Raw genomic sequence first — 72,089 nt, forward strand, 5'->3', positions numbered from 1 at the left:
AGTTATCCAACAAGATGAACAACCAATCGGGGACCTGCAGGGTGTCTGCACCTTGGAAGCTTTTTGACCAATCACCAACTGTATTTTCCCCAGTTAAAAAGCACTGTATCACCTCTAACTCCGCCGCCATCCTCCGCTGAATCAACTTGGCTGACCAACAACAGAACCATGTGCCTGCCACTCTTGTTGTCGAAACTTTGGGACTCAAACGTTTTACCGAAGCACTGTGTTAGGGAGTGAGCCTGTACGTAAAGACAAAATTCTGCCTTAGGCCTGGCCTGCAGCAGGACCATGTGACTAGCTAGTTACAGGTCTGCTTGATCACTTGAGCAATACAGTTGGACTTTTGTAGACACTCCTGAATAAAGCATTATTCGGCAGTAGCCACTATGCTGGGAGCAAACCTTATTGTGTGACTCGCTCCAGCTGAGCAGGTACCACCCTGTGCACAGACCTTGTCCTGGTTCAGCTCAATGCTAACACCGGACACCTCATTTGAGAGAATTGACTGTCAGTGTGAGGCTACAGCAGCATCTCTTTCTCTCTCCAATGCCTTAAGCTGCCTTAGGACTAGAGTGGCACCAGATCAGCAGAACATGGATTGGATAGCGCTGTGACATACCCTTTCAACTGTTCCCCCATCCTTCTGTGAGAGACTTACAAATAAGTCTAAGTCAAAATTCATCCTCTTCAGAATAAAATTGTTATATCAACACATTAATATATATTGAATTCATTTAAGCAGCAGTAGTTACCTATGAGCACCTGAATGTTGATTAAATTAATGAGTCTGATTTGGAAATTAGTGAAACCAGTGGTATACTGAATGTAGTATCTTTGGTTTTTATGTATCTCTTCTGTATGCCTGCTATAAGCATGATATTTTGAATGTTTTTATATACACATTGTTAAGTGTATCAATAAATGTATTCCATATGTTGTGAATCCTTGTGAAGACTTCTTTTTGTTCTGCCAATTGATTCCTAATAGCCAAAGTTAACTCATGCAATTTACTGTTACAGCTAAACATTGTGCCGGTAAATTCATAAAACCCTTACAGCTGTGTAAATGTAAACTGACCTTAGTTTGGCCCACACTCAAAGAAGATTTTACGCAATAAAATAAACCCTCAATTAAGAAACAGGAAATAAAAACTCAAAAGCAAGGCATAACAAAACTACATAGATTCATTCTGCAGAAATCTGTCAAAAGTGTATGCTGACTTCTTTTTTTGTACATCTTATTCTGTTGATGAAACTGCAGCATGTAGATATTGTATTGCACTCCATAGTTTTGTTTTTATAATTTTGTAAGCTTTTTAGCAGTTTATCATCAAACAGGTATAATTCTCAATGTAAATGGCAAAATGTTGTTTTTATTGTTGTTATTTGGGGGCAACATTGAATTTCTATAATTTCATCTTCATTTTCTGCAGAAGAGATAAGCCTTTAACTTTACGTTGAGTTCACATATTGCCATCAGCTGAATTTTATTTTAATAAAGGGTTATGTGCACAGCTGAAATGTAAAACATGAAATCAGTTAACACCTCTTCAGTCTAAATACAGCTGTGAAGATATTTGCTGTTAGCTACTGTAGCTTACTACAGCAGTTTAACATAAATTTGACAACTGGGACATTTTCGGGACGGGTTCATAAACTGTACCCAGTACACCCATTAGGCTGGACTCCTCACGCACTGGTAACAAACTATTCAATAAACCCTGACTTAAAAGTAAATATTGCATGTATAGATCAGACTGGGACTGAAAGTAAAAAAAGAGTGAAGAATAAATCAATTTATCTACATGTATATTGTTACAACCTGAGGTAAATGACAATGGAGATCTCTCAATTAATCTATATATAATCTATATAAATATACATATAAACATTTTTTTAACCAAGTGTGCACTCTTTTGAAGAAGCCTGTGCCACAGAACAAAAATTCACATGGCTCTAACTACACAAGCTGCTCTGGTATATTATTGGAGAAATACATGTTTATTTTACTTTTTGACTAAGCTGCTTGACCAATTCTTGTTATTCACCATTTTCTTAACTCTTTGTAACAATATTTAAAGAAATATTTAAAAACTGTCATGAAACATGTTAAGAAAATGAGCTGTTCTCCTTAGGAGGTGTTATGGCATACTTGGATACTGGTTTCAACACTGGTCTCCCTGGCAACTTTCTTTTTTTATTTTAATTACTTTAAACACCAATTTGATATACAAATTAGTTAATTAATTAATTGATTGATTAATCGATTAAATGTTATCTGCAGATAACATTTCAAAAAGCATGTTTGTGCAGTGTGATGGACTGGTGTTGCTGCCTCACAGATTTTAGTTGCTAGGTTTGATTCTAGACTCCAGTCCTTGCAGTGGTGTAGTATCCTCTCACGAGGCACCAGTAATGTGGGGGTTGTGCATTTACTGGGACAATTCTTAATTGTAGCAGTAAGTCACAAGATTATTCTTTTCATGGTATTAGAACCAACTTTACTGGATAATTCAAACAACGCACACACACGGATACTAATACAAAAGAATACATTTATTAATACATAAAATGTGCATATAAACATAACAGATCTTATCGAGAGTTAGCAGGATACAAAAGGTATATATTAAATCACGAAGAGTTACACATACCAAGAGGGACATACATTCAGTATATCATTAATTTAGACCATTTCATAAATGAACTTGGATACAACTTCTACACTAGATACTCAAAACAAGTACATCACTCATAGGAATTAAATTGATATCAACTGGTTGAGATAACAATTGAATTCTCGAGCAGTAATGCAGAATTTTGAATATTCATCCAATCTCTGGGGATTCAGATCTCCTGCAGACACAAGGAAACAGTTGCAGCTTTGTTGTTGTGTCCAATCGGCGCTCTCTGGCTCTGTGCCAAGCAGTGGTGCTGCTTGCGACATAGTGAGAGAGATTCCTACGATGCGGTCCTGATGCTCTCTAAAAAATGACTGCAGGTCCCAGCAGGTCAGGAAGAAGACCAGTTCATTCCTGATGAAGCGCTAGTTCTGAATACTGATTCAGCTGTCCACAGTTCCGACCTATTCACGAGGCTTGCTGCTAACCTCGGGTGGATCCTTTGGTTACGCGCTGGCAACCTCCGTCCTCGGCTCTTAGAACAAAGGACAGTTCTGGCACTCGGACACACTGGCCATTACGTGGTGGTCCGGGCTGAGTCTGAGGATGTTCAAGAGGAGCCCTGAGGCTGAATGTCCAGCAGGCACACTATGAGAATGTCCTGCGCTTGGAAACTGTTCTGTGCTTCCCAACTGTTCTGCCTTTGAACCATTCCGTGCTGCCTGTTTTTACCTGGAGGACATGCAGGTCGTTCATTGGTTCAAAGTTTCATGGGCATCAGAGACCCACATGGGGTTAACCTGCCCTACCAGTTCCTGATTGGCTGATGATGAGTAACCATGCACTCTAACCTTAGGGTTGTAAACAACTTTGAATCAGACTCTCCCTTGGAATCTCAGACTTTAAGGCACGAGATAACCATTTGTTAAGGTTTCTGGAGAATCTCAGGAATTGGGGAGCTGTTCCTTATCAGGACACTCTATCAGCTAGACAAACACATTAATTCTGAACCAAATGGAGTGGCCTCAAGCACCACTGAGATGAAGGATAGAGGGACTGGCAAGGGAACAGAAAACTTAATAACTGTATTTGAATAAGCCTCGCTGCTACAGTGGCCTTTTCATGTTTTTCCTTTCTTTGTGTGGGATTTCTGCTTTTCTCCCATCTTCCAGAGAATGGTTGCTGGTGCCTCTAAATTGTCCATGTATGTATGTTTGCCTTGAAAATGAATATGGTTCTCATCTAGGATACAGTGCAACTGTAAAGCTACAGATCTAGCCATTCAGAATACATGCCAGATAATGCAGCAGATCGTGGTGCACACAACACACCCCACCCCCTGCACTGGGCTTTTTAAAAGTATTCTTTTGTGAGACTCCACTACTATGTAAAACCGTCACGTGGCACAGTAAATGCTTAACGTGGCGTGTGGAAGCAATCGGGCTGTCGCCAAAAAGCACCTGTTTTCGAATCCTATTCAAAATGAGCCCCTTGAAACAATATTTTTTCCAATTATAGAAGTTAACACTATGTTGCATAGTGTTTAGACTATTATGAAATTTTAAACTGTATATTACAGTATGTTAAATATTAAATTAATTTTAAAAAAGAGGGCTGTTTAAGAAAAACAAAATTACTCAGTTTGACATATAAAAAATAGTTTATTATTATAATGTAGCCTTTTGTGAATGTGATGTGCTTCTTTCATGTTTACATCTGTATTGAGATAATCTATATTTTGTACTAATGCAAATTTCACCAACGAGTAATCAGGAGACAATCATCAGGAATAATCAGGAAAAATTTTGTACATTTACATTTTGATTATAAAAATATATTTCACACATACTGTATTGTAGTGGCCTTAAAACCATATGGTATCATGGGAGTTGGCCCCATCTCGTTGATATCTGATACTCCTCAGTAGCCTTAAGTGAGCATGAATGTTTAATATACTGTGATATAAAAAATTCATAAACATGTCAATGTAAATGTCATAATACATTTACAATTGACAATGACATTTTATATGCTATGGTTTCATTTGCCATTGCACTTCAAAGTTGCACCACAAAATAAATAATTGTAAACTGCTCCAGAGTGCAAATTCAATTGCACCCTAAACAAATTAATTTCATTCCACACCCCCCCCCCCTCCAACTGCGATTAAGTGGTGCACAAAGAAAACCCTGAACACTCCTAGGGACTTGTGTTTTGTCTGGAACCAAATACAGACCCTTTCGCATGTTTTTAGTTCATTTTTCAGTGGCCTTTTTAATACCACTTTTTTATTTTAGATTATACTATATATATTATGCCCATGGAACAATTTGGTAAACACATAATTTAATATTCTGTAATTATAACTCAGGTCAGAGCTGGAATAAAACCTCAACCCTTTTGCATGACAACACAGAATCCTGCCACTGAGCCGCTGATGTATTTAAAGGAGCACGTCACCACTTTCTCAAAATAACTGCAGCAAGTCACAGAGTTAAAGGTGTTGATGCAGAAAATGTTTATGAACATAGTAGAATACTATTTCATACCTTATTATTTTATTTTTAGCTATATACAGATCCATCCATGCTACTGAATACTGTGCATTTACAGGCTCATTTTGTTATTGGCTTTGCTAAGGTAGGGGTGCGACCTACAGCATTTGAAAGACTTCAGAATACTTTAACTGATGCATAAAAAATGAAACATAATGCATGCTGTGGTTAAAAAGCTATTGATCACAGAACATCTTCCCTCCTTCCCTCCAATTTAAAAGAATTGCACATGTAGTTTATTCTTATCTGAGTAAAAACAGAAAATACAGGAAGAGTTTCACAAATTAAAGAGAGGTTGAACCCAATGAGTTTGTGTTATTTCAGTTTATATTGTCAGATGTTTCATATACATACAGTAGCTTTTGAATAGTAATTGCCTTGTTATGAACTCGCTTACACCAGGGATCCACTTTATTTAAACTAACGTTTCTGAAAATGGGGCCAGGTACTAAATGTTGTTTAAATACTCTTGTGAAATAGTTTTAAATGCCTGTGGTTTGAAGGCTCTGTGTCATTTGTTCATAAAAGGTTATTGACAACTGAAACATTGTGTCTCAAAAATAGGTTTTAATAAGAAAATTAAGGTTGTAAAAGCAGTGACAAATCACCCTGACCAAAATACAAGCAGTTTGAAATTATTTATTATAAGCTAATTTACATTGTTAATAATGATTAGAGATGTTATCATACTCTGATTTGTTGATATCATTTTAATATTTAACATGTTGTAATATAGAAAAATAAATTAATATCGTTATTAATTTATTTAGTTATTTGATTCCATAATAAAAAGTACTACAATGTTTTTGACAACAATAAAGACAGCAAGTATTCACAGAAAAAGTAAAATATTATAGCTTTTTCTATAGTGTATAAACTTAATACAGTTAGAAGGAGCATGTCAAAACTTTTCCAAAATAACCACAGTTAGTGACTGAGTTAAAAATGTACCTTATTTCTTTTATTTTTAGCTTCGTAAAGATCCGTCCATGCCACTACGTACTGTGCATAACATATATAAGAAGAAGGTGGAATACTGTTGTGCATTGTTTTGTTTTTTTAGCTAACACTATTAGCCATATACAGCATGTATAATACTGTATAAATTGACATTCAGAGACGTTATGGCTCTGTTGTTTTTATTGTTAGCTACCAACATTTCCTTTTAGTTAAAAAAAATCATATTAATATTCCATATTAAGTGGATTTAAAGATGAAAAGCCATAGGGAAACACATTAAATGAAGCAACTGTTTCACTTACATCTAACACACCACTAGTGCCACCTATTGATCATCTGCAATGCATTACAGGTAATTACAGGAAGAAATTACGCACATTCTGAGTGGCTTCATCTGTCTGAAGCTGCTATGGATAATTTATAGATGTTTAGCGATAATGGTGATTATCTGTCTGTTTTTATAATGTTGGTTTAGTCTGAGGAAAATAAAAATCTAATATACACTGTAAAATTGATATTATTATACTACATGCATTAGTCAAACCTTTCAATGTAGTTTTCTGTGGTAACTTTATGTTACACACAGACCTCAAGATGCTATTATTGAAGCATTTTATTTAGTTTCACAAATAATACAACTGCTTAAGAACTCAAGTTTAACTTTGTATAGTTAAATTGATAGTAAAAGCTAGACAAATATAAACCATAATGTACTGTATAATAAATATAAGGCTACAAGCCATTGAAGCAGATTCTCTGGGACACTACGACAACAGCTAGACAAGTTTGATAAGCCACCAACATACAAAAAATATTATATTCTTTGTAAACTTTGAGTTTAGCTCATTTCAGCTCACATATAATACCAGATTTGTATTATTCTGTGTGCATCTTAATTCATGGAAAAGTAAGGATTTCTGTATGTATATTTGATAAGGTATATTGTAGATATTTCAATATATGTATTTCATACATCGTAGTGCAGTGTGACCAAGAATAGAACTGCATGATTTGATGGATGTATCACATTATTACAACTGAGGCTTTAGAATAATGTAGTTTAGTCTATCAGTTAGAATTCATACCTGCATTAGTGCTGGGCAAATGAGTTTAAAATTGCCAATATACCCGATGATTAGTATAATAAGACTTTAACTAAGAAAAAGGTATTTTTGCCATTCTCTAGATTACCCATGAAAATGAGACTTTTCGCTTTCAGTTTGTCCTCCTGGGTGCTAATTTTAAAAAATAAATGTATGCAAAAGAGCAATTGTTAAAGGAAATTACATTCTTAGGTTCCTGTGATATATTTTAATCCTGCTAAATATTTCTTTTTGGCTTATTTTTAAAGTGTTCTTTTCATTAAAAAAATGCAAAATGCAAATTAGAATAATGAAAGCAACAAATATTCATCAGCTAAGAGTCATGACCTGCTAAATGTTTCAGAATCTTCTTTTGTGGGAATGTGTAAACAAATACTTAGAACATGTGTGTATAATAATATATTTTGAAGTGTAATTATGTTAGCTTTATACATAGATTCCTAATGTATGCATGTTGAGTATTTTTAGGTTGTTCATCTAAGCTTGCATACCTGAATCAAGAACATATATAGAGCCAGTAAAGCATATACAATAACAAGGTTTTGCAAAATAGTATGAATAGTTCGGTTTGGAAGCAATTTTAATTCTATGTATCTTCCTAATTTAATGGTAGTCCTTAACAAATCTTGCTGATGAATGATAGCATCTCTCTATCCAATTATCTGTCCTCTTGTCCTGGTGAGGATCATAGCATTTAGATAAGTATTGTTCTTGCAATAAAGAGCTGAATGTTCAATCTAAAAAAAACACTTAAAGAAACTAGGAAATTCAAACCTCCATCCAAATTTAGAATGGATAGTTTATTTTCATAGTGATGGTTTGTTCAGTTTCTCTTATTCTACGCTACTTGGTTTGTTGTGCAGTGACTCCTGTGCCTTGCTGAAAGTTTTTGAGATTGCAGTGTTATCAGCAAGAGATGCATCCATGGGATCATGGTGGCACAGTGGTTAGCATTGCTGCCTCACAGTGCTGGGGCCCTGGGTTAACTTCCTGGGGTGTTATATACATATACATATTTTAACATATTACATATATTTACATATTTTAACATATATTTTAACATACATATTTTCTGCTGATGAGTTTTTTATATTTCTCTATATATATGGATTTCGTCTGGGTGCTCCACTTTCCTCCCACAATCCAAAGACATACTGGCTTCTGGGAAATCTAAGCCCTGGTCTAAGTTGTTTGTGTCTGTTTGTGCCTTGCAATGGACTGGCATCCCATCCAGGGTGTATTCTGTCTTGCGACCTTTGATTTCTGGGTTAGACTCCAGCTCCTCTGTGACTGTGTATTGGATGAAGCAATTAGAGAATGGATGGAGTTGTGCTCCAGCTCTTGGCTTAGTTATGATGATATGGTATGTACAGATGCAGCCATTCAAAATGCGCGGGCGATACCGCATTATTTTGCGGTGCGCTTTACGCGGTCTACCGCGAGTTACCGTAGATTCTCCTATAATAGCGCAATTAAAATAATAGTATCCGGAATTTCCGCAAGGTGGAGCTAATAAAGCTCAACCTCTCATGTTTGAGCTGTCGCCATCAAAGTCTTTAACGAAGATATTACTAATAGTATTAATAATGAATGACCTTGGACAAGCTGTAAACTCAAAGTATTGCCCTGGTCCACATTCTTTTTTTCATTGACCATCTTTGTAAAAGTAACACCACAGCATTTCGCAATCATGTACTGCAAAGTACAGTAATTTTTGAGAATCGATTCACCATGCCTTTCACATGCTCATAAAAGAGATTGATTTAGGAACATAAACTTATTACCGTATGAAAACTGTACTGTATACAGTATGTATATGTATATTTAATGTCTTAACTTTGCCCGTTTAAGTATTGAATATTTATATGGAATTTTACCACTGAAGGGAAATCTTAGTACCTGAGCATAAAAAGAATAGGAGCATACTGTAACGTGTGTGAAGGCCATAAACGATATTAATTTTGGAACTTAAACATACAGTATATGGCTGGTCTCGGTACTTTAAAGAAAACATACACACCAGTATTCCATTTCTCCCTAAACATTTTAAGCGTCGAAGTCTTTAACTAACGTGATACCGGAGTCAACAAGCATACTTTTAGAATTTGATTAAAAGGGAATATAATATGGAATCGCATATCTAAAGAAATTAATAACGATATAATTATATTCATGTACCACAACACAAGAATAGTACATGCTGTACATTGTCTGTTGCAACGTAAATTAAAAAATGCACTTGGAATCTGTCCAAGCCCTACTTTGTCAGGCATTTTCTTTTACTGCAATGGACATAAAAACTCCCTTGCTTTTAACAGAGCGTTTCATAATTTCTAACTACGAAAATTATTTAAACTGCGACACTTATCATTCAACCAGAGCTCGAAATATCACAAGGATCCTCTAGAGCACAGCAAAGACTGTATTAAAAGAATCGCGTATCTAAAGAAATTAATAAGATATAATTATATTTGTGTACTGCGACAGGGCTGTGTAGGGCTGTTTCACCTCTCTCTTCATGTGACTCTATTCAAAAGCCATTTAGCAAAGAGGGGATGAGAAGAGTGACAAACTAGTATACTTTAGATCTTTTTTTCTGAACCGGGGAAAATCTGATCATGTTTCTCTATAACAATAATAAAAAACATTATTTTACATATCACCTTTAAAAGTGGCATCTCAAATACAATACAGTAGATGGAAAAACAGTTAAAAGGACCAAAGTAAATACCAGACAATAAAATAAATAATAATAAAATAAATAATTTAATAAAATGCTTTTATTCATTCAGCAGAGAGTGAGAGGGACATCCAGCAGAGAGAAACACACATACCGGTTTTCATTAACAAAAAGTAATTGTTTTTTTACATTCATCTTGTCAACAGGAATGTTTTGTTTCTGGACAGACTGTTAGACTAGAGGAAAAGAGCACCTCCTTCTACGAAGCATTTCGTTGATCCGATCCCGAATTCTTTTCCAGTCGCACGAAGTAAGGATTGAGAATCTCCGATTCACCATGCTACTAATGGTTTCCCGGAGATTGCAAGGCAAGGCACTTTTGCCTCTGGACCCATCGAAATTTACAGACGTGGTCCACCCCCAGTAAATTTCAAAAGTCACAAGATTTCGAAACACGGGGGCGGCGTAGCGGTCGGCTCTTGCTTTCCCGTCCAATGAAAGGCAGGTTCCTTTTGCCGAAGTCGGGAGACATTAGAGGCTTGCCACACCCGGACTGTTAAACCAACGCATTAGCACGTCAAACCCCATTGAGGAGCCGGGCACAATAATTGTTTTGTCCCTTGATTTACTGATCTGCATTAATTACAGAAATCGAGTTCCTGCTCTTTGCAGACGACCTGGTCCTGCTGTCGCCCACAGAACAGAGGCTGCGGCAAAACCTGGCACTGCTGGAGCAGCACTGTCAGACCTGGGCGCTGACAGTCAATCTGGACAAGACCAGAGTTATGGTTTTCCAAAAGAATATTAAAGTATTGGCTTTAGTATTAGCCATACAGAATATTAAAGTGCCCCTTTCCATTCAGCGGATGTATGTATCTTCTGACAGTCGCTGTTGTGAATGTCTGTAGAGTGTATCTTATTTTTAGTACTATATTTTTATATTATATTCCCTATTAATCAAACTCTAAGAGCACTCTGTCAAAGTGCAATGAAATACAATATTGTTGTTGTTGCTGTTATTGTTGTTTTTATCCTGTAAAGCATTTTGAGAAGCCACCTTTAAAAGCGATATATAAAAGCGCTGATTCTTATGGAATGTGTTCCCCCGGGAACAAGTATAACCTTGTTCATGCACAAACAGTGGCATGTTACATTATTAATTTGCCAGAAATTGCCAGAAAGCCAGAAAGCTCTAAATTGCATTTTGAGTGCGGTTTTTGACTTTTTTTAAATTGCAACCCGTAAATAAAGCTGATATTGTTAAGACTTATATTAGGATTTAGACTTATATTAGGATTATATACTTTGTGAAAAGTGATAGTCTTTTAACCTTTTCTGTGAATTCGCTTGTTATCTAACAAATGCATACTTTTAGAATTTGATTAAGAGGGAATATTATATGGAACTGCGTATCTAAACAAATTAATAACGATATAATTATATTCATGTACTGTCTGGCGGAATAAACTGAAGAGGTTAGTTAATGCGACACGGAATTACTTTCCACCCCCTCTACATTCTCAGAGTAAAACAGACTAACCTTCTAATGAAAGACGGTCCACCCCTCACAGACAGGAAAAGTGCCCACAGGCACTTAAACTTAATATGGTCAGTAACAGTAAACAGTAACATGGTCAGAAGGAGCACGTACAAACGTTTCCGAAATAACCACATGTAAGACTCTGATGCTTAAAATGTTTAGGGAGAAAGTGGAATACCGGTGTGTATTTTTTCTTTGAACTACCAATACCAGCCATATACAGTCTGTAACGTAAGGATTTCTATATGTCTTTATTTAGTGGTTACATTAGTGACAAAGGCTAAACTTTAAGCTTCAGTAACGCGTACATATCTCCCCTTTTTATAAAACGACATGGTTGAAAACTGTTCCAGAGCCACTGTTGTTTCATCAGTGAAAAGTACATCATGAAATGCCTCTCCCTGTTCAATCCACTGGAAAGGAGCATAAAGCGTCTGATGGTCATAAACGATATTCATTTAGGAAAAGCATCAGAGATATGTTTTTAACTGCACTGCATTGCAGAGAATGCCATAGTGTGTTTTTTTTTTACTCCCTGGCAGAAACTGGCTTCCATAAGAATCAGTATGGCTCAGAGATTAAATATAACTTCACTCGCACCAAACAAATGTATATTTCTAAATATCACAACATGATCGAATTTAAGTAATTTTAATAACAATGAATAGTCACCTAGGCGTTACAATATAAACATTTATATTGATTTAAATCGTGTTTTGATTTAAATCGCAAACGCGGGTTAAAATATATGTGTTTTTTGATTCACAATCAGAGAAATGCAACATAAATTGATATCTTTGTCTTCTAAGTATCTTAATAAACTTTCAGGATAGCTTTCTCCCCGTTTAGATTTATTTTTCTTGGAATCTTGGGATCAAACGTGGAAAGATTAGATTGTAATAGTTTTTATTTTTTAAATACATTTTAGAAAAGTGTAATCTATACTAAAAAGCTGTACACCACCTGCTATAAAGATACATATTGTGATACTTTCTGGTTCGGATAGGACAGACACAAGAACTCAGACTTGCGTAGTTAAAGCAAGTTAAAGCCTTGATTTTATATATCACCTTTAAAAGTGGCATCTCAAAGCAAAGTAAATACCCAACACTGATTGTACCCATCTGTCATGCTAATAAAGCACCTTGAATTGAATTGAATTGAGGGAGAGAGGGGGGGAGGACGAGCAAGAGAGCCAGGACAGACAGGCAAATAAGATACACTCCACAGACATTCACAACAGCGACATATCATACAATGTTTGCTCATATAGTTAAATTATTATTTGTTTTTCAGGAAGTTAAAAAAACACTTGAATTACTTATCCAGTCTCTCGAAATAAAATTATTTTTCAAGCAATGCAACTAACGTCGGGCAACGTGTTTTTTTAATCCAACATTGACAGACACATCTTAAATCTTGTCAGTCAGCTCTTTTTTCTCTATTTGAATTGTGGCGATTCAAACAACCTGGGATAAGAAGTGGTCTCAAAGTCACCGAGCTCACAGAGCTTCAACAACATTTGACAATTCCCTTAGTCCTTCCTTAGTCTTCCTGAAATTGTCAAATTATGAGTGAATAAAAGCATTTTATTAATAACTTAATATTTTTTTAAATATTTGATTAATTTAAAAACTCCCTTGCTTTTAACAGAGCATTTCATAATTTCTAACTACGAAAATTGTTAAACTACGACACTTATCATTCAACCAGAGCTCGAAATATCACAAGGATCCTCTAGAGCACAGCAAAGACTGTATTAAAAGAATACTAGTGACAAACAAGTATACTTTAGATCTTTTTTTCTGAACCGGGGAAAATCTGATCATGTTTCTCTATAACAATAATAAAAAACATTATTTTACATATCACCTTTATGTGATTTCACCTTAAGGACAGCACATACAAGGGTTAATTGCACAATGGACCGCACAAAGAAATTTAAAATAGTCTTCTTTAGGTGTGAGGGCAGGAGTGGATCGCAGAAGGCATAATCAGCAAATTAGGAAAACAAAGAACAGGACAGGTGAGACGTTTATCCAGAGAGCGAGTGATCAGAAAAAGGAACAGCTGTTACGCCCAGGTTTTACGTTCTCTCTGTGCTGAATGAATAAAAGCATTTTATTAAAAACGCATTTGCATTTGTCTGGGTATTTACTTTGTAATCTGTGGTTTACATCTACTGTATTGCTTTGAGATGCCACTTTTAAAGGTGATATGTAAAATAAAGTTTTTTATTATTGTTATACAGAAACATGATCAGATTTTCCCTGGTTCAGAAAAAACACGATTAAAATCTGTAATCTTTCCACTTGTATGTCATCGGAAAATACAAGAAGTTTCTGCTTTGTGTAAGGATGGTATCAAAAAGTAATCTAAGTGGTGAGAAAGCTGTGCTCCTCAAAGCGCTTTACAGGATATAAACAATAAGAACAATAGTGTTAGGCTGGGCAAATGATTTTTTTATAGAAATACAAAATGAGATATAATGATGTGTTCCGGCTTAGACATTAATGAGTACAACCCCCCTCTCTGCGGGAGTGCTGGCTGTGACGAATTAAACCGGTTTCACAGGTATTTTCAAAGTAGAAGGGGGCGAGATTTCCAGCGAAAGACGCCTCCCCCCTCCAAAGCCAAGGAAGTACAGTACTTACTAGTTAAGAAAGCTAGGCTCCTCAATGAAATTTCTTTAACATGCTAATGCGTTGGTGTAACAGTCCGGTATTTATAATAATACGATCTATAGTTGAAATCTGAGCCTAAATAAAAAGAAAAAGCATTTTCAGAGAGCAATTACGCTGTGTTTATGTAGAAAAAGTGATTAGGTTTATGAGCAATCTAATTACTTATTCGTTTAAAATGCTATATAAAATAAAGTTTATTATTAATTTGCTGGACAGAGCGGTGAACATTATTATGGATAAGACAAAGATAACGATCCTGATCAGTTTAGAAATCTGTGTACGCTGTATGATTTTTACTTCTTAAACTTTTAAAATACACGTTTCGAATAGAAAGAAATCCTCTTCCTGGTACAGTATGTACGTATAGCAAACCAGCACGTCTTTTTTCTCCAATCAGAGGGGTGTCAGATGGTGTCAGCCAATCACCGTTCTGAAGCCCCACCATAATCTCTGGTATGGGGAGACCCCAGAATTCTGCCCCATAGTTTAGACAGATGATAGATACTTTTATTGATCCCGTGAGGGAAATAAAGTAAATCATTTTCATTTTAGGAAATTATTAAACGCTCGGTTAAAAGCAAAGGAGATTGCCTGTTATAGTGGACATAAAAACAAGAGTTCGCTGGCATTATATCCTAGAAGACACAGTCCGGCGCCAGACCGGGAGAATGCCCGCAGCGTAAAAGAAAATGCCTGATGAACTAGGGATTGGACAGTTTCCAAGTGCTTGTACAATCTATGGAAATGTTCAAATAAATGGGCAAAAGAAATAAACAAAATAATCATTTATTTCTTTATCATATTGGCTAGCTAATGTCCTCTCTTTGCTAGTTTGTGGCTGTATTTCTGCGTTGGGTAGCAACGGGTGACTGTTCTCAGGCGGAAGATCTAAACAGCTTAATTTTCTTGTTAAATAAGTTTTTAAAATTAAAATTCATTCTATACAGCAATCGCATATTTGGGTACCGTTTCATAAAACTTTCATGCTTAAAATGTTAAGGGAGAAATGGAAGACTGGTGTGTATTTTTTCTTTAAACTATCAAGACCAGCCATACACAGTACAGTTTACGTACATACAGTAATGTCTATTTTCCTAAATTAATATCGTTTATGACCTTCAGATGCGTTATGCTCCTCTTCTTTTTATGCTCAGCTACTAAAATTTCCCTTTAGTGGTAAAATTCCATATAAATATTCAAAACTAAGCGGATTAAAATGTGCACAGTAAAGACATTAAATGATTAAATCTTTTCACTACCAACCAATGCACCACGAGTGCCCCTGTCGGTCATTTTGGCCAGCCAATCACTTACCGCGGTGCCCTCTGGTGCCCCGCGGTGGCTTGTGGGTAGGTTACCGTACTGCGGGTTTGTACTGCGCATTTTGAATGGCTGCATCTGTAGTACAGTATCTAAATATTGAGATTTTTCAGTATCTTATTATTATTGTTCCTCAATAATCTGGAGGTCTGCGTGATACAGAAATCAGGTGAATGTACTGTAGGCAAATTTGTGATGTCTAAGGCTTTGAACAAGATACACAGCACTGTTCTGTGCACTTGCCACACACTACTAGAGACCTCAAGATACAACTGTAATGCAGTTTCTTTTCATAGTATACTTTTTATCTGGAAATAACGTTTTTTTCTTGCTAGCATCAGAGACATAAACTACAGAAGTTTCCAGTTGTTTTATCCTCTTATCAAATGTGCCAAGTCATCTGTTTTTTCTAGTTAAAATGAGGTCTGTTCTTCCAGTGCCCTGGTCTGTAGTTTACTTATGAAATGTATAGGATTTGAGAGCTTCTGCATCTCAAAAGCTGGAAAACATTTGAACAGGCCATCTTTAAGATCCTTCTTTCAAAGAAACTTGCTGCCATCTGGTCCTGTATATGAAGTCCAAAACTTTGTTGAATTGTAAGTCTTCACAGTCTCTGGAATTTGCAATATTTGCAATACTCCCAAAAGAAATGCAGAGATGTAGGTTGTGGAATAAATGTGATTATTCTTGGCTTTCATTTATACATTGTTAGAGTGTAGTCACAGAGCTTTATTAGTGTAGCCAAGTACTGCTCTGTGATCAGGTCCAATAGTAATGGCAGCAGATCATTTTGTACCAAAGACAGACATAGCTAAAATCAGATGAAGCACAGAAAAAAAATATCATATCCCACAGAAAACACATTCTATTGTCTCTTAATAATTTACCTTGCCTACCAGGCTTGGTGTTTGTTTGTGTGCAAGATTAAAACGTGCTAGTAACATTCCTTAATTTCCCTCATTAGATGAGGGACCTCATTAGATGAAGAACTACACTTCTGCAGTAACTTCCCAAGGAATTCTTGTCCATAGAAGGAGCAGGGCATTTTAGATATGTAATTTAATAACTACTTAGTGTGTAAAGTGTGTTCTATATATTCTATTACTTTTGATGTTATAGAAACCTTTTTTGCAAACTAATTCCCAATGAAGTCATTATTTAATAAGATATTGTACATTTTCACTATTATTGTTTTTATTATCTTGTATGTTCTCTCATATGTTAGGTGGAGGTGGTTAGGAAAATGCACCCATAAAGATAGATCCTGCTTTAATAAAGTGGTCAGTGGAACAAAACAAAATGTTCAGTCAACAATTGAAGTTAGAAATTGCATTGCCATAAATAGCTGAAACCCAAGCTACTTTTAGGGAAAACACAGAAAGAATATACTTGCAAAATTCTAAAATATCAAAACAACACCTGACCTATTTTACTGTATGCCTCCCTTGCACATAATATACAGTATACAATAATGAATGAATCCTAAACACAGGAGAAATATCATTGTGTATGAAAGGATGAAAAGGGTTGAGAATGCAATTAGGCCTGAACCACAAATTTATTTTGATTGCTTTAATATACACAGTTTGTGTTTTCATGATGTCAATGTTTTTATTGTATCTGGTATTATAATTTCTTCCAGTTTCAGTAGAATATTAGATACATGGTTTGTATTAAGAACATATGGTGCCTACTTAATATCCATTTTTATGAGATGCATATTGTCATTGAGAAACATTGCTTTGTTTGCATGCTTTTCTGGTGATTAAATTGTTTACTAAAATGACATTATTTTTTGTAACAAAAGCAAATATATCCAGCTAAAGGTCATGTTTTCAATTGATGTTTATCTTGTGCTCATGTGAATGTCAAATGGAGGAAAGATATATTTATTTATTTACAGTATGAGACCTGAGAGCTAAGGCTGGTATGGTTATTTTAAAATTAAGTTAAAAAAGGTAATAAATTCCCATTCTGGTACAGATTTTATATTAATTTTGAATTTAAATAACATACAAGACAATTAGTTATTCATTGGACAAATATAACCTTTTATGAGGTAAATAAGGTGTATAAATTTACCTCATAAAATAAATAAATTATAAGTTAAAATATACGATATAAATAAATACATAGATGTTATGTTGAAATTGTATGATGCACTCTTAATACCTCATTTAGAATAGGGTGTTCAATTTCCAAATGAAGTCACTCAGAATGCTTAAGGTATTTTGCAGCATGCTGTGGTGCCTTGGAAGACACCGCTCAACAACATTTTTTCAAATATTCTGACGCAGAACTGTCAGACTTCCAGGTGGCACAGTGAATCCTTATTGTGCCACGTGTATAATAGAATTCTAGGGTGCCACCTGAAATGCCAGAGTTCAACTCTTTCTGAATGATCTTTCTCCAATCATAAAATTAAATTTGTATACTATATTGACATTTATATTAATTTAATATATCACAGTATACATATGTTAAATATTGGCTGTTTCACAAAGAAAATTACTCAGCCTGAATGTAAAAATAGTTTATTATTATATCCTGTGTTATTTTTAGGGTTTACATAGACATTGAATTTACCTTTATTTTTCTTAATGATATTTAATTAAGAATTAAATAGGAAATAATTTATATATTTTACATATACTGTATAAATGTGGCTTTAAGAACATATAGTATAATACTGTAATTACTATATATACTGTACAGTATGCTGACTATATACTGTAATAAGGCATTTCAATTTATTTGTACCGTACAGTACTGTTTGGTTACCTGTGGATTTATCAGATATAACATTGCATGATTTGCGTGTAGCATGTTGGGAAATGTAAACTTTTTTCCCCGTATTCGATTGGCGTGGCCAATGTTTTAAAATTACAGTACAAGATCTTAAGGAAATACTTCCTCTTTCATTTAAATAGACAATACTATCTCAGAATTTTAAAAAAAATAGTTGTTCTGGTTGTCCAGGGCAACATGGGGACTCGAGCTGCTCCCAACTTGAGTTTAACAATAACTCCATTATTTCAGGCACTTTAGTGTCAGTAACACACTTTAGTTAGTCACTTTAGTGTAGCTAAAGAGTAAAAAAACTTGAGCAAATAATACAAATAATTGCACTTTCTTTTTAAAATATTTAACTAACGTATTATAATACTTTGCAGCTGTGTCAATAATGTTTAAAGTTGAAGATGTATTCTAATGAGTTTTTCATTGTATTCTTTTAAAATAAATTAGTAATTCAAAGACGTTTAAAGTTATAAACCATTCTCTCAAGTTTCATATTTAAAACAGTTAGAACAAGAATAATCCTGCATTGAAAGACAAATGTACTACTATACATGACGTTACTGCCTCCTGCCGCTCTTCCTCAGTTTAATCTTCTCAGTTTGATATCTGAAAGCTCCGTGAACTTGCCCCCCTACAAAAAGAACAACCAAAGAAACCTACCAAATATGTTAGTGCTCCATATGTTTGTGTTGTTGAAAGTAGCATTAACACTGCTTCTGTTTACAAGATATAGCACCTTATATTTTCAGGGGTGTGAGATCATTCAACCTGCCTACAACAGCGTATGATAACCGAACAGGTCTCATTTGTTAGTGCTCCATTTGTGCTAATTTCTGCCATTGACTGTGGCAATTGTGACTATGTTTAATGAACTTGACCTGACATAACACAGTCTGAGCAGCTCATGCACTGAATTACTGGATGAGAGGATAATAATGTTTGCAAATTCCTTTCTCTATCTGTACTTTTGAGATTTTGTATTTGAAAACATTTTGTGTGAACAGTAAACTTAAACTTGTCTTCAATATCATACTGTAACTACAAGAGTTTGTTTTAGTCTTAGAAACAAGAAAAAGGCATCAGCAAACATTAAAAGCAATTGCATATTCTTAGAAGGCTTTAGCATGTCATAAGACTTTGTACAGTAATCAGTTTCCCATTGTATCCTTTTTAAATAAATAGGCAATTCAAAGAAAAGTTTAAAATTTAAAGTTTTGATCTACATATTTAAAAAGTACAATGAGCAACTTCCTGCATTAAAAGACCATTGCTGTAATATCTATTTTATGCAAAGCAAATACATAAACATGGAAAATTATGAGGAAATTAGACTATATGTTTTGTTAAAATCATTGTTGAGCTGACTTACTGTAAGTAGTTAATAACAATTTTACAATTTTGTATCCACCAATCCATCCATTTTCTAACCTCTTTATCCAGTACAGGGTCATGAGGGAGCTGTAGCCTATCCAGGCAAGCAACGGGCACAAAGAAGGAGGATACAACCTTAACAGGATGCTAGCTCACCTCAGGCCACACACTGGGCAAACTATTTTTTTAATTTTTAAATAATAAATAAAACATTAGATATAAAAATAAAAAATTAGATGTGTTCCTGGTTAACTTAGACATTGCATGACTTTAAAAGCTATAAAAGCAGGTTTTGATAGTTAATAACCACTTTTAATGCGCGAAAAACGGGTGATTTTTCTTCCTCGTCATCAGCTCTTTCTTGGAAAAATGTATTTTATGTATTGCAAAAAACTGACTTGCTTTAACAAAATATATTTACAGATCCTTTCGCCTGGCAATCTACCTGAATGCCCAACTATCTGAGAAGCCCTCCGTGAAACCATGTTCAGAATTGACAGAATTGCTGTTTTTTATGCATGCTAATTTTCTGATTCCTCACTCTCTGCCAAATCTATTTAATGTTTGCATGTTCTTTTTAACACACCTTTCTGATTTTTTTGTATATCTGAGAAAGTGTTCCTGCATCCCTTTTCTGCACTATGTCTAGTAATTGCTTTTTTGTTTGCTTACTTCAAAGTAACACCTGCTCCATTTCTAAAACTTTTTGCTCATGTGCATTTTTGTATTTTCTACACCTCTAGCACTTTAACATCCTTAATTTTCATTTGCCTTAATTTAAAAAAATCATTAGCCAACGCTATATATATAATGCCAATGTAAACGTCAATTTTACAATTTGTTAATAATAAAAATATTAAGTTCTCTCAAGCTTTCTCAGTCAAGTATGATAATTCACCCAGGGAGCTGTGTAAGCATGCGTAGGCAGCAAAAGATCAGCTGAACAGGGAAGAAAATGCTTTCAGAGAAAACAGTGTTTCGGGTGTGAAGAATACAGATCCCCAATTCAATTTCAGCCTAAATCTGTCCCCATACACCCTGTCCCCACTGTGATTAGAATATACACAAGGCACTGAAAGCTTCACAGTAGATAATCAGGTGTTTTGCAGACGTAAGCATAGTACGTAATTCAGGCTTTATGAATTTCAAGCTAACTTTAAGACGGTCAGTATGAGGAAGTACAATACGCTCCTGCTTTGTTTAACGATGGTATGAAAAATAAATCTAAATGGTGAGAAAGCTATGCTTAAAGTTAATTAAGGGACTTAGAACACAAAGATAACAATTTACATTGCATCGTCAGATTGTGAATCAATAAAATCATTTAATTAAACACGTGTTTTCAATTTTAATCAAAATGGGGGTAATGGGGTTAGACCATTAGACATGCAATACACTTCCTCGTGCTCATCTTAGAATCTTTGTGTAAGCTGTAAGTTTTATTTTACTTTTTAATTATACATTTTAAACACTTTAATTTTGTAAACGCAACACACATTCCGCACAGATACAGTACAATCACATTCTCCTGTCTTCCCAAGGTGTAAAACGAGTTAGCAGGTGATTGAGATAACAATGCATCGCCCACTGAGTGGAATGATCTTTGTTACAAGTGTAAAATGAGGTGATACACGTCTCCTCTATAACTCTTCAGTTTACAGAGAAATTCTGCCAGACCCTCACAACATTGTCCAATAATACTCTTCTTGTGTCTAATTTTTAGTTTAGCAGGATTTGCGCAATAAACACATTGTTTAATGGGGATGACATTACCCACGTCTATTATCATTCTACAACACTTGAGTCGGAGTGTCTGTTAATAAAACAGAGCGCCTTGCAATACATATATACTTTAACTACTTTTGGTGGGTAGCCGCGTCAGCCTGTGCAGTCTGTAAAGGAACAAGTAATAGGTTTATTCCATGCTGAAAAGAGAAGAGAGAAAACGCAACGTTTCGGCTGTGAAGCCTTCTTCAGGTGTGAGGGTCTTCAGCTCAAAATTAAATGCTTGGAGTTTGTAATGTAGGACGCTCTGAACGAGTTAAACTTTGATGAGGGCTTGCCAGTGCTGTGACATCACTGCCTTTCATATGAATAGGAGGGACCTGGTCCATCGGGGTTGAAGGGAGATCAACCGGCTGCTTCCCTGTTGAGTGACGCTGGAGGCCCTGGTTCAATTCCCCAGCTGGTAGGGTGTGAGCCCTAAAGCGCTGCATTATTAATACTATCTTCCGTGTTGCATTAACTAACTCTTTACGTGTTTTTTCCGCCAGACAGTACATTAATATAATTATATCGTTATTTATTTCTTTAGATACACCCTTATATTATAAACACCCTTAGGCTGGGCAAACAATTTTATTAGTTTTAAAAAAGAAATAAAAAATGAGATATAATGATCTGTTCCTGCTTAACTTAGACATTGCATGATTTTGAAAGCTATAAAAACAGGTTTCGATAGGTAATAACCACTTTTTATGTGCAAAAAATAGGTGATCTTCCTTCCTTGTGATCAGCTTAGAATCTGTGTATGCTGTAAGTTTTTTTCTTCTTAATTAAACATTATAAATACATGAATTTCATAAAGACAACACACGTTTCAAACAGAAAAAATCATGTTATCTTCCTGGTATGTAGAACAGATCAGCAGGTTTTTTCCCATTTGCTTTTTCCCCCTGTATTTATCATATTGGCTAGCTAATGTCCTCTTTGCTAGCTGATGGTACTTGTGGCTGTGTTTCTGCGTTGCGTAGCAACGAGGGACTATATTCTCAGGTGGAGGAATGTAAACATCTTAATTTTCATGTTATTTTTTTTAATTAAAATTAATTCTATATAGCGCTCGCATATTTGGGGATGGTTTTATAAAAGCAATAAGGCACTCAAGGCCTGTGCTATATCGTGGATATAGTCTTAGTTAAAAGGTTGCCGGCCCTCAGCATCGCATCGGGCCTAATATCACCTTTTAACTGTGACTATATCCACGATATAGACTTATTGTTATTGTACATCCTCTCATGACTTATTGTTCAAATAATTACATTCTGAAAAGTATGAGTTTCTTTTACTGTGATAACGAACGCAAGTATTCATGGAAAATGGTAATCACTTAACTTTGAATGTTTTGTGATATAAATTCAGTATAATGTTGATAATATTTATTATCAGTAATAATAATAACGACAGTAGTAGCAGCTTCAAATTATTGGTTGTTATTAATAAATGACTTAGCTTCGAACAGTTGTGACATTTAGAAATATAAAAAATGTCAATATACAGTAGTGTCCATAACATTTTCTACTTTAGTTTTTCAAAGAAATGTTTATTTGTTAAAAGAAAACTCAAGGCGATAGCTGGGTTCAAATGCCAGACCTCAGGCTTATAAGTCAGTCACTTAAGCCATCACGCCACAGATGCAGTCATGTGGAAAGCAGTGAAAATGAAGTACACATATCCATAGAAAATCTTATACTACTGCTGAGCTACAGTATATGAATATAATTATATCGTTATTAATTTCTTTAGATACGCTGTTCCATATTATATGCCCTATTAATCACATTCTAAAAGTATGCTTTGTTTACTCCAATAACGAGCATATTCACAGAAAAGGTTAAAACTATCACTTTTCACAAAGTATATAAATTTAATATGGTCAGAAGGAGCAAATAAAAATGTTTCAAAATTAACCACATGTAAGACTTTGATGCTTAAATGTTTAGGGAGAAAGTTGAATACTGGTGTGTATTTTTTTAAAACTACCAATACCAGCCATATACAGTTTACCTGATATGTTTATGTTCCTAAATTAATATCGTTTATGATCATCAGACGCGTTATGCTCCTCTTCTTTTTATGCTCAGCCACTACAATTTCCCTTTAGTTGTAAAATTCCAGATAAATATTCAATACTAAGTGGATTAAAACGTGCACAATAAAGAGATTAAATGATTAAATCTTTTCACTACCGACCAATGCACCACGAGTGCCCCTGTCGTTCATTTAGGCCAGTCAATCACGTACTGTACCACGGTATGACATAGGTACAGATGCAGCCATTCAAAATGCGCGGTAAAAACCCGCGGTACGGTAACCTACCCACAAGCCACCGCGGGGCACCGGAGCATACCGCAGGGCAAGTGATTGGCTGGCCAAAATGACCGACAGGGGCACTCGTGGTGCATTGGTTGGTAGTGCAAAGATTGAATCATTTAATGTCTTTACTGTGCACATTTTAATCCGCTTAGTTTTGAATATTTATATGGATTTTACCACTAAAGGGAAATTTTAGTAGCTGAGCATAAAAAGAAGAGGAGCATAACGCATCTGAAGGTCATAAACGATATTAATTTAAAACATTACTGTATGTATGTAAACTGTACTGTGTATGGCTGGTCTTGGTAGTTTAAAGAAAAAATACACACCAGTCTTCCATTTCTCCCTAAACATTTTAAGCATGAAAGTTTTATGAAACGGTACCCAAATATGCGATTGCTGTATAGAATGAATTTTAATTAAAAAAAAATATTTAACACGAACATTAAGCTGTTTACATCTTCCGCCTGAGAACAGTCACCCGTTGCTACCCAACGCAGAATGGTGATTGGCTGACACCATCTGACACCCCTCTGATTGGAGAAAAAAGACGTGCTGGTTTGCTATACCAGGAAGAGAATTTCTTTCAATTCTAAACGTGTATTTTAAAAGTTTAAGAAGTAAAAACCTTACAGCGTACACAGATTTCTAAACTGATCAGGATCGTTATCTTTGTCTTATGCATAATAATGTTCACCGCTCTGTCCAGCAAATTAATAATAAACTTTATTTTATATAGCGTTTTAAACGAATAAGTAATTAGATTGCTCATAAACCTAATCACTTGCTTTTTCTTTTTATTTAGGCTCAGATTACAACTATAGATCGAATTATTAATAACCATAATAACAACCAACCAACAAAAACAACCATATAAACATAATGGTGGTGCTGGACCTTCCAGTTTTATTTATTTATTTTTTAATCGCGTAACATAAACATATTACCGTATGCAAACTGTACTGTATACAATATGTACATGTATATTTAATGTCTTAACTGTGCCCGTTTAAGTATTGAATATTCATATCTAATTTTACCACTGAAGGGAAATCTTAACATAAACATACAGTATATGGCTGGTCTCGGTACTTTAAAGAAAAAAATACACACCGGTATTCCATTTCTCCCTAAACATTGTAAGCTTCGAAGTCTTTAACTAACGTGATACCGGAGTCAACAAGCATACTTTTAGAATTTGATTAAAAGGGAATATAATATGGAATCGCGTATCTCAAGAAATTAATAACGATATAATTATATTCATGTTGCAAAAGAACTGCAACGGACATAAAAACTCCCTTGCATGGTTTCATTACGACCAGAATCGGTCTTGAGATATTTTTAACTTGATTTACAGTATTTGAGAGGTATGTCTTAACACCGATACTACAGTGCTTAAGTACTGCTCACGTATATGTTTCTAGGTTTATATTATGCATTTCATACGGTCAAATTACTTTTGAGCAATAAGAAGCGAGAAACGGTATGCGTTTTACTTTCGTTTTGTGCTGGGACCCGTGGATTGATTAGAGATATCAAGTACATACAAGTCATTTTTTAAATGTTGTAGTTCGTCTTGAAAAAATGTTACGAGTACATCATCTATCAACAATTACACAGGTTCTGTTTCCATATTGCGGATTTTGGTTACGTAATATTATTTTCTAGATTTCACGTTGTGAATATGATGGGATGTCTGATGGGATGTTTCTAAAAATCCACCCTCTGTAAAACGTCTTCTCTAGTTGTCCTGCATATGTATTCGCTAATGAAGCTGTGTGTTCTGAGCCTAGATCTCTACATTTCTGTATGAACCAGCTTAGAGGGCTAAAGACAGCTTGTGTTTAAATTGAGTGTAAGGCAATTTATGCTTCTAAAGTCATGGTCAGCATTTATCTTTGTACTGTGTTGTAAACTTGTTCTGTGCCAAGTCACATTATTTTATAGCGTTTTTAAAGCGTTATCAAATACGGTGTTACTGTAGTTTACTGAGTCCCATGTCACATGGTCTGTGATTGAAACCTGTAAAACCGGTTTAATTCGTCACAGCCAGCACTCTTCAGGTGTGAGGGTCTTCTGCTCAGAATGAAACGCTAAAATGTTTGTGTATATTCTAATGGTAGTGGGGGCGGGGTGTGTGGGAATAAGTTTGGTTGAAACATTTTCTCTGAAAGCATTTTCTTCTTGTAACCGATCTTGTTACAGCATGTTACAGTTTACTATTATTAACCATATTAATTTTAAGTGCTTAATGTAAAATCTTGTAAAAATATATTTTCATTGTTCAAATATACATTAAGTCTGACTATCATATAATAAGTTAAATACAAAACTAAAGAAAAAATAGGGTTAAATATAATTCAAAATATTTTGCTAACAATGTTAACTGTTTATGAATAATAAAATGTATTAACTAAGGAGTAGGATGGCACAGTTGTTAGTATGTTTTTTGTTTTTTTTTAACCCAATCTCCGGGAAACCATTAGTACGATGGTGAATCGGAGATTCTCAACCCTTGCTGCGTACGACTGGAAAAGAATTCGTGATCGGATCAACGAAATGCTTCGTAGGAGGAGGCAGTCTTTTCCTCTTGTCTAACAGTCTGTCCACAAACAAAACATTCCTGTTAGACAAGAGGAATTGAAAAAAAAAACAATGTTGTCAATGAAAACCGGTGTGTGTGTCTCTCCCTGCTGGATGTCCCTCTCACAAACTGCTGAATGAATAAAATAATTTTATTGAAAACGAGTTTGCGATTGTCTGGTCTTTAAATTCTGTAGATACGCGATTCCATATTATATTCCCTTTTAATCAAATTCTAAAAGTATGCTTGTTGACTCCGGTATCGCGTTAGTTAAAGACTTCGATGCTTAAAATGTTTAGGGAGAAATGGAATACTGGTGTGTATGTTTTCTTTAAAGTACCGAGACCAGCCATATACTGTATGTTTAAGTTCCAAAATTAATATCGTTTATGGGCTTCACACGCGTTGCAGTATGCTCAGGCACTAAGTAAAAGGAGATGCTTCGTATTGCTTGACTAATTTTAAAAACTAAGTTATAAATATAAAAATTGCAGGCGCTGCTCTGGTGCGTCGGCTCCTACACAGTGCCTGTCTGCCGTAAGCGTTACAATATACATACAGTACCCAACACTGCTTGTACCCATCTGTCATGTAAATAAAACACCTTGAATTGAATTGAATTGAGGGGAGAAGGGGGGGATACTAAAGCCAATACTGGCTCAATGGGCTTTGACGTGCTAATGCGTTAACGGTCCGGGTGTGGCAGGCTTCCAATGTCAACTCGACTCGATTAGAAGACAATGAACGTATTTTAGCCCTAAATGAATTAATAGCAAACATGGTTTACATAAAATACATTTTTCCAGGAAAGTTTATAATAATACGATCTATAGTTGAAATCTGAGCCTACTTTAAAAATAAAGGAAAAGCATTTTCAGAGAGCAATCACGCTGTGTTTATGAAGAAAAAGTGATTAGGTTTATGAGCAATCTAATTACCTATTCGCTTAAAATGCTATATAAAATAAAGTTTATTTAGAGATGAATGATCAGTGTCGCAGTTTAAATAATGTGAGTCAGGAAACTAACACAGCGCCACCGGATTTAATAACGCAATAAAAACGCTATAAAATAATGTGACACAGTACAGCACAGTACAACAATACTGACCATGACTTTAGAAGCATAAATTACCTTACACTCAATTTAAACACAAGCTGTCTTTCTGTATCAACCTCTAAGCTGGTTCATACAGAAAATGTAGAAATGCATTAGCCTGATCATGATTAAAAAACACATAATTAAACACGCGTTTGCGATTTAAATCAGAACACGATTTAAATCAATATAAATGTTTATATTGTAACGCATACTGTCCCGCCTCCATTTCTCTATAAAAATTTACTGTTGCACACACACACACAATAGAAGCAGGAACCACTGTCAGAAGGGAAGATATATTCAAAATATCGCAAATATCGATCATGTTGCGATATTTTGAAATATAAAAGTCAATTGATTGTCCATAATATCGCTTACCTATTTTTTCGAAGAAATGTTTGTTAAAATAAAAGTCCAGCACCAGCTGGATTCGAACACACAACCTACCAGTTGGAAGTCACGCACCTAGACCAGTAGGCTACAAGACAGCTCGCATGTTCAGGTAGGCGAAACAGCCTTACACAGTCCTGCCGCAGTACACGGATATAATCATACCGTTATTAAATTCTTTAGATACGCGATTCCATATTATATTCCCTTTTAATCAAATTCTAAAAGTATGCTTGTTGACTCCGGTATCACGTTAGTTAAAGACTTCGAAGCTTACAATGTTTAGGGAGAAATGGAATACCGGTGTGTATTTTTCCTTGTGATATTTTAAGCTCTAGTTGAATGATAGGTGTCGCATTTTAAATCATTTTCGTAGCTAGAAATTATGAAACGCCCTGTTAAAAGCAAGGAAGTTTTTATGCCCCGTTGAAGTAAAACAAAATGCCTGACAAAGTATGGCTTGGACAGATTCCAAGTGCTTGTACAAATGTGCTAAAGAAATTATACTTTGAGTATACAGCTTGTCCAAAGTCATCCATTATTAATACTATTAGTAATATCTTCAGTAAAGGCTTTGATGCATAAATATTTCTGATAAAGGTAGGTTGTGTACTTCTGTCCAACTGAGCAATCTTGCTTTCATAATATATACCAACATTTTAATGACTGATGATTAACATGCTGTAATACACAGTTCAAAATTAAAGGCTCAAATGCTGTACATGAGAGGTTAAGCTCCCCCTGGCGGTTTTACAAGGCGACGCCGGATAGTTAGTCACGTGACACACGTGAAATGCGTGATACCGCGTGATACTGTGACACGCCCACCGGGGTATGCCGCGAAATACCTCACCCATTTTGAATGGCTGCATCTGTAGTTGCTCTACTGCACACTTCGAATGGCTCCATCTGTATATAGCACCTTTAACAACAAGGTTGCCCCAAGGTGCTTAACAATGCAAGTAACCTCACATTTTGTGAATACGGGACAGAAAACCAGAAGACAACGGAAGAGAGGAAAGAAAAATTTCACAGAATGGTTTCATTAAAAATTTGATAATAGATAAAAAAAATAAAATAATGCATTGGATAAAGACAAGTTGTAACAATGAGTCAATGTATCTATATAATGCTATCTATAAACAGAATTAGGGTACCTACTGTTTGAAAATGAAATATTGCATATTGAATATTATTATTCATTAGTCCTGAGGCAATAATACATACAGTATGTGCAATAAATGTGGAAGCATTCAGAACATTCAAAGTAAGACAAATCCCACAAATCATGCAAAGGAAAAAAAAACAATGGACAATGTAGAACATAAAATCTTAAATTACACAGCATAAAGCCACTCATGTTGTAATAAAAAACACATCGTAATGTGCTGAATTGCATACCCACTGTTACAACCCCAAGTGTCTAGGGGTAAAGGGGTGTAACATTTAGGATGGTTTTGGATGCAGGTGGGTTTCTGGTGAGGGACTTAGGAAGCGTGAGAACAAGTTTTGGTGCAAAAGTGATTTATATTAAAGTGAATAAGTGATTGGTATGTAAATAGGACACAATAACACACAAGGAAAGGGAACTAGAGCAGTGCCAAAGAAAAGAAAATAACAAACAAAATGGAGCTGGCTAATAAAGTGAGGGAAAGCTGACCTATCTACCAAAACAAAACCCAAAACACTCTGTCTAACCTTCACTAACTACCCAAAACCGTACAAGACAAAAGGCACTCACCCATCCTAAACTAATAGATCCTAAACTGTATAAGTGTTACTAATACAGAGATCAACTATGTGTGTAGAATGTACCCGACAACCTTAACTAACTCTAAACACAAAAGTTCACACAAATACACAAGTGAACTGCAAAAACAAATAAGGTGAAACGAGAGTAGACACAGGGAATAGGGTACAGAGGAGCACAGAGGTTGATATAACATGTTTGGGCAAGGTAATGGGGAAATAAAGGAAAATACAAACAAACGAAAGTATGAGGAGACGAACACAAACCAACAAAGCTGAAGCTATGTGAAAACACACACACGAAGCGAAAGGAATGAAAATGGAGAAGCAAAGCCGAAACAAAACGAAAGCGAAACGAAGCTGAGGTGAGCAAAACCAAAGTCAAGCGAAAGGCCCCTTTGTTCTGAAAACCTCCAAGTTTAATACTGAATAAGCTGAGTTCTAATGGGTCAAAAGTTGATTGAAGATGACGTAATACAGAAACAATGGTGTTTGATGGGGAGGAAGAGCAATCAAAGACAGGAAGTGTGGAACATAGCAAAAAAACACACATGAACTACACTGGGACGTAACACCCACTGGAATGTTTTAAACAATTTTATTTTTATTTGCAATCTATTTGAATTAATTTATGTTCTGTTTATGGCTTAATGCACACCTATATACACACACATTTTCTTACACTGGACATAAACTTAAAAACTTAACTTAAACTCCTTGCTTGTATAAACATACTAAGTAAAGGTGGAGTCTAAGTTTTTTAGTATGATATCCATAGCAGAACCGCACTGCTTCATGTTATTGTGATTAATGTTTTGCATGAGACCAACGACAAGGTTAATGTCTGTACATAATATTAATGAAATGCTTTGCAACTTACTGAACAGGCACAGATGAGTATGCAACGGTTTGTTTTTTTACTTTGCCAATGCTATAACTCATAATAAAACAAGCGTAGTAGAAATGGTGAGCAACCTATGGGGTTAAACCTTTCTTTAAGGCTACAAAATTAAGATAAATTTTCTTTACATTACTTAAGAATTCATCTGTAATAAACATGCATATTATTTAATTTTCTTTCTGGATATATATAGCACACCACCTCACTTTCAACCTGTTCTGATTTGAATCTGGAAGACATTGTAACCACATTATCTAACAAAATCTCATAGGATTAAACTCAAAATATGCTCAAACACCACATTACTTAAAATCTACCCAAAATACTGTATACTCCTCAGTAACTAAGAGAAATTGTAAAAAAATTGTAAAAAAATAATAATCTTTTCAGAAAAGACTATAACGCCAGATAAAAAAGTAGAATACTAGTATCTATATACTTGTTCAGTTGAAACATTTAGACCAGAATAATCAACTAGACTAATCAAAGGCCAGAACCAGGGGACAAAATCCTATGTTAGTGTGCAGTCCTGTCCACTGGCTCAATCGTTTCAATTGTCATAAAAGCAGGCTAACAAATGTAACACGATAGAAAGAGAGAGTATAATGTGAAAAGGAAAATATGCTATTCTTTTAAATTTGTTTTTTTTGGGGGGGGCATACTTAAAGATACTTAAAAAAACAAGCACTTCAGCACTTTTAAATGAATTATAACATTTATTGAGCCATTGACCATTGTAAATGAATGTGGAATTTGGTGAAAGAAAACAGAATAAAAATAAAATAATAAAACTTATGTAACAACATAATTTCAAATTACATAACCTGAAATATTATACTGAAATTGAGCTCCATGTTATTGTTTCAGAAGAAAAAGAAATAATAGTATCTCAACTTATAGGATAATAATGATTTTAAATGAGAACCAGTCTTTTTAATGTTTTTTATGGAGTAAAAAAAAACCAGAATGGATGATATCATTTCTGTTTGATTGTGACCACGAAAAGTAGGTATGGAAAGAAAGTGCCTTAAACTTTGTGTGTTTTTTCCTTCTCGACCTTAACCTGCCCAATTGTGTCTAGACTATCACCCTAACTAAAAAGAGTAGAACAATACAAAATGTACTTTTGAAAAGCATTATATATACTCTTCTTGCATAACACAAGTAAGAAATTGAACCTAATATTGTTTTTAAACTTTATTTTTACAATTTATTTCAAAGAATAGCTTTTCACAACATATTTTTACATGCTGTGTTTAAGAAGATCATCATTGTGCATATTAGTAGTTGAGATGCATCATTGTGCATCATAGAGTAGTTGAGAATTATTTAGGAATGGCTGGTATGGTTCAAAACAAGCCAAATCTGGCTTGTTAAATGAAATGCTAACAAAAGGACATACTAATACTAAGAAAAACATAAACCAACTAACTCATCCATTCTTAAACGTTTATACTTTAGCACTCACAAATAAGGAATAAAATACAAAGTAACTGATTTAATAGGAATGGAAGGCAGTTTAGACTTTATATGGGATAAATTGATAAAAACTCAGCTGACTATTCATCCATTTTCTATTTGCTTTATCCATACAGGGTCACCGGGGATGCCAGGGCCTAACATAGCAAGCAATAGGTACAAAGTGGGATACACACTGGACAGGATGCCAGTCCATCACAGGGCAAACACAGACACAAACATTCACTCTAGGGCCATTTTTTTTCCAGAAGCCAATTGAAGAAAGATGTGAAGACGGGGGTTTGAAATTAATCCTTTCTGTATGGGGTTTAGACTTCTAAGTCACAAGCTGGGGTTTATGGCAGGAAAGGGGGTTAACTGATAAGGATTGCAGATGCAAGCTAGGAAGCCCCTGGGTGTAATCTTAAACTGACCATTTGTCCAGAACATCGTAAACTGGCCAAATACCATGAACCCCCCTCTTTACCATCAGACCAAGTGACGTCAGAAACGGAGAAGAAGACACTATATAACCCAAAAGTTTGTAACAGTACGACTCTCTCTGACCGATTGGGAAGTCTCTGCTCCCTGCGAGAATCGCCCGAGATGACAGAGTAAACGTGAGTTCCTGAATTCCTCTGACCCAGGGAAGACACCGGTGTATGTAAGGGGTTGTTTGCTGTAAGCCCAGAATTTGGTCTGGCAGGCGGTCCGCGGTATTGTGTACAGGCGTTCGAAGCTGGTGTATGCCTTAATTGCGCATTTTGAATGGGTTTTGGACCCTTACCGCGAAGTTCAGGACTGGCGTGGACCTTAATTGCGCCCAGAGTTCTGAAGGTCAGAACTGGTTTGGGCCTTAATTGCGCCCGGAGTTCTGAGGCTCAGGATCGGTGTGGGCCTTAATTGCGCCCGGGGTTCTAGAGCAAGTGGTGCATTAAATGCACGTAATTCAGGACTGGTGTGGGCCTTAATTGTGCCTGGAGTTCTGAGGCTCGGGATCGGTGTAGGCCTTAATTGCGCTCGGGGTTCTGGAGCTGAGTGGTGCATTAAATGCACGTATAATCCAGGATTGGTGTGGGCCTTAATTGCACCCGGGGTCCTGAGATTAGCTACGCCTTGATTGTGCACGGATTGGCGTGGCGTGGTTTTTTGTTTTAAAGGAAACAGGAGTAGAAGAGATATATATGTATGTATGTTTTTGGTGTTTTCCTTGTTTGTGAAATACATATACACACGCACGACACTAACATAAACACACCTCATAATAAAAGAGCAAAGCATTAAGTAGCAGGATTTAAAGGACGCTGTGACCCGAGAATCGCCCTGATTGAGCTCAGTGCGTAAGTCCACCCCGGGGCAAAAGCAGCGATGCTGGCGTTCTGGGGATGGTGAATTACTGATCAGGAAAGGGGGTTTTCGAGGTCTCGTTCCTTACCTGTGAACAGTGCGGTGTAAGTCCTCTCTAAAGTCTCAGAGAGGCATTTAGATCTGGAGGTAACAGACGCCCTTAGCTGAATGAGTGCAGTAATGCACAGGTTTTTCCAAGTGAAAACATCCCCCTACTGAATGAGCTGTTACCTCACACACGACAAAAGTAAATCTTAAAGAAACCAAATGTGTGCTAATTGGGTGTTTGAGAAAGTGGTGGAAGTATCTGATTACATATCGGAAAAGTGTAAGTTGACTGAAAGGGAAGAGAAATATAGGAAGAAGCTGAGTCTGTTAGAAGGAGTTTGGGGCGAAGATGCCTGTAAAAAAGCGTATGAACATTGGAACAAAAACAAAGATTTAGCTGCAGCCCTGGTGATCGGCTGACACCTGAGGTGGCAGATTAGCATGAAGGAGAAATCAGAATGGGATAAAAAAGAGAAGGAGTTCACAGAAAAAATAAAAGCATTAAATGAGAGGAAAGATAATTTATTCGCGGCAAAAGAGGAACTAGAAAAAAAGCTAAAAGAGGCAGTACAGGAGAATGAGAAACTAAAGAAGGAATTAGCTCCTGGTCACGCTGCACTGGTTAATGTGCTACAGCCGGCGACTAAGTTATATCCTGCTCTCCCACAGGGGAACAAACAGGCAGGAATCCAAAATAATTGGGATCAATTCCCACAGTGGCCATATGGAGAAGGGGGGTCTGATTGGGATAACACTTGGTATGAGTGTGATAAAGACGGATCAGGGTCTCCCCTGTTAGAGGGAGGGCGCCCGCAGATCTGTACTCTCACTCGAAGTGGGAAAGGACTTGATGTAGCAGGGGCTGGCGCCGTGGATGACAGCGCCACTTTAACTCCGTCTCGCACCCCGCCGAGGGCGTCCGTTCTCGCACCTACCTTCCCTGAACCCCCAATACGATCAAATCCAAAACCGGAGGATATTGACCGGTGGGCTAGAGAAGTACCGCACCCAAAATTAGGGATGCAGCGAACCTGGAGTGCGCTTCAGCAATTAAAAGATACTTATGGTATCTCCCCCCTGACTGCCGCTATGATCCTCAGAAGGACAGGGGAAAAGCGTGTCGGAGAACTTAAACAATTGTGTGAGGATAACGGCAGGGGAGGGCGATGGGAATGGGTTTGGCGATGGCTTAAACAAAATTATCCACCAAAGACAGATTGGAAAAAGATATCTGCGTGTCAGCAAAAAGACCGCTTCGTCACACTCTGGCTGGAATGCTCAGGACTAAGTGACGAAGATGATGTGAATAGCGACGCCTCTGCTGTGATTAAACAAATTTATTTGGGCGGTCTTAAGCCTGATATAGCCAAAGCCCTTCAGTTAAAAGAGCCCGAAATAGGGCAAGATATGAACAAACAGTTTGAGGAAATAGTTAAAATGGCACGGCAAATCGAGAGAAATATGTATGCTAAAGTGCGGGCAATACAAACAGGGTGGACACCCCCCATACTGAAGGGTGGAGCTGGCCCTGACACCCGACTAAGTCCAAAAGGCGAAATTACAACTCGGTGCTATTATTGTAAAAATTTTGGACATTGGCAAAAGAATTGCAAAAAGCGATTAGCCAGTGAAGGCAGGATTGGAAGATACCGCGATCCCCCTTTCAATCCCTCGAATTGAGAGGGGCAAAAAAGCCTATTGTCACAATTACAGGATTTGAGCGAAGCAGACAAACGCGCTATCAGGGATCTTTTAAACTAGGACTCCCCCTAGTGGCCTCCCTACGCCTATCTCAGGAGCTGAGTGAAAAAGAGCTCAAATTACAATGCACGATTAATGGGATTCAAATGTCACTTTTATGGGACACTGGGGCTCAATTATCTTGTTTATCTGAACAGTCAGCCAAACGGTGTGGTGTCATGTTCACAGGGAGGGAGCTGGAGGCCACTGGTGTAGGGGGCAATCGAATAACACTCAGAGAAACTCAAAAACTCAAGATTAGACTAGGAGATGGGGAGGTAACATTTAACGCTGTCATGTGGGTAGGACCTACCCCAGATCTGTTGGGATGGGATGCTCTGAAATACCTACAAGGGGTTACATTAACCGTACATGAGGAGAGGGTGGAGGTAAACATCTGGTCCCTCCAAAAAGACGAACTAAAAGGGCATTCAATTTGGACTATGGATAAGGACAAATGCGGGCTTCTGGATATGGAACCCGCCACATTTACTGGGAAATCCCCGCCATACACAAAGCCATATAAAATCAACAAAGAGGCGGAGGAAGGGGTTCGACCAGTAATACAAAAACTATTGACTCAAGGCATTGTACGAAAAACATATAGTACAAGCAACAGTCCAATATGGCCCGTAAAGAAAGCCAGCGGAGCATGGCGATTCACAGTTGATTACTCAAAAGCTAATCAACACATCAACCGTCTCACCCCCTTGGTAGCAGACCCCTCTGCTATTTTTCAACTACTGACCCCTGAGCACCAGGTGTTTTCAGTAATTGACATGGCTAATGGGTTCTGGTCTGTTCCTCTACACCCAGAGGTACAAGATTGGTTCGCTTTTGTTGTAGATGGAGAACAATATACTTGGACCAGGTTACCACAGGGGTTTCATAACAGCCCCACCGTGTATCACATGGCACTTCGGAGGCATCTCCGGGAGCTGCCTCAAGTGTCCTCCGTCGTTATCCAATATGTGGATGATATTTTAATTGCGTCTCCTGACGAGGAAACCCACAAGAAGGACCTCCAAATTATTCTCGACCATTTGGTTAAAAAAGGACACAAGGCTAGTTATAGCAAAGCACAGTTATGCCTAGACACCGTAATTTACTTGGGACAGAAGATTAGTCAGGGAAAAAGGGAATTGACAGAAGATCGGGCCCAGGCAATCCGAACACACCCTAGTCCCAATACGGTGAGAGAGCTCCGATCATTTCTGGGTCTGTGCAATTTCAATAGAAATTGGGTTGATGCTTTTTCTGAAAGGGCCAAACCACTTACAGACCTATTAAAGGGGGGAGGGAGGTCCCTTGATCCTATTGCTTGGAGTCCTGAAGCTGAACACGCTTTTAATGATTTAAAACAAGCTCTGTTACAGGCTCCTGCATTGGGGTTTCCTCAGACGGATCAACCATTCTACCTCGACGTAAGTGAAAAAAATGGATTTTGGACAGCTGTACTAACACAGGAACATGGGGGTAGGTACCGCCCGGTAGGGTATTACTCTGGATCCTTGGACGAGGTAGCCAGGGGCTGGGGACCATGTCTACGAGCCGTTCAGGCCGTCTGTCTAGCAGTGCAGGCAGTTAATAACATAGTGCTAGATCAACAACTGATTGTTCGATGCCCACATGCGGTACACACCCTCATGTCCCTGAATCGGGTCAGTCAGGTTAATGCGATATGATGGAGCAAGTGGCAGGTCTTGTTAGAGGCTCCAAATATTACCATTGAACATGAAGGAGCTCTAAATCCAGCCACATTGTTACCTGACCCATCAGAAGCCTATATGTTAGAACACAGCTGTGATGTTTGGGCAATGGGAGAAGATGAGGGCATCAAAATAGCTGAGCAACCACTAAGGAATGAAGACCTCATCCTCTTCACTGATGGAACTTCATTCTTAAATTCTAGTGGGGAGAGGAAAGCGGGTTGGGCTGTGACTACAGAACATGATATCCAATGTGGGGGAAGATTTGAGGTACCCACGTCAGCACAGCGAGCTGAACTGAAAGCTTTGGTGGAAGCCTGTAAATTAGCAAAAGGCAAGACCACCACAATATACACAGACTCACGATACGCATTTGGAGTATGCCATGACTTTGGAAGGTTATGGAGTAGTAGGGATTTTTTAACCTCTGCTGGCACTCCGGTAAAGAACGCGGATCTGGTGTCTGAGCTGCTTGCGGCTCTCCAACTCCCAAAGCAGGTAGCTGTAGTCAAATGTAAGGGCCACAGCAGAGAGGACACTCCCGAAGCCAGGGGCAATAAGCTGGCAGACTGGACAGCACGTCAAGCTGCCCTGGGGCAATGGGAGGAGTGGTCTATAGAAAAACCTCTTCAGATTATTTCAGTTTGCACAGTGAACATACAGGCACTCCGGACGGAACAGCTCAGCGAGCTCGAGGCTCCTAATCTTCGACGTCCTGCACCCGAGGGGCCCTTTAGACACTGGTAAATAGACTATTGTTCACTGCCACCCTGTAAAGGGAAAACAGGCCTCCTAGTGATGGTGGACCAGTTTTCTAGATGGGTGGAGGCTGTCCCTGTCAAACGAGAGACTGCGCAGATAACTGCCAAATATCTCGTGACTGAAGTAATTCCCCTATGGGGACTCCCGTGTCGCATAGACTCAGACCAGGGCACACATTTTACTGGAAAAGTGTGTCAGGTGGTGGCAGACCTACTAGGGATCAAATGGGACCTGCATTGCCCTCATCACCCGCAGTCCTCCGGCATGGTGGAACGAGTGAACCGATCTTTGAAAGCTAAATTGACAAAGTACCACCTGGGAGGGATCCCCTGGGTGGATGCATTGCCCGCCGTACTGTGCAGCATCCGGGCTGGGACAAATCGAATAGTGGGGCTGAGCCCGTTTGAGGTGATAACGGGGCGTCCCATGAGACTGAGTGACTCTCCAGGACATGACAGAGTAGGCTTGAGTATACTAACTGATTCTCTGTTACAGTATTGCAAGTTGCTGACAGAGGCCACCCAAGGAGCCCGCGAGTAGGTCCTGGAGGCGTGGGGACCACCACCTGAAGGAGGGCACGACCTCATCCCAGGAGAGTGGGTGTGGATTAGGAAATTTCCCTCACAGGTTCTCCAGTCCAGGTGGGACGGACCCTAACAGATCCTGTTGACAACCGAGTCTGCGGTTTGAGTGGAAGGAAAAGATCGCTGGATCCACGCGTCACACTGCCGACGAGCCTCATCCCCAGTTACAGACTCAAAATGAAATCATTTCTGTTAATAACGATAATTGTTGCTGTAGGACTATGTTCCGCAGGCATTAATGATCATCTCTCCCGAAAAGGAGAACATGGAATTAATTCCTTTTTAGGCCTCTCCTATCTGACAGCTAAGAAAACCAACCAAAGTGCCTGCTGGGTGTGTGCCGCATTACCCAAATATGTACAGGGAGGACTTCCTATGGGGGCCATTCCTTGGCGTCTCGAGGAAGTCATAGGCATGATCATTTGGAGGGATAATTTAGGAGATTTTAATATGACAAACTATGGGGGTTGCCATAACACGACTTTAACCTGCACAACATTACAATATCTACAGGAGCGAGGCTTAGAGCCCACGAGTTTCACAGGCTCTTACGCTCCTAAATATAACAGAAGCCATACACCACCATACCTGACTCTAAATAAGGAACGTGAGGGAAACATATGTTTTCAGCACACTAATGGTCTGCACTTGGTTGGATGGAGTCGTTGCAACCTTACCATCGCTGCAAATATATCCACCTCTACCTTCCAAATTCCAGGATGGGATCGGCACACCCCACAATTCGGTATAAGCTTCTTATTTTCAGAGGCATGGGGAGCGCCAAACGGAACATTTGTGGAAAACGAGCCTACCCATGGTTGCCAGCCCAGTGGTCTGGCTCATGTTATTTAGGATATGTGGTTCCTCATATCCGTGTTCAAACCCACAGCCCCTTCGGACCTAACCACAGACCACAAAGAAAATTGGCTGATTGGGAATATTATTTAGGCATAATATTTCCACAAGCCGGCATGAACTTTCTGAGTCGAGAGTTAATTCAAATGACCTCGACTTTAGAAGAATTAGCAAATTCTACCTCATCTAGTCTGAAGGCTGTTAATGATGAGATGGTAGCCCTCAGAACAGTGGCCATGCAGAACCGACTAGCTTTAGATTATGTACTGGCGGCCCAAGGAGGAACTTGTGCAGTAATTGGCACTGAATGCTGCACATATATTCCTGATAATTCTGAGCACATCTCAGATCTGGCCCAACACATTTACAATGAGGGACAGAAATATCCGGACTATTATACTGAAAATTGGGGAATTGGGTCTTGGGTAAAGTCTGTGTTTGGGGCCTGGGGTGGAACCTTTTTTACAGTGTTTATTTGTAGGAATAGTATTGTTTATATGTATAATTGTAATCATCACGTGCACAAAAACATGTATCACATCTTGCTATAACCGTGGAACGTACAATGTCATGGCAATACATACCTGTTCGCCAAGAAAGGAAAGATCTGCCCTGACATTGTATGTATAAAAATAGGCTACACTGACGTATGCCATATTTTATAAGGGGGGAATGAAGAAAGATTTGAAGACGGGGGTTTGAATTTAATCCTTTCTGTATGGGGTTTAGACTTCTAAGTCACAAGCTGGGGTTTATGGCAGGAAAGGGGGTTAACTGATAAGGATTGCAGATGCAAGCTAGGAACCCCCCTGGGTGTAATCTTAAACTGACCATTTGTCCAGAACATCGTAAATTGGCCAAATACCATGAACCCCCCTCTTTACCATCAGACCGAGTGACGTCAGAAACGGAGAAGAAGACACTATATAACCCAAAAGTTTGTAACAGTACGGGGAACAATACTTCGGTTTTGTTGTTTCTTGCGGGAAACAAGACTTCGGCTTTATTGTTCCTTGCATGCAATAAACTCATCTGTTTTACTTCATCTCGGGATCCAGAACCTTATTCGTTCTGTTACAACACAATTAACCCAACAGTATGTGTTTGGACTGTGGGAGGAACCAGGAACAGCTGGAGGAAACCCACCAGAGCACAGGGAGAATGTACAAACTCCATGCAGATACCACCTCAGGAATTGAACCCAGGGCCCCAGCACTCTGAGGCAGGAATGCTAACCAATGCATCACCGTGCCTCTTCCTCCGTTCACTACTTGGCCCGTAAAAATCCAATGACTTTGTTAATAAGAGTAAGACCGTAGGAATACACAATCTGATTTATGTAAAGTTCCCACTTAATTTAATTTCTGAAGCCATTTTTTATCTACTGTATTTTTATTCTTTATCTAGTTTTCTGTTTAGTAGGAATGGTGGCACAAAAAGGCTGTTATGTATTACCCACCTGTGCTATAAGGTCCCTTCCAAAGATATAAAGTGCTTAGTGATCTTTTGACACAAAAAGTGCTGTATGAATGCAATTAATTAAATTAATTTACACTAGAACTCACCAATTTATAATATCATTTAAGTGCAGTTTGGTCCACATTTAAAAAGAAACATTTATTTTCTAATATGAGAGCTCATTATTCATTTCTCTGTATACCTTTTCCTTAAAGAATACATGCACCCAACACACAGAGGAAGAAAGAGAGGAATTTAATGAGACATTTGGAAAAGAAAATGCAATGCTAGATGTATTCAATTTTAACTCTTGATATTTATGCAATAGAGTTTATATAATTACGGTGGAAGAGAGTTGAGAGCAATATATTTAATCCTCACAAGTGTATAATTGATATGCAAAGAATCCACATTTAATGATAAAAGTCCATAAAGAAAATAGTGTAGTCTATAGTAGACTGAAAACACTGAAGCATTCCTTGTGGGTTAGTACAGTTTTTTTTTTCCCAGAAACAGAGTGGATGTTCAGCTTATTTGCAGTTTAACATCATTGTTTCCCTGCAGGCAAGCATTTGATTGAATTTGGATCCTAAGTCTAATAAAAAAACGACAATGAATGCTGTATTCATGACTGCCAGACTAATTTTCATGTTGTACTCTATACATTTTACAACAGTGTTTGAAGTTAAGGATGAAAGAGCACTAATCCTTTGCTTTCATCCTTTACTTCCAAGAAAGCTAAAAACAAATTTGGAGTAGGATTAAACAGGATAAAATTTCATTTGTTATTTTTTTAAGCTTGTTATTTTGCTTTCTTGAAAAGTTCACAAGTTACTTTCAAACAATTATTTAATTTCTTCATTAGTTTTGGCATGTAAAAATAAGCTTTTCTGTATTAAGTATGTTTTCTTTTTTGAATATGTTTTACAAAATTATAAAACCAGGACAAAATAAAATATAAAAAATACAAAATACATGTGCATTTCATAATCATTTCATAATCATTTAAGTTATTAATACATTTTTGCTATTTTATTATACAAAATTGGAGAGATATGGTTATTAAAACACAGAGATTTACAAAATCAAAACATTCATCCAGTGTTCTATGAATTGCAGCCAAAGCATTGAGAAAGTCCAGGTGACTGCTACCAATTTTAAAATAATCACGCCCAGCCTCTTTCCATCGTGTCATGCGCTTAACATCGAGGTCCCATCAAAATCTTTGGACAATAAACAAAAAGGTCCTTTGTTGAAAATAAAATGTCCTGTTTCAGAGTTCATAAAGGTCTATGTAGTAATAGAAATTAGTATTTTTTATTTTTTCCTTGTGGCATCAAGATGCTGCTGTAGTTCATACCCTTGCATTATCTTGCAAATGCTCTGAACAGAACTATACACAGTGTTAGAAACCCACTATGAAATGGCAGCATCTCACTGAGAATAAAACATTTTATAGTCCTGGCTTAAGGAAACAGCCTTTCCACCTCTCTTGCACATCAGTATCCATACCCAGTTATTTAAACAAATTGCCTCTAATTATAAACATCTTAATATGCTGGCTCTGTGGATCCATATCAGCTATGTTTGCCCATTCCTTCAATTCATGTGCATCCAACACACAGTTTAACGCTAGCAACTGCACAAAATCTAAAATATGAGCTCTACTTGCCACTTACAATACCAACAGTACCAGCTAACTTTAGTAGTGACATTTTCATGGATCTTTTTAACAATAAAATTTACAACATCAGACTTCAGACACAATTAAACAGGCCTCAAAAAAGTCTGGTACAAACATTTTCAGCATGGAATAAACCGTTACTTTAATGGTATAAACCTTAAATGGATTCATATTCTCAATAAGATTTGGTGCTCAGTAACATGACTTAGAAAATGACAGAAGACATTTGTTTAAATAACTAGGTATGGATACTGATGTGCAAGAGAGGTGGAAAGGCTGTTTCCTTAAGCCAGCACTATAAAATATTTTATTCTCAGTGAGATGCTGCCATTTCATAGTGGGTTTCTAACACTGTGTATAGTTCCATCCACACAGTGCCTTTACTTCCATTTCTAATCTCTTTATCCAGTACAGAGGATTTGGAGCCTATCCCAGTAAGCAACGGACACAAGGCAGAATACACCCTGGACATAGCGCCAGTCCATCACAGGACAGACAGACACAAACACACACACACCAGGGCCAGTTTTCCCATAAACCAATTAACTTACCAGTATGTTTTGGAGTGCGAGAGGGAGTCATATCACACATATGGAGAAAAACCATGTAACCCAGAGAGAACATGTAAACCCCACACACACAGGATGGCAGGAATTGAACCTAGGACCCCAGTGCTGCAAGATAGCAATGCTAACCACTTCGCCACCATTATAAATGGATGGATATCTTAGTTATCTTTCTAGTTCACAGGTTTGCATGCATAATTTAATTTTGAAAGCCACTGAGACATCAGGTACTACTGTTGTATTTATGAAAAAGAAACAAAACAAAAAACATACTAACAACTGTGCCTTCCTACTCCTTAGTTAATACATTTTATTATTCATAAACAGTTAACATTGTTAGCAAAATATTTTGAATTATATTTAACCCTATTTTTTCTTTAGTTTTGTATTTAACTCATTATATGATAGTCAGACTTAATGTATATTTGAACAATGAAAATATATTTTTACAAGATTTTACATTAAGCACTTAAAATTAATATGGTTAATAATAGTAAACTGTAACATGCTGTAACAAGATCGGTTAAACTGCGAAGAAAATGCTTTCAGAGAAAATGTTTCAGGTGTGAAGAACATAGATCTCCAATGCAATTTCAACCAAACCTGTTCCCACACACCCTGCCCCCACTACCATTAGAATATACACAAAGCACTGAAATCTTTCGAGCTAATGATCAGGTGACCCGAGAGAGAGCGAGAGAAACACCAAGGGGTGCGGAACCAGGGAACTATTTACATGGAAAACGGGCGATCTCCCCAGACTGTCCGCCCGTTTCACTGTTACCTGGATACCTCTTTATTTAGAACTCACTAACACTGATTTTTAGTTTAGAAGGATTCAAGTAGGGTTTTAGATGAAAGGCAGCGACCTTAATCAAGCCCAAATCATAATTGAACCCATTCAGAGCCTACATTACATTTTAGCGTTTCATTCTGAGCAGAAGACCCTCACACCTGAAGAAGGGGGAGGTGTCTTTCGCTGGAAATCTCGCCTGCTTCTACTTTACGAGTACAACCCACTCTCTGCTGGAGTGCTGGCTGTGACGAATTAAACCGGTTTCACAGGTTTCAATCACAGACCATGTGACATGGGAGTCAGGAAACTAACACACAGCGCCACCGGATTTTATAACGCTATAAAAACGCTATAAAATAATGTGACTAGGCACAGAAGAAGTTTACAGCACAGTACAATAATAAATGCTGACCATGACTTTAGACGCATAAATTGCCTTACACTCAATTTAAACACAAGCTGTCTTTAGCCCTCTAAGCTGGTTCATACAGAAATGTAGAGATCCAGGCTCAGAACACACAGCTTCATTAGCGAATACATATGCAGGACATCTAGAGAAGACGTTTTACAGAGGATGGATTTTTAGAAACATCCCATCAGTGACATCACTGAAGTCAACTCCTAGGTACTGTAACTGTCGTGTGGATAGTTTCACAAGAATCAAACAAAGGTTTAAGCATCGCTTGTTCTAGATAAAACTGCAAAAAAAAAAACAACAACCCATAATGTACTTCTTTGCGGCTCTGTTTGCCCAAATCATATATTCACAACGTGAAATCTAGAAAATAATATTACGTAACCAAAATCCGCAATATGGAAACAGAACCTGTGTAATTGTTGATAGATGATGTACTCGTAACATTTTTTCAAGACGAACTACAACATTTAAAAAATGACTTGTATGTACTTGATATCTCTAATCAATCCACGGGTCCCAGCACAAAACGAAACTAAAACGCATACCGTTTCGTGCTTCTTATTAGTTGCTCAAAAGTAATTTGACCGTATGAAATGCATAATATAAACCTAGAAACATATACGTGAGCAGTAGTTAAGCACTGTAGTATCGGTGTTAAGACATACCTCTTAAATACTGTAAATCAAGTTAAAAATATCTCAAGACCGATTCTGGTCATAATGAAACCATGTTTCGTGTATGTTTTCTTTAAAGTACCGAGACCAGCCATATACTGTATGTTTATGTTCCAAAATTAATATCGTTTATGGCCTTCACACGCGTTGCAGTATGCTCCTATTCTTTTTATGCTCAGCTACTAAGATTTCCCTTCAGTGGTAAAATTAGATATGAATATTCAATACTTAAACGGGCACAGTTAAGACATTAAATATACATATACATACTGTATACAGTACAGTTTTCATACGGTAATATGTTTATGTTCCTAAATCAATCTCTTTTATGAGCATGTGAAAGGCATGGTGAATCGATTCTCAAAAATTACTGTACTTTGCATGATTGGAAACAAATGCGTGATTGCGAAATGCTGTGGTGTTACTTTTACAAAGACGGTCAATGAAAAAAAGAATGTTGACCAGGGCAATACTTTGAGTTTACACTTACAGCTTGTCCAAGGTCATTCATTATTAATACTATTAGTAATATCTTCGTTAAAGACTGATGGCCACAGCTCAAACCTGAGAGGTTGAGCGTTATTAGCTCCACCTTGCGGAAATTCCGGATACTATTATTTTGCTTGTCGTATTATAGGAGAATTTACGGTAACTAGCAGTATTTACCGGTAGCTTGCGGTAGACTGCGTACAGCGTACCGCAAAATAATGCAGTATCGCCAGCGCATTTTGAATAGCTGCATCTGTACATGTACGGTATATCCCAGAGACACCAGTGCACCCACAGACTAGTGCAAAACAGATAGTTTACATATCAACACATACTTTTTACTCTAAATGTTGCCCACTATTACAATAAGGTATCACTGTACCAACACAAAATGTAGAAGGAAAGAGTATCCATAAGTGATACAAGCAAAAACAAACAAATCATTACAATACTCCCCAGCCACCTGAAGATAAAAGAAAACAAAAACCCAATGAGTGCTACTTTCAGGCAGCATAGTCCCATGTCTCTTTGTCATGTTACAAAAAAAAACAACAGCCCCACCTTCCTGCATCAGCTTTGTCTAATGTGCTGGTGGCTTCTTCACCAAATAAAGAAAGAATACTCTCTGTTTGTACTTTTCTGTGACATCCTCTTCAGTCTCCAAAAATATGTTCAATTTCAACCCCCCTTCCCTGGCCATGTGTAAAAAAACAAGACAGTGGAGGAAAGTGTCCCCTGACCCCCCCTCTTGGCCACGGCTAATCTATCCTCTAGTTGGCCAGCTGATCCACTCTCCAGGTGCTCCTGTGATGAGCTAAAGCACACTCTCTGTCACTCTTCTCCAAGTCTATTATCAAACCGCTCAACCCAAAAATCTAATATGTTGCCTCTTACTGTGTGGTAATTGACAGGACTCTAGGCAAATAGAGTGCCATTGAATCTGTGATGACTGCCATTCTCTGTACTGTTTACAGAGGTGACAGGAAGACTTGAGAAGAGACAGAAGCAGACACACAAAAAAAACAACAACAAAAATACTGATGATTTATACACACTACTCAAGTAAACATAGCATCCAACCATTGCCCTCTCACTCTGTGACATGACCCTTGTGATTTCTACAGCTTAAAGAGGATTGTGCAGCACCTTATCTATACAGAAAGCTTTCATTCTGCATTCTGGCCCTTAACTGACCAAACTGAATAGCAGATTACTCTGTAGAAGCAGAATACTCTATAGAACATGTGTATGAAAGGTTTTGAACTTTTTATAGCAAAATGGCCATACCTTAGGCAGAAGTGTTTGTCTGCTGTGCTCCTGGATTATAAAATCAAGTAAATATATACTGTTGTAAAAAATGGAATTAATGTATTTACAATAGATGTTTCCAGTTTCATTGTTTAATTCTGTCCTTTTTAAACCAAGAGCTCAAAGAGTTGAAAACAGTACTGAGTGCAGCTTGAATAAAGAGCAGGATTGAAATAGGTTTGGGGAGGGTAAGCATGGTGAGGTAGGGACACTGGGCAAGCAGATGAAGTTGGCACTTGAGGTTAGGGTACCGTCTGGTGGCGGGATGCTGGAACTGTAACACTCATATGGAAGACCTGCAAAGTGGGATGAAACTTTCAAATTAGCAGTGCAACACATTAGGATCATCCAGCTAGTGAGTGAGCATCTCCCTGCCTCCTGCCCAAGTACCCACTTTCCAGTATCTGCATTTCTTCAGGAAGGCATTTATTATGGCATATGAATATGGGAGGTTAAAAGCAACAGGTACTGTTAAGGGAATCTCTAAAACTTTTAAAGCCTTCAAATAAAAAACACACAAAATTGAGATATAAAGGATACCTTCCCCCTATTTCACACAGCTAAAGACAGATGCACCAACATACTTGTACATTAGGAAAAATAACAACTCAGGCATCCCTCTCCCACCCATCTCCATCCTCTTCGCCACAACCTCTCTCTTCACTCTCTTCTATTTTGACCTCCAAAAAAATTAAAAATGAACCCTCTTTAAAATCAATAAAACAGATCTTGATGGCATAAAGACAATACCGATAAACAATAATAAGGATAAAATTACAGCTTTAACGACAAAAACTTTACCCTCCGTAGTCAATTGCCGTTAACTCAATTCCAATCTTCCTTTTGACTTTCCCTACTACCCCATTAAATGTCAGAATTGGCAACATTTTGCCAACAGAATTGGCAATCAGAATTGCCCCCATTGGCAACAATTTTCTTAAAAAAGAGTCTTGTACATTTTTGCCCTCCTCTTGCCCTCCTTTAGACACAGGCAATCCTCTAGAAAAATATTCAGCTTCCCCATACCCTTCCCCACAGGTGCTGACATCAAAAGAGTACATGAGAGTAAACAATGGTTAGAAAAAAAGATAATCAGCTCATCTGTCTTGTGCCACATGAAACCTACTCTACACTTACCCTGAAGCTTCAAAACATATTTTAAATTAAAATCCTGCAATGTCTGGTGATTTATCAGCTTTGTTGTGCTTCCATATCATCATTCTACCATCTTCTCTAGAAGACCCTGCTAAAACCAAGGGTTTCCTTTCAGTATGTATTCCCTTGAATCCAGAATTAAAATGTATTTCTGTTGTTTACTATTTGGACAATTCACATTAAACAAGAGTTTAATGGGTTGACACAATATTAAGACAGGATTAAGGGAGACTAAAAACCTCCCGAAATAACCCTACAATCAACTGCAACATCTACAAGTTAGGACCTGTTTCTTTCTTTTTCTCCACTACCCAAAGCACAGCTCCTTCAATGACCAGCCCTTACTGGTCAACAGCACTACACACACATGAGTTCTCTGACCTCATAGGAGAAACTGCCCTTTCTAGACTCTTACTTTTCTGCCAACTATCACTTTCCCTCTCCGTGTTAAATCTTTTTCTAAATTTCGTCCGATCTATCAGACTGCACCCTATGTTCTGTAAATTCCACTTGAACACCTTAACCAAGGATGTCCGATTATCGGGAGAAATACTTCCGATCAAATCCGATTCCACCTAGCTTTCCACATCATGATCATCCTTTTCTGCTACATTCACTGCCCCCCTCACTACATTCTGATATCTCTACACCCTTTCCAGCATCACCCACCACTGATTCCTTTTCTTCATCCTTTTCATTAACCACTATTCCAGATCTCACTGCTTCTTCAAACATTTCCTGTCTTTGCAATAGTCTCCCCTGTTACATTCATGCATTCTGCATATGTCCAATCTCCCTCCATTTTGTACAAATAACCTTTGTGCAGGCTTCCACAAAATAACCCAACTCTCCACACCTGCACTATTTTTGCTGCCCTTGGTAAAACACCAAGACTTAATTTTCACCCAATACAATCAAGGAATATACTTAAAACCACCATAACCACTTCTGTCTTCATATAAAAAACAGGTATTCTCCAAGCACAGGACCAAATCATCCTCCAAGACCAGTGGATCACCTTTAGCCCTGTAACAATATCTTCTTTCATCACTAACTCATTAAACATATGAACAATCACAGTCCTACTAGAAAGTTTTGTCAGTTTCTCCCATCCAAAATTACTGAACAAATCCACATTCCTTCTTTTCTTTTAACCTTCATCCAAAACTCTTCCAACAACTTTGCAGACTTATAACTAATGTTAAAAACAGCTCCCCTCAGTAGAGTAATTAAACAGTGCACATCTGACACCTCCTTTGTCCTCAACCCTTTCTCCAACACTTTTCTTGAAAAATCCAACCTTGAAATATCACCCAAGTGAATCAAGCCATTTCTACCCTTAAAAACCATACAAAATTAGGGCCACCAAGGTTGTTTCAAAACTACCAAAAAAACAGCTATCAGCTAACAGCTTATCCCTATTCTCTTTGAAAGACTCCTCCTTACCCAGAAAAAAGCAAGCCAATAGCCTTAACCCAGTTCATAAAGCACTACAGTATCTACCCTCCTCTGTCCCTGAACTGCAGGAGCTTATACGCAACCGCCTCTAAGTCCTCTATACTTGACTGCTGTTACAGTGACTTCTGCTACTCCTGAGGAAATTCCCAATTAATCAGTTGATCCCTTTTCTGTCTATGGAATAGAAGAGTCCAATCATTCAATCAAGGCAGGTGTGTACAGTTTACAGTAGTGAAGGAAGAGTCTTTAAGTAAGCCTCAGCTTGCTCCATCACATACCAATGCAGTGTTTTATGCGATATAACTGTATAGTGGTGGAATGCTTGATATGTGAATTTGGATGTTTGAGACAGTTCACTGCACTGATCCCTAGCGAATGTTGAGACCAATTTGTACTCTAATAAATTTAATAATACTACATATTTATGTAATTCTGCTTTGCATAAATAAGTACCACCACTGTACATTTCTGAATGCTGCTCCTTTTGTTGTTCAAAACCCCAAAGGACTGTTGGGTATTCATAGCAACTCTGTCTCATAAGTTGGAAGATCACTGTTAGATTTATTGTAAAAAATAGAAAGCTGCTAAGATTTCAAGCGCACAATTATTTTATGTATGATATATTCTTAATATTAAAAGTAATTTCGAAAGCTCCTTGAAGCACAAATGCTACTTTCAATGGCACAAACCGGCACAAATGCAGCACTAACTAAGGGGGGTTTCATCGTTTGTGCTATTTGTAGGGGGGCCAACTTCACAGAGCTAATTTTGAGCTCATTTGGAATGGAGCTGTATTATGAATGTCATTATACTCCAAAAAGTATCTAAAATACATGTGATCAATCACTTCATATCACAAAATGGTTTATTACCTGACAGACTTATGCATATCCATTCAAGGAAGATTGCATACAAAGTTTTAATTTTAGCTACAATGTAGGTATAAATTGCTAACATGTTCACAAGGCAATTCTTTTCATTATGATTAGGGTATTATACTTTCTATCAGCTCACATACTGGACCCATGGTGATACTGTTGAGTGAATATAGCAAGGTCAATTTTTCAGTACTACAGACTTCATTTTTTCAGTTGCATGTGTCAGCAAACTCATAGCAAGAAATACAATGAAGATCTTTTCTTTTGACAATTTACCTATTGGTGGATTAGGTCCATATGTAAATAAATTGCATTGGTTGTATATCTATAGAGATGGTATGTGTTAGGTGATTATCATGCTGCATGATAAAGCATAATCTAATAACCACTGGAAAAAAAAATCTAATACAGACGCATTCAATGACTTCAGTATATTTCAGAATTCATTTTGTTACTGCTTACATTTGTTGCACTATTATCATCAAGATAACTGAACCAGTTCCAAAGATGGCTGTGCCTATGCAGACTATGATATTACCTCCACTATTCTTCAGAATTTGTTGAGATGTACAAAGATGAAAGTTGAGAGTTTTAAGAGTTTTATGGACAGATCAGACCAAGGTAAACTTTTGCCAAAATAGAAAGGTTAAAGGGTGGAGAAGGAAATGCCCATCATTTTTCTATCTTATTAGCTGATGGTCATACATTGATGTGTAAGTCTGCTTAAAAATATATTAGTAAAACAAAAAAATCAATGCTTATCACGCAATATAAGTAACTAACCAGACAACTAACCAGCACTTCCGCCTACCATTCTCTCTCACAGGGTCCTACCAATAACTACCAAAAGAAAGTGGTATCCACCATCTCTCTTCAGATCAGCAGCAAGAAACTCCCCAAGGAAGTGAACCGCTTCATTGTTGAACATTCTTAGGTATCCAAATTTTACCTCCTCACCAAAATTCACAAACCTGACACTCTTCTCAGCTTCTAGGCTAAGCCTGTTAGCCTTTCATCTGCTCATCTATGGACAGCATGTTGCGCTCATGTACTTTTTTGGATACTGCATTACTATACTGTGGTACTTTTCATCTGCATATACCGATGCGCATTTTGCACATACTTTATTGTTTTACAGTGACTCTTAGCATATTTTGCACACCCCAAACTCCATTAATTTAATTATTTTACTTTGTATTGCTGTACCTACTTTAATTTTTAGTCTATTCTGGAGTCTGTTTTAGTTTGTCTTGGGCTGGGCTGCTGTAACACCTCAATTTCCCTTTGGAAGCAATAAAGTCTTACCTTATCTATCTATTTGATGCTCGGAGGTGGAGGGGAATTTTTTTATTTGTACGGGTTTCAGCCGGATGCTTTCCTCTTTCCCAGGAGCATTGTTTTTTAAACAAAGATGCTAATTCTGTACTATACAACAAACATCAGGTACAAGATGTCTTTTTGATGACCTGTGGACAGCATTGTGTTATTTTACATCAGAGATGTAAAAGATTACCTTTAAGACACATTTTAGAACTTTATGCTAACAATGTAACCCAAAGCAAGCCACATGTAACTGGTGTTCTTTGGAAACATCTTTGAAGATGAATTACTAGCCAGCTTCATCCTTCCTGAAACAGAAGAAATCACAAATCTACTGTTATTTCCTCCTGATCAACAAAATTAGACAGTTTGTCTACATCCATAACATCCAAACATATTCTGAACAAAAGCTATAGCCGGAACTAACTGAGTTCTCAATTTGTCTGGACCTCAAGAAGACAAATGTGTATAGAATGTACTTAAAGACTGTAGTCACCAAGGCTTCAGACTTTGGCAGAGCTGCCTGAACCCAAACCCAAGCTGCTGAGCAAAGCAATGCAAAACCTCTTTCTCTCACAGCATTGACAACCTGACATGGATAATCCCAGTATTTTTTTTTCTACAAAGTTTAAACTTTTCAAGGGCTTTTGGGCAACAGAGTATAACTTCATTAACTACATAATTCTCAAAAACTATTACTGCAAACTATTATTGTTTGATGTTTAGTTCAGTGAATGCATATTTACTTGTGTCTGAGATAAAGTAAATAAACTAAAATCTCTTATAAATGAGATTTAGTTCTATGAAGGTGATAGAACCTATGAGCTGTAACACTTTATAGTTGAAGCATATTTTAACACTGAAGTTATTTGTAATCCCCGAGTGAATGATCAGCATTTTGTGTTTACAACAGGTCATTTCACATATATATTTTATCACATTTGTTGTTTTTTATGCATTTTCTGGTTATATCAATAACCTGTATATTTAGTATCCATGTGTGAGACTAAATTATTGTTTGTAAATTATTATGATTCCTAAAAGTCATAAAGTACTATTGTGTAATTTACTCTTACAATTTCTGATTGTTACAGCATATTGAAACTCCCAATCTTCTATAATTCATTATTTTTTATTATAGGTGCAGAGTACTACAGGTCTATATTGACTAATAAGGGACATTTTAACACAGAAATAGTATGTTCCTTTACTGCTTTTACATAAATATGCAAGCCACACTGTCATGTATAATACAAACAGATCATGTTGCCTTCGTATAATAAAAACAACAAAAACTTTTTAATGCTGACTTAATTGTAAATTGCACATTTTTAAACCTTCAACACCATAAACATTGTCAAACATTAATTTATTTTTAACATTTTTCCAAATTAATCTACTGAATTACTTTATTCTAAAATGTAGTCTTTATTATTTGATTGATTTCAGATTAAATCCATTCAGCATTTATACACAAACATTCATACTCTTCCAAAGGCTAAAACAGGTTCCATGTTTGGCAGTGATTCTATTCTACAGTTTCCATTTTAATGCTGACTATGAATCCTCCAAGAAAATATTATACATCTTATTTATATTGTTCTTATTTTGTAGAAAACTATTTACCTGAGCATTTCTGACATTGTATCCTAGTTTAATTTCTTATTTAAGTTATTTATATCCTTAATTTTTATCTACAGTATAAATCGAAGGAAATAGGCAATCCAAACAAATGTATCATATATGAAAAATAAAAATAGAATGTTTTGAGAATATATGCAAATATGTCTAACAGACTTCACAGCTCAGCAGATTATCAGTGAGAAGTGTATTAATGCACTCTGGTGGGACTGAATCCTTCAGACTGTATCTCCAATTTTTTTTCTTCTCATTTTAATATATTATATAGTATAAGGAAGAAATGAACTCATATGAAGTTAAATATGTGCAACTTCTATGGGTTCATTTTTGGGCAAGCGTGATAACTGTTGCAATTGTGAGTTCAACATCTTCACATCGGCACTGTTTTTCTGACCTGTTATGCTTCATAAGAAGGTTCAGACAAGAATAGTGACTATTGTATAACCACAATGGTTTTCAAGGGAAGACACAGTATTTCAATTCCCATTAGGGTGTTCCCTTTTTTTAAGAGCCCTACTATTGCTTTCTTGTTAACAGTAAACATAATTGGTACTATTATGTTTATTATTTACTTATTATTGTTTATTATTATTATTATTGGAAAGACTTTGCAAATGTTTAGGTTCTGCAATAATTGAATCACCAGATACTCCGAATGTATAAATTGGTCTCTGATATCACACTAGTTGTTAACTTTACATACGGTATAAAAGTAATGAAAATAATGATTCAGTGCTCAATACAAATTACACAAAAAAATAATAGAACTTTATTTCATTCAGATGCCCAGAACAATTGAATAATACAATACGTTAGCATTTTGTGGGGTTTTTTTGGTATAAATCTTCATGTGGGCATAAATATAATGGTCTCCATAATGTTTATTTTTGTATACTGTGTAACTGGGCAACCTTGAAAATGTTTTAACTGTGTCCCATTCATGAAAAAAAAATATTTGCTTATTTAATTAAAATATTTTGTCCTATAAATTTGGATATTTAGACCAGTAGAATTTTTAGAATCTTTTGATTTGTAGGAGGGAGTTTTAGTTTTATATCACAAAATAAATATTACTGTATGTTGCTTCAAATTGTCATGCTCCTCTCCAACCCCTAGAGGGTGCTCCACTTCTCTCCTGTTCCTAGTTCCCTAGTGATTATTCATGTCTTTCCGGTGTGTCCTGTTTTGCTGCCTATTTACTTCCTGTGTTCCATTTGCTCCTGGCACAGCATTGAGGGTACGGGTGTCATGAGACCCAAGTTGTTTCCAGGTCATCCCTCGTCCCTGCATTGGGCATTGGTTTCTACCCCAACATCGACAGACCCCTGATCTGGGGTTAACATCTGTATTTCCCCTTTTTGCCACTATGCATATGGTCTTGACTGCTCTCCTGTCCATTACACGGCATGCCCCTCCGACATCCGTGACACAAATATTTGTTAGATAATAATTGTGGCATGAGCTTAATGAACTACAATCTGTAAGGAGAGAGTGAAAATGTATCAATATGTAATCTCTAAATAATATGTACATTTATCATATTAATAACAACTCAGAGCTGCGGTAGATCAGACGGCATGGGCGTCTAGCTCTGGACCAGAAGGTCCTGGATTAACTCCCAGGCAGGGGCAAGCGATTTAGTTTGCTCTAATTCCTTCCAGACAGCTCCCAGGTCCACTCAGCCTGCTTTCCTAGTGAGTACCAGGGGTTAATCCTTGCCCCCCATTACCCATGGGCCTTTATGGCCTGAAAAGGGACCTACCTACCTAAATAAGCTCACAGAAATATTTAAACAAATTAACACTTACACAATGATGTATTCATTTTCAAATAAGGTTTTCCATCTGTGATATCATTCAAAATTACCCTGGTAGTCACACCGATAAGTAACAACATAATACAACTTATCTGCATTTATATCCTTGACTTGTAGAGCACTGACACTCTGTAGCTTCATTTTTATTAAAGAATAAACAAATGGTTTCAAACTCAGATTGAGTATATGGCCAATCATATTTATTATGTGTTATTAGAATGTACTTATGAAATGCTTAAGTATTTATTTTTGTTATGATCCTTGTAAATAAATGTTTAATGCAAGATTCCAAAGTTCTGTTCTGAGCCTCATTTGCCAAAATACTAGAAAACCCCAATAAATGATGGGTTTCTGTGAGCAGCAAGAAAAATTCACATGTATGTCACATACTGGAGAACATATTCCACAAAATTCAGATTTTTTTCAAACCAAACCTATCTCATCATTTTATTAGAACTGCCTTCAGCTGAGGCTGCAATAAGAGTAATGGTGTGTGAAATGCAGAATGAATTGCACGATGCATTAGTTCCACCAATTTTCAATTTGATTGAGATCTGGTGATGTTTCTCGGGCCAGCCACACATTATGTGTCTCTGAAACATCGTATTCGTTTGACTGGAAGGTCCTAATATTTTAGCCAAAGAGTGTGTTTCCAGTTATTCCCTCAAGTCTTACAGTATCTGCTCAGCAGAGTTTATCTTTAGGTTGTAATAAGAGGAGAATTTTAAGGTACTGGTGTCCTTTATATTACATACATTTGCTAACTCTTGACTGTTATCAACATCACTTCCCAAGAACGTGCAAAAATACATGCTTAAACAATTTAATATAACCAAACTTGATCATTCTTTCACACATTGCTTGACTGAATAATTTCAAAGAACCACCCAAGTGGCACACTTTACAGATGATAATATGCTGGTTTAGTAAGACTTACCTTTGGGGACCTGAATGAAATTCTGGTACTTTGTTGCTATTATTATTTATGCTTATCCTCACTTTGAGCTTTCCTTTGACAGCAGAGTGGCCTTAACTCAGAGACGTATTTAATTTTCTTCTCAAAAAATGACAAATGACATTGTCTAGGAAAACTAATAGCCCATCCAGAATAGTTCATTCAAATAGTCTCCAGTGAACATGACTGATAAATAGCTAAACAATAGACAAAGGCTGATTGAAAGAATCAGCCTTCCATCTCTTTTGTGGTAGCTGATAGTGTTTGGAAAACTAGCATCCAGCATGACCTTTAGAATAATTTGTATGTGGCAATGTCACTATTGATTAATTAAAAAGTGTCATTGAAATAAACTAATCACCCAATAATGTCTTAACAAGGAAACTAAGATGTTTTTTTTTCTTTAAAATAATATATGTAAACATCATGGGACACTTAAGTCCTTATATCCTCACTGATTTCTAATGGGACTTTAATCACCAAAGAGTTTGAATATATTGTCTGCATGTTTGAGCCATAACTATGAAAATATCAGTATGTTAAACAGCAAAAAACAGAAAAAGTTATGTTTTATATATGAGCTGTGTTTTAGCTGAAAACCAGAATGAATAAACAAATATTTTCCATGTGAAATTAACACTTATCACTAGTGTAAGGGATGTGCAACTATATCAAGGGATAGTTTTCAACAATAATTATACCATATATGTTTCAGTTACCAACAAAATCCTAAAATGACTATCAATTTAAATGTATTCATTGTTGCATAATCAAATTAAATAAGAAATTAGTTACCAGTTACAGTAAAGCCACCCCATAAAGTAATGATTATGTTGCATCATGCTTTATTAATTTATGTAGAGAATTCCATTCATATGGCTATTTTTTATGTTAATTTAAATTAACAATAAGGGTTTAAGGACCTTATGTTGTGCTCAGTTTCTAAATTTGATGATTTCTAGATTTCTGGATTTTAATGCTTATGTTACAGAGTAGGAACCAACACAATTGTATTATTTTTCTATTAAACATAGTTCTTGGAGCAGCATTAATTGGTACAGATGCAGCCATTCAAAATGCGCTGGCGATACCGTATTATTTTCCGGTACGCTGTATGCAGTCTACCGCGAGTTACCGGTAAATAACGCTAGCAAAATAATAGTATCCGGAATTTCCACAAGGTGGAGCTAATAAAGCTCAACCTCTCATGTTTGAGCTGTCACCATCAAAGTCTGTAACGAAGATATTACTAATAGTATTAATAATGAATGACCTTGGAAAAGCTGTAAGTGTAAACTCAAAGTATTGCCCTGGTCCACATTCCTTTTTTCATTGACCGTCTTTGTAAAAGTAACACCACAGCATTTCGCAATCACGCATTTCTTTCCAATCATGCAAAGTACAGTAATTTTTGAGAATCGATTCACCATGCCTTTCACATGCTCATAAAAGAGATTGATTTAGGAACATAAACATATTACCGTATGCAAACTGTACTATATACAGTATTTATATGTATATTTAATGTCTTAACTGTGCCCGTTTAAGTATTGAATATTTATATGGAATTTTACCACTGAAGGGAAATCTTAGTGCCTGAGCATAAAAAGAATAGGAGCATACTGCAACGCGTGTGAAGGCCATAAACGATATTAATTTTGGAACATACAGATGCAGCCATTCAAAATGAGCGGTAAAAACCCACGGTACAGTAACCTACCCGCAGGGCACCGGAAGGCACCGCGGTAAGTGATTGGCTGGCCAAAATGACCGACAGGGGCACTCGTGGTGCATTGGTTGGTAGTGAAAAGATTTAATCATTTAATGTCTTTACTGTGCACATTTTAATCTGCTTAGTTTTGAATATTTATATGGAATTTTACCACTAAAGGGAAATTTTAGTAGCTGAGCATAAAAAGAAGAGGAGCATAAAGCATCTGAAGGTCATAAACGATATTATTTTAGGAACATAAACATTACTGTATGTACATAAACTGTACTGTGTATGGCTGGTCTTGATAGTTTAAAGAAAAAATACACACCAGTCTTCCATTTCTCCCTAAACATTTTAAGCATGAAAGTTTTATGAAACGGTACCCAAATATGTGATTGCTGTATAGAATGAATTTTAATTTTTTAAAATTATTTAACATGAAAATTAAGCTGTTTACATCTTCCGCCTGAGAACAGTCACCCGTTGCTACCCAATGCAGAAACACAGCCACTAACTAGCAAAGAGAGGACATTAGCTAGCCAATATGATAAAGAAATAAATGATTATTTTGTTTATTTCTTTTGCACATTTATTTGAACATTTCCATCGATTGTATAAGCACTTGGAAACTGTCCAATCCCTAGTTCATCAGGCATTTTACCGGTCTGGCGCCGGTCTGTGTCTTCTAGGATATAATGCCAGCGAACTCTTGTTTTTATGTCCACTATAACTACGCTGGGCAAACGTTCCGAGGTCAAATTCTTCCAGCACGGGGGTACCTTTAAAGCGGAGACGACGGCACCGAACTTTTTTGGCGCGCCTTCTCTTTAAAGCCCTGGCCAAATATGAGGACAGTACGTACAGTTATAATTCAAACGGAATTGAAAACTACACATCCCAGTTACCATGGTGGTGCTTGTGATCATTGCGTTTAACCAACGAAACAGGGCAAAAAATCAGTCACATGACTTTGGGGCAGAGTTTCGAAAGCTTAACCTATCAGCAACAAAGCGAAATTTACACAATAGGCTACCTCAAACTGTCAGTTACACGACTGTGTATGTCGCTTAAGCCACTCCTATTTGGCATTTTAGTTATGGAGGCGAGAAGATGCCCCCCCCCCCCTCTCTGGGTGTCTGATTTGCCGCCATCTTTAACTGTTCGGTGTCCGAATCGGAGTAGCTACGCGTACGAAATAAAGTTAATCCCAACTACAAAACATATATTTTTGTGGTAAGAGGGCGCAAAACATCAGTATTTACTGCTATTAATTACTGTATGATTTATAGTTGAAATCTGAGCCTAGATATAAAGTTAGATATTAAGTTAAAATCTCGACAAAGCAATGTAGGAAATACAGAGAAAATAAATCCTTTCTGACATCTAAAATCAGTTTCGATCAAGGTCTCTAAAACGAACAAGAAAAAGAGGATTTTCGGAGGGCAATTACGCTGTGTTCGTTTAAAACAGTGAAATGTCAGCTGCAAAAGATCGCACCAGAAACAGCACTCTCTCTGCCTGTCATAGACGTTCAGGAAAGGCTGAATGAAGTCATGTCAAGTACAATAATTCGGTGATCAATAATAACAGTTGTAGGACAAGAAACAAAAGATAGCGAAAACTTAAGGCTAAAACTCAAATTCATTCCTTTTTAATTAATGCAAATGAAAATTCAGGACGTTAAAGTGCACAAAAATGCACATGGGCAAAAAGTTTTAGAAATGGAGCAGGTGTTGCTTTGAAATAAACAAACAGAAAAAAAGCCATGACTATAGTGCAGAAGAGGGATGCAGGAACACTTGCTTAGATATACAAAAAAATCACAAAAAGGTGTATGTTACAAAAGAACATGCAAACATGTTCATTATGTACATGAACATGTACATCAATTTCCCTTCGCAATCAATACAGTCTTATCTATAAACATGAAACAGAGTGAGGAATCAGAAAATTATCATGCATAAAAAACAGCAATTCTGTCAGTGAGCCCTAAATGAATTAATAGCAATCATAGTTTCATGGAGGGCTTCTCAGATAGTTGGGCATTCAGGTAGATTGGCAGGTGAAAGGATTTGTAAACATATTTTGTTAAAGCAAGTCAGTTTTTTCTGCAACACATAAAATACATTTTTCCAAGAAAGTTTAGCCTTTGTCACTAATGAAATCACTAAATAAAGACATAAATATAGAAATCTTAAAAATGTTTTTATTCAATGTTGGTAGCAGGATGAACTGTAAGGTTGAGCTAAGTGTATATTTTTTTGCAGAGTTGCTGCAAGATGTTAACAGTGAAAAAAAGGTATTTAGAAATGAGTTATTTCAAGAAGAAAATTTTCAGAATAATTGCAAATGCAGGATAGAGAAAGCACAGAAAACAGGCAGTTAGATTGATCAGATTAGTATGAAAAGTCATTTAGCAAAGGGAATGAGAAGAGTGACAAACTAGTATACTTTAGATATTTTTTTCTGAACCAGGGAAAATCTGATCATGTTTCTCTATAACAATAATAAAAAACTTTATTTTATATATCACCTTTAAAAGTGGCATCTCAAAGCAATACAGTAGATGTAAAAACAGATAAAAGGACCACAGATTACAAAGTAAATACATATAAGAAAGACAAGCAGTTAGAGGTGCTACCAAAATTAGAAAATGAAGCAGATACAGACACTAAGTCTTCTGAAAAGAAAGGTTCTGAGGTTAGATTTAAATGCACTCAGGGTACGTGACTGATATCACTGGGAATAAAAATTGAGAGCTCTGGGGTGCATCTAGAGAAGACCCTGTCACCCACAGAATGTAGATGTTCTTGAGGACAGCTAGAAGACCAGAGTCAGACGGACAAAGGTGGGGAGTAGACAGATAATAAGCCATATACTGTAGGTACTGAATGAGGATAAGGATTTTGAAGTTGACTCAAAATCTGATAGGTAACCAGTGCAAGGACTTGAAAACAGGTGTAATGCATCCCTGATAGGATTCTTGCTGTCATATTCTGAACATATTGAAGATTGCTCAGTGTGGATTTAATTTCCCCAGTGAACAGGATGTGCATTTATTAATTCTAGAAAAAAAAGCCTTTCTTGATTTCTCTAGTTCCCTTTAAAATAAACTATTATTCCACAATGCAGAGTATTACATGGCCAGTATTTACACATGATATTTGTGATTTAAAGAAATTAACACAAGCAGCTTTTGGAGATTTAAGTATTGGCTGAGTTATTGCAGGATAAAAGACTAGAAATGTTGGTAAGAAGAAGATAATTTGGGGAAAGCTGAGGAATACACTTATAACAAGAACACTTCCTAATGGGGTTAGGCATACTTTTGATGAAGATGATGAAGTTAACAGACTATATGTTTACATAGATACTGAAATAAGGATTGTATTTTAGATTACGTGTAGTTGCTGGCATTGAACTGTGTGTTGGATGCACATGAATTGAAGGAATGGGCAAACATAGCTGATGCGGATCCACAGAGCCAGCATATTAAGATGTTTATAATTAGAGGCAATTTGTTTAAATAACTAGGTACTGTATGTATACTGAAGTGCAAGAGAGGTGGAAAGGCTGTTTCCTAAAGTCAGCACTATAAAATATTTTATTCTCAGTGAGATGCTGCCATTTCATAGTGGGTTTCTAACACTGTGTATAGTTCCATCCACACAGTGCCTTTACTTCCATCCATTTCTAATCTCTTTATAAAGTACAGAGGATTTGGAGCCTATCCCAGTAAGCAACGGACACAAGGCAGAATACACCCTGGACATAGCGCCAGTCCATCACAGGACAGACAGACACAAACACACACACACCAGGGCCAGTTTTCCCATAAACCAATTAACTTACCAGTATGTTTTGGAGTGTGAGAGGGAGTCATATCACACATATGGAGAAAAACCATGTAACCCAGAGAGAACATGTAAACCCCACACACACAGGATGGCAGGAATTGAACCTAGGACCCCAGTGCTGCAAGATAGCAATGCTAACCACTTCGCCACCATTATAAATGGATGGATATCTTAGTTATCTTTCTAGTTCACAGGTTTGCATGCATAATTTAATTTTGAAAGCCACTGAGACATCAGGTACTACTGTTGTATTTATGAAAAAGAAACAAAACAAAAAACATACTAACAACTGTGCCATCCTACTCCTTAGTTAATACATTTTATTATTCATAAACAGTTAACATTGTTAGCAAAATATTTTGAATTATATTTAACCCTATTTTTTCTTTAGTTTTGTATTTAACTTATTATATGATAGTCAGACTTAATGTATTTTTGAACAATGAAAATATATTTTTACAAGATGCGGGGGAAAGTGCAACAACTTATTACAGTGCTAAATTTAATATTATCGATTGCTAATAGTTTATGCTAACACCTAACTTTCTTAATTAGATGTATTTAAAACAGTGAACTAAGTGTAACATACTATTCAGAAATACAATTGAAAATAGTTTTGTGGTGTTTGTATGGATGAAACGTTTCTAAAATGTATAACGTAACAAAATTAAAGACGATTAAAATCTGTAATCTTTCCACTTGTAATGTCATTAGACAGAACAACACGTTTCTGGTTTGACTAAGGATGGTATCAAAAAGTAGTCCAAGTGGTGAGAAAGCTGTGCTTAATGATAATTAAGTGACTTAAAAGTAAAAAGAGATGCTTCATATTGCTTGATTAATTTTAAAAACTAAGTTATAAATGCAGACGCGATCGCTGCCATAAGCGCTCCAGGCAGCAGAACGTTCGTTCTGTACTGCTGAGCTCCGCGCCTCCTCCCTCTCTCGGTGCCGCGCCCCTCTCTGACGGAGCGCAGTGGGCGGTACGCTATTTTCAGAACCTCTGATTGGGAAAAAAAGACCTGCTGATGAGTTTCACACAACAGGAAGAGAAAAGAATGGGATCAACATAAAGCATTACTGCTTACTGGGTTTTTGAGGGGGGGGGGAGGTGTCTTTCGCTGGAAATCTCGCCTGCTTCTACTTTACGAGTACAACGCCCTCTCTGCCGGAGTGCTGGCTGTGACGAATTAAACCGGTTTCACAGGTATTTTCAAAGTAGGAAGTACAGTGTTAACTGGTAGCTGGGCTCCTCAATGGAATCGCTTTAACATGCTAACGCGTTGGTGTAACAGTCCGGGAGTGGCAAGCTTCCAATGTCAACTCGACTCGATTGGAAGACAATGAACGTATTTTAGCCCTAAATGAATTAATAGTTTAGAATACAGTTAGTCTAAGCTCTATCAGCTTTATTTATGGGTTGCAATTTAGAAAAAGTCAAAAACCGCACTCAAAATGCAATTTAGAGGTTTCTGGCAAGAGGAGACACCCAAATTATCATTAATGAAAAGCAGTTTCACAGCTCAACATAAATGGACCTTCTGGGGCACAGGCTTTAAAGGAGCTTTTTTAAAAAAAACAGACTTTGCCTTTCCTGTTATAAGCTATTCTTTTAGCATATGACAAGCATGCCCTTATTATGGCGATATCCTCCTAAACATTGGAGAAATAACTCTAGAAGTTCAATTAAAACAGAAATGCTTCAAATCACTTGGGATACAACAAAAAAGTGGTGTATTATAAAGTGTGTTAAAAATGTAGCTAGTTTGTTTTCATACCTTAGATTATAATAAAACCTCACCATTTAACACCAACAGGTGTTTTCTTGAAGTTTGCTAGCTTCAAAGTTTATGGTTTGGCTTTTGTGTATAATGATAGTGAACTGCATTGGAAATGTAGGAAAGTAAGCATTAATAAGCAGGAAAATTAAACCAAGAAACATCTAAAGTACTGGACTACAGTGCCTTGCGAAAGTATTCGGCCCCCTTGAACTTTTCAACCTTTTGCCACATTTCAAACATAATGATATAAATTTTTTATTTTATGTGAAGAATCACCAACAAGTGGGACACAATTGTGAAGTGGAACGAAATCTATTGGATTTTTGAAACTTTTTTAACTAATAAAAAAATGAAAAGTGGGGCGTGCAAAATTATTCGGCCCCCTTGCGTTAATACTTTGTAGAGCCACCTTTTGCTGCGATTACAGCTGCAAGTCGCTTGGGGTATGTCTCTATCAGTTTTGCACATCGAGAGACTGAAATTCTTGCCCATTCTTCCTTGCAAAACAGCTCGAGCTCAGCGAGGTTGGATGGAGAGCGTTTGTGAACAGCAGTTTTCAGCTCTTTCCACAGAAAGAGAACTGCAGAGAACTACAGCTGATTCTCGATTGGATTCAGGTCTGGACTTTGACTTGGCCATTCAAACACCTGGATACGTTTATTTGTGAACCATTCCTTTGTAGATTTTGCTGTATGTTTGGGATCATTGTCTTGTTGGAAGATAAATCTCCGTCCCAGTTTCAGGTCTTTTGCAGACTCCAACAGGTTTTCATCCAGAATGGTCCTGTATTTGGCTGCATCCATCTTCCCCTCAATTTTAACCACATGTTTGGGGTGTCTCCCAGGTGGCTTGTGGCAAACTTTAGACGAGACTTTTTATGGATATCTTTGAGAAATGGCTTTCTTCTTGCCACTCTTCCATAAAGGCCAGATTTGTGCAGTGTAAGACTGATTGTTGTCCTATGGACAGACTCTCCCACCTCAGCTGTAGTTCTCTGCAGTTCATCCAGAGTGATCATGGGCCTCTTGGCTGCATCTCTGATCAGTCTTCTCCTTGTCTGAGCTGAAAGTTTAGAGGGACGGCCAGGTCTTGGTAGATTTGCAGTGGTCTGATACTCCTTCCATTTCAAGATGATCGCTTGCACAGTGCTCCTTGGGATGTTTGAAGCTTGGGAAATCTTTTTGTATCCAAATCCGGCTTTAAACTTCTCCACAACAGTATTACGGACCTGCCTGGTGTGTTCCTTGGTCTTCATGATGCTCTCTGCGCTTTCAACAGAACCTTGAGACTATCACAGAGCAGGTGCATTTATACAGAGACTTGATTACACACAGGTGGATTCTATTTATCACCATCAGTCATTTAGGACAACATTGGATCATTCAGAGATCCTCGCTGAACTTCTGGAGTGAGTTTGCTGCACTGAAAGTAAAGGGGCCGAATAATTTTGCACGCCCCACTTTTCATTTTTTTATTAGTTAAAAAAGTTTCAAAAATCCAATAGATTTCGTTCCACTTCACAATTGTGTCCCACTTGTTGGTGATTCTTCACATAAAATAAAAAATTTATATCTTTATGTTTGAAGCCTGAAATGTGGCAAAAGGTTGAAAAGTTCAAGGGGGCCGAATACTTTCGCAAGGCACTGTATATTGCAGATAAACTACCGATCTACCTTTTAAGCCTGTACAACCTGCAGAACTCCAGCTTTAATTGATTGGACTCAACAGCCTAAGTTTTAAGGTTATCCTTACAAGTGTGGAAAAGCATGGGCGTAATGTTGCAGCCTTCACTGTTGTTTTAGAAGTTGTTTTTTCCAGCTGTACATGAACATTTCTGTGTTGAGTCTTTCTTAACAATATGGTGTAAACAGTGTCTGGTTTCTACTGTGATCATTATTTCATTACTGATGTAGCTTTTTGATATTTGCACAGTATTTTTTGTTGCTATGGGGGTTTTCATATTCGTAGTTTTCTTCTGTTAAAACTTAAAATCTCTCACATTAAATTGGCTACAAATGCAAGAATTCAACCAGATATTCTTACTTGTAAAATGTCTACTGTTGCATTGCAGTTAGTTAATATAGTTAGTCCATAGTCAGCAATCTAAACTTTATTGTTAAGCTTTAATGATTGATGTTGTACCAGTAACCTTTAGAAATACTATAGTACTTCACAAATGCTTTGTGTGTTTGGAAATCTTTTGAGTAAAAGCCTTATAAAAATAGGTTTAGTTTTCACAGGACATCACAAAGAAATAGGATGGTATAATTCTTATAATTGCTTAGTGATTGTATTTGGAAGATTATGGACTAAACAGACTTCAGGGATGCCAGTGGATCATTGTGCTATTTGGAATTATTCCAAAAATCAAGTGACCTCTTTGCTGTAGTATCTTTAGTATTATTTATTTAGTATTAATAAAGAATAGATTTATTAAAGTCTTGCGATGTGTAAGCGGGATATGTAAAATAATGTAAAATAAAGTTTGTTATTATTGTTATAGAGAAACATGATCAGATTTTCCCTGGTTCAGAAAAAAGAAGATTAAAATCTGTAATCTTTCCACTTGTATGTCATCGGACATTAACGAGTACAACCCCCCTCTCTGCGGGAGTGCTGGCTGTGACAAATTAAACCGGTTTCACAGGTATTTTCAAAGTAGGAAGTACAGTACTTACATGTTAAGAAAGCTAGGGTCCTCAATGAAATCGCTTTAACATGCTAATGCGTTGGTGTAACAGTCCGGGCGTGGCAAGCTTCCAATGTCAACTCGACTCGATTGGAAGACAATGACCGTATTCTAGCCCTAAATGAATTAATAGCAAACATGGTTTACATAAAAGACATTTTTCCAAGAAAGTTTATAATAATACGATCTATAGTTGAAATCTGAGCCTAAATATAAAGAAAAAGCATTTTCAGAGAGCAATCACGCTGTGTTTATGTAGAAAAAGCGATTAGATTTTTGAGCAATCTAATTACCTATTCGCTTAAAACGCTATATAAAATAAAGTTTATTTAAAGATGAATGATAAGTGTCGCAGTTTAAATAATTTTCGTAGTAGGGCTTGGACAGATTCCAAGTGCATTTTTGCAATTTACGTTGCATTGTCCAATGTGCTGCTGTAATACAGTTTAGAATACAGTAAGTCTAAACTGTATCAGCTTTATTTATGGGTTGCAATTTAGAAAAAGTCAAAAACCGCATTCAAAATGCAATTTAGAGCTTTCTGGCAAGAGGAGACACCCAAATTAATAATGTAACAAGCCACTGTTTGTGCATGAACAAAGTTATACTGCTATTTCCTTAGATACGCGATTTAAAAAAAAAAATTTGAATCCCCGGCGGAACACATTCCATAAGAATCAGCGCTTTTATATATCGCCTTTAAAGTTGGCTTCTCAAAATGCTTTACAGGATAAAAACAACAATAACAGCAACAACAACAATATTGTATTTCATTGCACTTTGAAAACCAAGTAATAACTTAACTATATGTGCAAACGTTTTATGATATGTCGCTGTTGTGAATGTCTGTGGAGTGTATCTTATTTGCCTGTCTGTCCTGGCTCTCTCGCTCACCCTCCCCCCCTCTCTCCCTCAATTCAATTAAATTCAGGTGCTTTATTAGCATGACAGATGGGTACAATCAGTGTTGGGTATTTACTTTGCTTTGAGATTCCACTTTTAAAGGTGATATATAAAATCAAGGCTTTAACTTGCTTTAACTCCGCAAGTTTGAGTTCTCGTGTCTGTCCTATCCGAACCCGAAAGTATTACAATATGTATCTTTATAGCAGGTGGTGTACAACTTTTTAGCATAGATTACACTTTTCTAAAATGTATTTTAAAAATAAAAACGATTACAATCTAATCTTTCCACGTTTGATCCCAAGATCCCAAGAAAAATAAATCTAGACGGGGAGAAAGCTATGCTGAAAGTTTATTAAGATACTTAGAAGACAAAGATATCAATTTATGTTACATTTGTCTGATTGTGAATAAAAAAACACATATATTTAAACACGCGTTTACGATTTAAATCAAAACGCGATTCAAATCAATATAAATGTTTATTTTGTAACGAATAGGTGACTATTCATTGTTATTAAAATGACTTAAATTCGATCATGTTGTGATATTTAGAAATATAAATTTGTTTGGTGCGAGTGAGGTTTTATTTAATCTCTGACCAAGGGAAACGTTTCATTTTTTCAAAGAAATGTTTGTTAAAAAAAAGTCATGGTTCCAGTGGGATTCGAGCACAGACCGTGTGATATAGGAGTCAGGAACCTAACCCACAGCGCCACCGGCAAGGTCACATACAGAGTGCTGAAAAAGCACTACAGAAACATTATCAACAGACAATGTACAGCCTGTACTATTCTTGAGATGCGGTACATGAATATAATTATATCGTTATTAATTTCTTTAGATACGTGATTCCATATTATATTCCCTTTTAATCAAATTCTAAAAGTATGCTTGTTGACTCCGGTATCTCATTAGTTAAAGACTTTGATGCTTAAAATGTTTCGGGAGAAATGGAATACTGGTGTGTATTTTTTCTTTAAAGTACCAAGACCAGCCATATACTGTATGTTTATGTTCCAAAATTAATATAGTTTATGGTCTTCACACGCATTACAGTATGCTCCTATTCTTTTTATGCTCAGCTACTAAGATTTCCCTTCAGTGGTAAAATTCCATATAAATATTCAATACTACAACGGGCACAGTAAAGACGTTTACTGTAAATCTTTCTACGACAGACCAACGGACCACGAGTGCCCCTGTCGGTCAACAAATCACGTACCGCGGTACCGCGCGTCATCTTGCGTCACGATGCGCAACGCCGTAGCCAATTACCTCCGGTACGTGTCTGTACCAAGCACTACGAAAATGATTTAAACTGCGACACTTATCATTCATCTTTAAATAAACTTTATTTTATATAGCGTTTTAAGCGAATAGGTAATTAGATTGCTCATAAACCTAATCGCTTTTTCTACATAAACACAGCGTGATTGCTCTCTGAAAATGCTTTTCCTTTATATTTAAAGTAGGCTCAGATTTCAACTATAGATCGTATTATTATAAACTTTCTTGGAAAAATGTCTTTTATGTAAACCATGTTTGCTATTAATTCATTTAGGGCTAAAATACGTTCATTGTCTTCCAATCGAGTCGAGTTGACATTGGAAGCTTGCCACTCCCGGACTGTTACACCAACACGTTAGCATGTTAAAGCGATTTCATTGAGGAGTCTAGCTACTAGTTAACACTGTACTTCCTACTTTGAAAATACCTGTGATTGCAGTATAACTTTGTTCATGCACAAACAGTGGCATTTTACATTATAATTTGGGTGTCTCCTCTTGCCAGGAAGCTCTAAATTGCATTTTGAGTGCGGTTTTTGACTTTTTCTAAATTGCAACCCATAAATAAATAAAGCTGATACAGTTTAGACTTATTTTAAACTGTATTACAGCAGCACAATGGACATTGCAATGTAAATTGCAAAAATGCACTGCTGAATGAGTAAAAGCATTTTATTAAAAACACGTTTGCGTTTGTCTGGGTATTTACTTTGTAATCTGTGGTTTACATCTACTGTATTGCTTTGAGATGCCACTTTTAAAGGTGATATGTAAAATAAAGTTTTTTATTATTGTTATACAGAAACATGATCAGATTTTCCCCGGTTCAGAAAAAAAGATCTAAAGTATACTAGTTTGTCACTCTTCTCATCCTCTCTTTGCTAAATGGCTTTTGAATAGAGTCACATGAAGAGAGAGGTGAAACAGCCCTACACAGCCCTGTCGCAGTACACAAATATAATTATATCTTATTAATTTCTTTAGATACGCGATTCTTTTAATACAGTCTTTGCTGTGCTCTAGAGGATCCTTGTGACATTTCGAGCTCTGGTTGAATGATAAGTGTCGCAGTTTAAATAATTTTCGTAGTTAGAAATTATGAAACGCTCTGTTAAAAGCAAGGGAGTTTTTATGTCCGTTGCAGTAAAAGAAAATGCCCGACAAAGTAGGGTTTGGACAGATTCCAAGTGCATTTTTGCAATTTACGTTGCAACAGACAATGTACAGCGTGTACTATTCTTGTGTTGCGGTACATGAATATAATTATATCGTTATTCATTTCTTTAGATACACAATTCCATATTATATTCCCTTTTAATCAAATTCTAAAAAGTATGCTTGTTGACTCCGGTATCACGTTAGTTAAAGACTTCGATGCTTAAAATGTTTAGGGAGAAATGGAATACTGGTGTGTATGTTTTCTTTAAAGTACCGAGACCAGCCATATACTGTATGTTTAAGTTCCAAAATGAATATCGTTTATGGCCTTCACACACGTTACAGTATGCTCCTATTCTTTTTATGCTCAGGTACTAAGATTTCCCTTCAGTGGTAAAATTCCATATAAATATTCAATACTTAAACGGGCACAGTTAAGACATTAAATATACATATACATACTGTATACAGTACAGTTTGCATACGGTAATATGTTTATGTTCCTAAATCAATCTCTTTTATGAGCATGTGAAAGGCATGGTGAATCGATTCTCAAAAATTACTGTACTTTGCAGTACATGATTGCGAAATGCTGTGGTGTTACTTTTACAAAGACGGTCAATGAAAAAAAGAATGTGGACCAGGGCAATACTTTGAGTTTACAGCTTGTCCAAGGTCATTCATTATTAATACTATTAGTAATATCTTCGTTAAAGACTTTGATGGCGACAGCTCAAACATGAGAGGTTGAGCTTTATTAGCTCCACCTTGTGGAAATTCCGGATACTATTATTTTGCTTGCGGTATTATAGGAGAATTTACGGTAACTAGCGGTATTTACCGGTAACTCGCAGTAGACTGCGTAAAGCGCACCGCAAAATAACCTACAGAAGGTGTCACGTTTTTCTGGTGATTTCTCAGACGCATTGTGGAAGCCAATCGGGTAAGATGCACGTTAGGATGTCTGTCTGGAGGGCCTGTTGCGATATGCTAACGTACCCTAATGGAGTGTAGTGTGGTGCTAGTGACACGTGGTCATGCAGGTTAGCATGCGAGCGTTATTTTTTAAAAATGTTTTTATTACATATTCATGTGGCGATATATATATATTATTTCTGTGAATATTACAGTTGTGTGCCAAATTAATCACTGTAGTGCATAAAGGTAATGTTTAATGCATTATAAGGTGTTTAACCACGTGTTATATTTTGCTAAGCAGGAGAGAGAGAAACATTTAGCGTGTGTAACACCCACGTGTTTTATGTTCTATAAGGTATGTCCTCCATTTTGTTATATTTTTTTCTTTCTTATTTAATATTTTAGGTGTGTCGAATTTATTAACCAAATGTTGACGTACAACACTGGAAAAGTTGCATTCTAGAGTAAGATAAGGGGTATTGGCTTATATCATGGAGAGTACGTATAATGTGATGATAAATAAAACATGGGAAAAGAAAGGGGCGATTTATGTGTGTATTACAATCATTGTAGTGATTTGATATTGATATGATATACAGGTATGTGTAGTCATGTGAATGTATATAGATGGTGGGTATTGTGTTAATAATATATAATTACATTTATGTATGTAATCCATTATCTTTATATATTATATATAATTCTTTATATTGTTATATATTATATATCATTCTATATATTATTATTATTCTGTTATTTTATATAATATGATTATAATGAGAGTCTGAGACGCATTGTGGACGCCAATCGGGAGAGAGAGAAAAACATTTCGAGTGTGTAATGCCCACGTGTTTTATGTTCTATAAGGAAATAAAATCACAGACCTCTACCTGGTGTCCCTGGGTGTTCATTTGACACAACGCAGAGGAAGCCGTCCACTACAAATTCAATACGAAAAAATCAGTTAAAGGAACACTTAATCAAACCACCAGCTATTTCTCCTGCTAGTTTTCACCTGCTGTTTTGTAAATTTAGTCTTATCCATGTATAGTATGTGACCTCTAACAATTATGTAAGAAAGGTCTTCCACTTTTCTACTGCCACACCTAACCTAAGCCAGTGCCATATTCCCATGTTGACTACTAGCTAATTTGACAAACCAAGGGACCATGAAACTGAGACTTGGTGTCACATTCTATCTGAAACAGACCAAGAGATGATGTATGGCATGGACTGGAAGGTTATTAGTTTCATTATTATGTCTGTGCTCATCATTATGTTTCATCACTATTTCACAACAAAAATCTATAAAGCATGGAGTGAGTCACAGGAAACATGATTTTTTTACTGTATCTTTGTGTTATACACGTATAGAACTATCTCAAAAGACAGAGACATTTGTTGCTGGACGTAAATATGCAATAGTTCTTTAAGTCACAAAAATGCCATCTTATAAAAAATAATATTAACATAATGAATAAGAAAACTTCACATTTTAAACATAAACACATAAAGGTCATTATTGTTGTTGATCTGTATTAATACCATTGTTCCTGTGACTCAGTTAAAGCTAAAATGCTTAAAGTAGCTAATTGTTTTAATTAGTACATTTTTCAGTAATGAAGAACTTACATATAGAGATGTGAAAAAAGTGTTAAGTGTTTACTATCTCCTTATATTCAGAAAATGATACACCTGCTTTTCCAAATACAGTAATTAAATGTCAGGTGTCTGAGCTGGTCTGCACAACATACTGTACTGTACTTTACAGCAGGTCTCTACACCTTCAGCTATTTTTGTTACTCTAGCTGCTTGCATCTGAGAGAAGTAAGTTGACTAAAGTTGTTGTTTTGTAAAATAAACTCACAAATAACAAAATAGCATATGTTTTAAGACATTTTTTTTCTTTTAATTTGACTATGCTTCTGTCCTCTTCTGTAAAAAAAAAAAAAAATTCAGAGGATTACAGTGATTTGGAGCCAAATTTAGAAGTGCCAATTAGCTTTTTTTCTTTGGACTGTTGAACGAAAATCACCCAGAAGGAGTCCCAGAGTAGGATCAAGCCCAGGATGTAAGACTTGAAAGGCAGCAGTAGTAATTACCACTACCATAATTAAAGGGAAACTGCAGCACTATTTTTATATTTCATGGTTAGAATGAATCAGCATTTCAAACCACAATAAAAGTAAAATGTACACAGTATT

Source organism: Lepisosteus platostomus, chromosome 11 (assembly GCF_059453375.1).
Source record: "Lepisosteus platostomus isolate fLepPlt1 chromosome 11, fLepPlt1.hap1, whole genome shotgun sequence".
In the NCBI taxonomy this organism is placed as follows: Eukaryota; Metazoa; Chordata; class Actinopteri; order Semionotiformes; family Lepisosteidae; genus Lepisosteus; species Lepisosteus platostomus.